We start from the raw sequence: 72,089 nt of genomic DNA on the forward strand, positions 1-72,089 counted from the left end.
GTTCCAAGTCCTTTGCTGTCTCTGACAGAATTACAATGTCATCGGCGAACCTCAAAGTTTTTATTTCTTCTCCATGAATTTTAATACCTACTCCGAATTTTTCTTTTGTTTCCTTTACTGCTTGCTCAATATACAGATTGAACAACATCAGGGACAGGCTACAACCCTGTCTTACTCCCTTCCCAACCACTGCTTCCCTTTCATGTCCCTCGACTCTTATAACTGCCATCTGGTTTCTGTACAAATTGTAAATAGCCTTTCGCTCCCTGTATTTTACCCCTGCCACCTTTAGAATTTGAAAGAGAGTATTCCAGTCAACATTGTCAAAAGCTTTCTCTAAGTCTACAAATGCTAGAAACGTAGGTTTGCCTTTCCTTAATCTTTCTTCTAAGATAAGTCGTAAGGTCAGTATTGCCTCACGTGTTCCAGTGTTTCTACGGAATCCAAACTGATCTTCCCCGAGGTTGGCTTCTACTAGTTTTTTCATTCATCTGTAAAGAATTCGTGTTAGTATTTTGCAGCTGTGACTTATTAAGCTGATTGTTCGGTAATTTTCACATCTGTCAACACCTGCTTTCTTTGGGATTGGAATTATTATATTCTTCTTGAAGTCTGAGGGTATTTCGCCTGTCTCATACATCTTCCTCACCAGATGGTAGAGTTTTGTCAGGACTGGCTCTCCCACGGCCGTCAGTAGTTCCAATGGAATATTGTCTACTCCGGGGGCCTTGTTTCGACTCAGGTCTTTCAGTGCTCTGTCAAACTCTTCACGCAGTATCGTATCTCCAATTTCATCTTCATCTACATCCTTTTCCATTTCCATAATATTGTCCTCAAGTACATCGCCCTTGTATAGACCCTCTATATACTCCTTCCACCTTTCTGCTTTCCCTTCTTTGCTTAGAACTGGGTTTCCATCTGAACTCTTGATATTCATACAAGTCGTTCTCTTATCTCCAAAGGTCTCTTTAATTTTCCTGTAGGCGGTATCTATCTTACCCCTAGTGAGATAGGCCTCTACATCCTTACATTTGTCCTCTAGCCATTCCTGCTTAGCCATTTTGCACTTCCTGTCGATCTCATTTTTGAGACGTTTGTATTCCTTTTTGCCTGTTTCACTTACTGCATTTTTATATTTTCTCCTTTCATCAATTAAATTCAATATTTCTTCTGTTACCCAAGGATTTCTACTAGCCCTCGTCTTTATACCTACTTGATCCTCTGCTGCCTTCACTACTTCATCCCTCAAAGCTACCCATTCTTCTTCTACTGTATTTATTTCCCCCATTCCTGTCAATTGCTCCCTTATGCTCTCCCTGAATCTCTGTACAACCTCTGGTTCTTTTAGTTTATCCAGGTCCCATCTCCTTAAATTCCCACCTTTTTGCAGTTTCTTCAGTTTTAATCTACAGGTCATAACCAATAGATTGTGGTCAGAGTCCACATCTGCCCCTGGAAATGTCTTACAATTTAAAACCTGGTTCCTAAATCTCTGTCTTACCATTATATAATCTATCTGATACCTTTTAGTATCTCCAGGGTTCTTCCATGTATACAACATTCTTTCATGATTCTTAAACCAAGTGTTAGTTATGATTATGTTGTGCTCTGTGCAAAATTCTACCAGGCGGCTTCCTCTTTCATTTCTGTCCCCCAATCCATATTCACCTACTATGTTTCCTTCTCTCCCTTTTCCTACACTCGAATTCCAGCCACCCATGACTATTAAATTTTCGTCTCCCTTCACAATCTGAATAATTTCTTTTATTTGATCATACATTTCTTCAATTTCTTCGTCATCTGCAGAGCTAGTTGGCATATAAACTTGTAGCAGAATAAAGTAAATGTAATATTTACACAATTCAAAACGACTACGAATTGATCTTAGCAAAATAGAAAAAAAGTAATATTTATATAGTTTAAGACAACTATGAACTGATGTTTAAAATGTGTCAACCGTAACTGGTCCTAGATTTGTGAGTCTGTAATGCCGCATTTCTGAAGTTACTGGCAATTTAATATTATGATTATTACTTTAGTAACGTTAATTTAGCTGATGGGATATGGTTACAGTTGTATGTGTATTATATTATCTTTTGTTCATTAGTCAAATGAAGGGTACTTTCAAAATCAGACGTTTAACCGAATTATAATAGTATACCACTGCTCTTCTGGTTAATATGTGACATAATTTTGGAGTTAGCCTAATGAATAGGTCCACCAAGAAAGCTGTTATTCTAGTGCGATCTCTAGTTGTTATAAATCTTCAGTTCATGATAGCAATATGTTGGGAATCAACGTTCCGCTATTGTTATAAAGATGTCTTATGTATTAAAAATTAAATTTACGTAATATCATTTTACGTTGGGATCAAAGAGTCTGTTAGCAGGTGTAGTGTTCCACATTGCCTCAGTAACTGGCAATCGATGGTGATTTACATCTGATACTGATAGTAAACTTTCCGCTTAAGACAGATTGAAAACTTTTTTTTTTTTTAAGAAAGCGTTACTTAGATTATGTGAGTAATAGGTCTCTAGTGTTTGGATAATTTATTGCTTTCATACAGGGCTACACATTCTCTGATTTCAGAATCATTTGAGATAGTCTTTCTCGAAATTGCAATCTTCAGAGCCTCAAGTATATTCCTACGAACATCGGAACAGCGGCATAATATAGGATGGGCAAAATGAAGCTGGCCCGGAAAATATTTGGCTGACGCGAAATTGACCCTTGCTAATGAACATAAAAACCGCCCAACACATGAAATGCCGGAAACCGTGACTTCTATGTACCAATCTGGTGCCGTCACATGTCTGCGCACGCGCTTCTCCTCCACGCTCAGTCCCGAGTACTTCGCTGTGTCATTACTTTTGAGTGAGTGAGACGGGCAGACGTGTTTAATGATCTGTTCATTGTAGCACAAAATAGTTCTCCCCATAAAACAGCATATGCTTAATGTAGATTGTTGTACGAAGCACAGTCCGTGAAAAGCGTGTGCAGAAATGAGTGCTCCGGAGTTTAAGATTGGAAGTGTTTTGACAAAACCTCCAGCGAAGTCTACAATGCAAAACTTCATGGCAAAATGGCGCGAAACGGGATTTTATGAAATAAAAATCGTGAACACCCGAAAAGAGTTCGAAGATCAGAAAACAGTATTGTAAATATTAGACTGACAACCAAGGAAACGGCATGAAATTTCTTACCTTTGTGATAAAACGTAGTGGAATGAAACTTCACTGGTTGAGTGCGTGTGTGATACCATTTCAGTCCTTACAAGGGACTCGGTAGTTTCAGCTCACTTACCGATTTGACATTGTCTTGGATGCATGCAGTGATTCGGTTGGGACGGTGTGAGTTTACACGACTTGTAAAATACCTTCGACTTAAATTACCAATGAAGAAAGCGTATGACTCTCCTTCGGTGTCTAGTGTACAATGCGAGAGTTTCAATCAAACATAAGAAAATAGAAGTTAAAAAGAGAGTTGTGTAATACCTCCAGTACAATTATGTATGAAGATTTACTGACAGTCCCTGAAGATGGGACTAGTATCATAGGCTAAAACGTTACTAGAGGTATTGTACGTCTCGGCTGGAATAATATACGCTGGTTGCAATCCCACTGGATAGTACACACACAGTAAATGTGCCACGAACGCTTTAGTGCCTGTACGTGTTATTTAAAAATAAATCCATGATTTTCGATGCATAAAATAGCTACTGAGGTATTGTGAAATGCCCGTAATTTAACAGAACTCAGATGCTGTAGCTTTCTTCTTGTCGAATCTAGCAATCTGATTTTGCAGTAGAACATATTCTGATGTTAAAAACAATAGCTCTTCTGTAACTAACAGTTTCACTTTAAACCAAATTTTTGAAATTTTTCTCTAAACTAAACTTTGTCGATGTAGGGAAGTTTAGAAATGATCATGTCAATTAAAATATTACTTTCAACGGTCAAGATTTGTGTTCTTACTGTAGTCAGTTCGCGATAGAAGGTCCAGTGGAGTAGCTGTAAAAACGTGTCATGAAGGAAAGACACGTGGTTGAAATAACAACCCACCTTCTTCAACGACTAATACTTATTGTCACATGATGGAATACCAAAGAAGTTTACTCGGTTAGTTATCAAGTTTAATGTTGCCATCAAATATAATGCACGGTGCTGTGTACCTTTCACTCTGTTTAATGTAGCAGGCAGCTGGTTCTAAAGAAACATTGGCAAGCTTAAATACGTGAGATCCGTTTACTGTCGGTGCGTAACGAATATCCAGCAATACAGGAATACACTACGGACGAGTGAAAGTTCTTTACGCTTCCATAGCAGAAAGATTTTTACTTAGGGGTCTCTCATTTTCAAACAATCGAGCCAATTCTCTCCTGCTTCTAGTAGCTTGCCTAGACCGATCCGGTTTAACTTCTACACAACGGCGAGTATACAGTCCACGAAGATATTATCTGGTGAAGTTGCATTCCAGAAGTGTTGTGGGCTATGTCTAGATTATTTACATTAGGGAAACACAGAGCAGCTCTCTCATTCAAAGACAGTATTCTGTCCCTTGTCTCACAAATGTCTGAAAGATGTCAACAATTGTGAGTTTTACAAATCGGCGAATATTAATAAGCAATCACAGAAAGAGCATGTGCTCTGAAACCGCATATTATACCTTTACGAGGACCGCTCCAATTATGCGTGGAAGAAGAAACATACAGCAAAATCCATTAATGGAAACAGTGCGGTATGGTAACGAGGGAGATAAAAACCTTTCGAAGTATTTCAATTTATGAAGGAGACAACGTTAAAAAAGTATCTTTATTAAAATAACACCGAAAAGCTTTATAATAAGAAACTATCAATATTCATTAACTTTGTAAACCTTTGTTAATTAAGGTGCCATATGTGACCAACTGAAGCATCTTTGAAAAAAAAGTGCAATTTTTCAAATGCGAAGGACAGCAATTTATTAAAAGATTTCGGTACAAATAATAAAAACATATATAAAAGTAAATGTATTTTGGGTTACTAGACATTATTTTCATTTGTCTTTGTTTCTGGTGGCGTTTAACGTTCCGACAATAAGAAATCCTTAATCTGCTGATGCCATGTACTTTCAGTATTGTCACTGTGGAAGCTGAGATGACAGCGTTTAAATGTCTGGCTATCTACGAGGCTGCTCTTCCTTTCCGTCTGCTTTTGCGGTGGTGCACATATCACTGAGACGTTATGTGTGATAACTGACGCTTTAAAGGGATAATCAAGAATATCACTCGTGCATGCACCATATTTCCTTACAGCGTACACAGCCCTCCACCACAACACAACGTGACTTATGATCTACCTGGCATTCGGGCTCTTTCTTCTGTTCTTATTAAGAGTGTTACTGATGATTCTGATTTGCAGAACAGCCACCCGTGACACAAAATATGTTACAAATAAGCACAAAACGCCTTTAATGGAACATCCATTATCAGCCCAACTACCAGTTCTGGGATACCATTTTAAAGGACACAGTAGGAAGTGATTCACGTGAGCGAAGAATTTGGTAACGGTAGGTAGCAGCTCTTCGGAAAATGTGATGCAGTTCTCCTGATTTCTCTGCTCTTTTTGTCGCTATAACCTCAATTACTATGTGGCCCGTTAGAAGTATTCTGTCTACGTCGACTCGATTACTTCAGTCCTAACGCTATTTGTTCATCAAAACCTTAATATACGCATAATAAAAGTTGTTCTGATTTAACATAATAGATATTTTCGGCTATAAAACATCACTGCTGGGAACTGTTAGATTCTTTTCACGCCAGTCAGTTTATGTATATTTACTCTCTCCTTTTGTGATTCAAGTTTTGTCATGGTTGTTGTGACCCCACCTACTGGAATAATTTTTTATTATTTTGAGCTTTTCCTCATTACAGAAGCTTAACTCCAACATAATGATTTACTCGAAAATTGCTATACAAAGAATAAATGCTCTTAAATTATATTTTCAAAATATTCCTCCAAGTGTTTCGATCTTGTGTGTCCTCTTCCTCTGCGCCCATTCTCCTCATTGTGTGCTGTACATTTTGGAGCCAGGTGGTCATAGGTCGTCCTCTTCTTCTTCTCCCCTCCGGTTCCCACTCCAGTATCAATTTTGGTATTCTGGTTTTCTCCATTCGTCGTACATGCCCGTAACACTGTAATTTCTTCCTATCCATTACGTCATATATTATTTCTTTTATTTCCATTCTCCTTATTATTTCGGTGTTCCTTATCTTCTGTTTCCTGGATATTTTTGCTGATCTTCTACAAAAGTCCATCTCTAGAGTTTGTAATTTTTTAATGTGCTTCAGGTTAATTGTCCAGGTCTCCGTTCCACACAGAACCACACTCTCTTATATGGATTTGTATATTAATTTTTTAGCTCTGCTCATTACATTCCTGCTCCATAAGACTGAGTTAAGCATCCCAATGACCTTCGGTCCTCTACTAATTCTTTTATTGATTTCTGACTCTGATTTTCCCTCGATTTCTAAAATGGATCCCAAATAACAGAAAGCGTTTATCTTTTTGATTTTCTTTCCTTCAATGTATAGCTCATCTGAATCATTAGTCATTTATTCTGTTTTTGGTAACTAATCTTCAAACCCCAAGTTTTGTATGCTACTTCTAGTTGATTGGACATATAGTTAGCATCCTCCCCATCTTGTGCTACTACTTGATCATCAGTAAACAATAAATGACGTAGGTAAACTCCATCTCTTTTTTCCAATCCCATACTATTACATTTACGACGAGACCATGTTATAAGGCTAATGTCTACATAGGTTTTAAATAATGATGGTGACACGGGACAGCCCTATAAAAAGCCTTTGCTTGTTCTAAATTTCTGTGAAAGTTTATTACCAACTTTCACTTGACAAATGTTATCTTTATACATCTGTTGTATTATTTTAATCAAGGAAGGGTTTATGTTTGCCATATGTAGTGCTCTCCAAAGTAATTTTCTTGAAACAGTATCATACGCTTTTTCTAGATCTATGAAAATTAATCCTATATTTTTTGATTTTTCCCAATGTTTCTCCAAAATCTGTCGTAATGTGAAAATATGGTCTACACATGATCTCCCAGCCGTGAAACCGCATTGTTCTTCTTGGGTTCTAAAATTTTTTTCGAGTTTGCTTCTAATTACTTTCACAAAAATTCTCATTAATATGTTTGTAACACAAATTCCTTGATAGTCTGAACAAATTTTGCGATCCCCTTTCTTAAATATGGTATTAATGTAAACTAGCTTCATCTCGTTGGGTATTGAATCTCCATGTATCATTTTGTTGAAGAGCTGTGTTATCAGTTTCACAATTTTGTCACCGCCGTATTTCAGACACTCCACACTGATATTGCCTGGTCTCGCGGATTTACCATTCTTTCCTGTTCTCAACGCCTGAAGTACTTCACTTTCTAAAATCTGGATGTAATCATCTTCATGTCCATTCTCTTCCACTGTTCCTTCTTCTAGATATTCTTCTCTGTCCTCATATAATAATTACCTCATAAAATCAGGTGCTTTAGCTGATCTGAACGTTCGCCAGCATAAAAATCTAACAACCAGCGATGTGGAAAAAAAGGTACTGCGACATGTTACTGCGAAGGTATCTCTAATTCAGTTGCTCGCGAGTGTGGTTCGTTAATTTGGATTCTCTGACACATATTTTACAATGGTAGATGTAAGTAGATATACAAAGAAGTAACGATTAAGGTGGGTATTTCGTGCTACTCATACTTATACTGAAACATATCGACAGCAAGTACAATCTTTCATTCTCATGACGTGACACACTCAATCTGTTTCACGCTATTCAAATTATGTTATCTCCTTCCTATTTTTTTTATATTTTAGTTTTATCACTGAGGCCATTATGCACCCACGTGACAAAAGTCATACGATACTGATATGCATGTATACAGATGGCGGTAGTATAGCCTACATAAGGAATAAAAGGGCGGTGCATTGGCGGAGCTGTCATTTGTACTCAGGTGATTGTAGTCACACGACGGGAATTAATAGACTATGAACGCGGAGTGTTAGTTGGGGATAGACGCATGGGACATTCCTTTTCGGAAATCGTTAGGGAATTCAATATCCCGTGACCCACAATGTCAAGAGGTTGCCGTGAACACGACATTTCAGGTACTGCCTCTCACTACGGACAACGACCGAGAGCAGCGGCGTTCCCATTCAGTTGCCTGTGCTAAGGGACAAGCAACACTGTGTGAAATAATGGCAGAAATCAATGTGAGACGTACGACAAACGTATCCGTTAGGACAGTGCGGCGGAATTTGGCGTTCATAGGCTGTGGCAGCAGACAACGTGAGTGCCTTTGCTAACAGCACGACATCGCCGGCAGCGCCTCTCCTGGGTTCGTGACCATATCCGTTGGACCCTGCACGACTGGAAAGTCGCGACCTGGTCAGTTGAGTCCCGATTTCGGTTGGTAAGAGCTGACGGTAGGAATCGATTGTGGAGTAGACCACACGAAGGCACTGTGCAAGCTGGTGGTGGCTCCACAATGGTGTGGACTGTGTTTACGTGGAATGGACTGGGTCCTCTGGTTCAACTGAACTGAATAATTGAATAGAAATGGTTATGTTCGGCTACTTGGACCATTTGAAGCCATTCACGGACGTTTGTTCCGAAAAACGATGGAATTTTTACGGACGACAACGGGACTTGTCAACGGGCCACAATTGCTCGCGACTGGTTTGGAGAACTTTCTAGATAGTTGAGAGAATGATTTGGCCACCCCGATCGCCCGACATAAATCCCATCGAGCATATCTGGGACAAAATCCAGAGGTCAATTCGTGCCCAAAATCCAGCACTGACAATAGTTTCCCAATAATGGACGGCTATAGAGGTAGCTTGGGTTAATAGTTCAGCAGGGGAGTTCCAATGGCTCGTTCAGTCTATGCCACGACGAACTGCTGCACTACACCGGGAAAAAAGAAGTCCGACACGATATTAGGTGGTGTCCCATTACTTTTGTCACCTCAGTGCATACAGGGCTTTTCAAAGACTTTGCATAAAACGTCTAGCGTTGATAACCCACGACATGGGAAACAATTTCTGTTGAAGACACAATGTTCGCTGACACTTGACGGCGACGCTAAGCAATGTTTAATATCGGTCATGGCCCTAAGAAGTGGCAGGGCGTAGGCATTCGTCAGTGTGAGTATGCAGTGCGTTTGCGTGTAATTCAGTCATCCGGTTCGCTTGAAAGGTGTAGGTCGAAGTTCCTGATTTCTATCTAAAATATCTTTCTCTGCTTAGAGGCATTCATTCCTAAGGTTTTCTTGTTAAAAATCACTCCTTCAAATTACTGGCGTAAGTAGTACGCAGATGCAATCCACCAGGTTAGCAGACGCTGTTAGTCTGGTGAAAACTGGTCGTCCCAGGGCCGGCGAAATCTATTATTAGACACCTAGTGCCACCTGGTTGTCAGCGAACATTTTGTCTCTAATAAAAGCTCTTCCCCATAAGGTGACCTATCGCCCATAGACGTCTGACTCAAGACTTTGAAGCACCCTGTATCTCACTAAAACTACTATTTCTTTGTCCCATATAACTGAGTAGTTGTAGTGTTTCTTTATTCTCTGATAGTGCATTAGAATTTTGAAAACAATATTTCGTATGCTTAAAGAATATATTCAGACTGTTAAGCAGGTTTCAGAGAAATATCGTTACCCTCCGTGTTTTGTGCGTAGGCGACATCAGGTCACTGATGCAACAGTACAGAAATAAATGGAAGGACAGTGTATGCACTACGTCATCGAGAGAAGTTATTGGGATTGTCTCGACTCATATAACAACCATGTTACGTACCTAGTAATTAAGAAGCTGAATCCAAACCCCTTCCGGTCATCGAGATTTGACTTGTCCATGCTTTCCTTAAGTCGCTGAAGGTAACTTACAAGAGGACACGGCTACTTTCCATCTCCACCCTTGTGGCAAAGGAGCTTGTGCTGCATATCTGCAATGACTTCGCTGTGCATGAAGCAGCACAGACTAATTTTCTTTTCTTTTTCTTAAATCTGGATTTCCTGCTTTCAGATATTACTGAATGGTTGCCATTTAGAATATTCCACGCGAGTGAATGTGTCTTAGTTGACAATATGGTTGTGGTTCGTGATATTGGATGACAGTTCCGTCAATCAATTACGCTATCTTTTTGACCTCCTGGTCTCCGCTCTTGGTAGCTGAGTGGTCAGCGCGGCGCAATGTCATACCTAAGGGCCCGGGTTCGATTCCGGGAGATTTTCTCCTCTCAGGGACTTGGTGTTGTGTTGTCCTAATCATCATCATTTCATCCCCATCGACACGCAAGTCACCGAAGGGGCGTCAACTAGAAATACTTGCACCAGGCGAACGGGAGGCCATAGTCACGCGGCATTTACATTTACATTTTTACCTACTGGAAGAGGCAAATTGTACGAACAGTATGACTGAGAGTCCAAGTAGATGGGAAATTTAAATAAAGAAGAAGGTAGGAGCTGACAGATGTATTACTGAACCATCAATCTACAAATTCCTTGTTGCAAAATACTACCACAAACTATCCATGGAGCGATGAAACTTCTGGTACAGTGGAATCCGACTTCGGGAGAGAAAAGCTAGGGTTCCGAAAAATTGTAGAAACACATAAGGCAGTATTGACTCTACAACTTGTCTTAGAAGATGGATTGTAGAAAGGCGAACCAACGATAATAGTATTTCTCGATTTAAAGAATGTATTTGACAATGCTGACTGGAATGTACACTGAAGGAACAAAAGTCAAGGGATATCTCCTAATATCGTGTCGGACTTCCATCTGCACGGCATAGTGTAGCAGTTCGACGTGGTATGGACTCAAGAAGTCGTTGGAAGTCCCCTGCAGAAATACTGAGCCATGCTACCTCTATAGCTGTCCATATTGAGGAAGTGTTGCCGGTTCGCGATTTTGCTCATGAGTTGACCTCTGGATTATATCCCATTATTGTTCGATGGGATTCATGTTGGACGATTTGGTTTGCCAAATCATTTGCTCCAATTGTCCAAAATATTCAAACCAACCCTACCATCAGCTCTTACCAATCGAATTCAGGACTCATCTGGCCAGATCACGGTTTTAAAGTCGTCTGGTGTCACGAGCCTAGGAGAGGCGCTGCAGGTGATGTAGTCCTATTAGCAAGGGCATGCACGTCGGTTGTCTACTGCCATAGCCAATGGACGCCAAATTTTGTCGCACTGTCCTAACAGATACGTTCGTCGTACGTTCCACATTGATCTCTGCGGTTATTTCACGCAGAGTTTCTTATCTCTTAGCACTGGCAAACGTAGCTGCTCTCGCTCGTTATGTGAAAGCTGTCGGCCATTGCTTTGTCCATGGTGAGAGCTAATTTCTGAAATGTGGTACTCTAGGTACACTCTTGACACTGTGGATCTCGGAATACTAAATTCCCTAACGATTTCGGAACTGGATGCCCGTGGGTCTAGCTACAACTACCATTCTGCGTTCAAAGACTGTTAACTCCTGTCGTGCGGCCGTAATCACGTTGGAAACCTGTTGTGTACATAGTTCCGCGTAGTAAGCACGTACACAACTTTCCCACTAGAGCGCGCCCCACTAAGCACAACAGTGCAGGCGCAGCACTCGTCCGTCTCCGCACCACGCGATGGCGCTGCCTTAGACACAGACCAAATACTGCTTCCGCCGATCCACGTATTAATATGTAACGCAGCCAATGAGATTGCTGCTAACGTAGAACCTTTTCTCCTCACGGATCACACTCGCGCAGTGATACCTGAACGCACGAGGTATTATAACGAGTGTACAGACCTCCGATTAGTTAGTCTGCATTAGTCTGTACCAGTCTGCATTTGTCTGTACCAGTCTATAGTCAAGTTTCAGTCTGTGCCTAATAAGATTACCATATTCCTGTACATAGCCATGAAGATAAATGTATGGACACTTTGTCAAGTATCAGAGATATGTGAGAATAAGATTAACGTACCAAGACCAAAGGAACTTCAGATTGTCAATTGTAAACAGCATCCAGAATCAAGTTACGTAATGTCTATGCTTCTTATTATTTTAATAAATGTGTGTGAAAATTAATCAAGTTCTGTTTAAAGTTGGTCACAGTCAATCTGCTACTCTAAGCGTGCAAGTGGTATTTCTATCGTCTGATCTAATGGCAGAAGATAAACACGCCACGATTTGACCACGAGACATATTGCTGACACTCGCCTACTTCGTTAGAGCGACAAGTCAAATAATCTGATGGTGTGTGTACTGAAGGTCTTACTGTACGCACACCACATTATCCCATCCTCGTCGCCAATGTGGTGTGCGTACAGTAAGACCTTCAATACACACACCATCAGATTATTTGACTTGTCACTCTAACGAAGTAGGCAAGTGTCAGCAATATGTCTCGTGGTTTTATTGTGGCGTGTTTATCTTCTGCCGTTAGGTCAGACGATAGAAATGCCACTTGCATGCATTCAGTAGCAGATTGACGGTGACCATAAACAGAACTTGATTAATTTTCACACACATTTATTTAAAAAAAAGCATAAACATTAAATAATTTGATTCTGGATGCTGTTTACAATTGAGAATCTGAAGTTCCTTCGCAGACTGGTACAGAGTAATGCAGACTAACTAATCTCGTTATAATACCTCGTGCCTTCAGGTATCACTGCGCGAGTGTGATCCGCGAGGAGAAAAGGTTCTACGTTAGCAGCAATCTCATTGGCTGCGTTACATATTAATACGCGGATCGGCGGAAGCAGAATTTGGTCCATCTCTAAGGCAGCGCCATCTCGTAGTGTGGAGACAGACGACCGCTGCACCTGCGCTGTTGTGCTTAATGGGGCGCACTCTAGTGGGAAAGTTGTGTACGTGCTGACTATGCGGAACTATGTACACAACAAAACCTTTTCATTGAATTACTTGAGTACAAATGATAGCTCCACCACTGCAATGCCCTTTTAAACCTTGTATACCTGATACTATCGCCATTTTTATATTTGAAACCGCTATCCCATGGCCTTTATAACCTCAGTGCACTCTTGAAATTGAGAAGTTTTCAGGAATAAAATATAGGGAGCAAAATTTGTCCGAATATCGCACTGCAGTTGTTAAGAGTTCGGCATTAAGGCGAGGCAGTAAATGTGAAGCGAGTGAGACAGGCTTGCAGCCTTCTGGATACAGAAGAATGCTGAAGACTGGATGGGTAGCTCGAGTAACTAATGAAAGAGGCACTGCATCGCATTTGAGGAGAAAGAACCTTGTGGCATAATTTCGCCGAATCAAGTGAGAGATTGATATGACATATCCTGAGATACGTAGCACAGTTAATTTGGTAATATAAGGAAGTGTGGGGAGCGAAAATAGTAATGGGTCACTGTTCGACTACAGTTAACGTGTTCAGATGGATTTACATTATCAGATTAAATGTATTGGGACACCTGCAAGAGGACAATAATCTGGGATATGTCTACACTTCGCTTTTATGACGGCTTGAACTCTTCTGGGGACACTTTTAATTGGTAAATACGCGTACATCTGTAGTTAAGCTATATAGGTCGTATAAAATGTCATGTAGATGGAGAATAGCTTTGTTGATCACAAAGAATGCATGACGCTTTCGGAATTTTCTCCATCTTGTGAAATTCGAATGCAAAGGTAACGCAAGGACAAGAGCATTACCGGGTGTGTACCTAACAGGTCTGTCATGTCACGTTTCGCACACAACTGGTAACGTTCTTGTCCTTGTGCTACCTTAGCTCTTGGATTGATGAGGACGAAAATACTTTGTGATCAATAAGGTCATTCTTCACCTCATCATCATCATTATTTAAGACTGATTATGCCTTTCAGCGTTCAGTCTGGAGCATAGCCCCCTTATAAAATTCGTCCATGATCCCCTATTCAGTGCTAACATTGGTGCCTCTTCTGATGTTAAACCTATTACTTCAAAATCATTCTTAACCGAATCCAGGTACCTTCTCCTTGGTCTGCCCCGAATCCTCCTACTCTCTACTGCTGAACCCATGAGTCTCTTGGGTAACCTTGCTTCTCCCATGCGTGTAACATGACCCCACCATCTAAGCCTGTTCGCCCTGACTGCTACATCTATAGAGTTCATTCCCAGTTTTTCTTTGATTTTCTCATTGTGGACACCCTCCTGCCATTGTTCCCATCTACTAGTACCTGCAACCATCCTAGCTACTTTCATATCCGTAACCTCAACCTTGTTGATAAGGTAACCTGAATCCACCCAGATTTCACTCCCATTCAACAAAGTTGGTCGAAAGATTGAACGGTGCACAGATAGCTTAGTCTTGGTACTGACTTCCTTCTTGCAGAAGAGAGTAGATCGTAGCTGAGCGCTCACTGCATTAGCTTTGCTACACCTCGCTTCCAGTTCTTTCACTATGTTGCCATCCTGTGAGAATATGCATCCTAAGTACTTGAAACCGTCCACCTGTTCTAACTTTGTTCCTCCTATTTGGCACTCAATCCGTTTATATTTCTTTCCCACTGACATTACTTTCGTTTTGGAGATGCTAATCTTTATACCATAGTCCTTACATTTCTGATCTAGCTCCGAAATATTACTTTGCAAACTTTCAATCGAATCTGCCATCACAACTAAGTCATCCGCATATGCAAGACTGCTTATTTTCTTATTTTGTGTTTACATATCTTAATCTCACCCAGCCAGTCTATTGTTTTCAACATATGATCCATAAATAATATGAACAACAGTTGAGACAGGTTGCAGCCTTGCCTTACCCCTGAAACTACTCTGAACCATGAACTCAATTTACCGTCGACTCTAACTGCTGCCTGACTATCCATGTAAAGACCTTTAATTGCTTGCAAAAGTTTGCCTCGTATTCCATAATCTTGTAGAACAGACAATAACTCCCTCCTAGGAACCCGGTCATATGACTTTTCTAGATCTATAAAGCATAGATACAATTCCCTGTTCCACTCATAACACTTCTCCATTATTTGCCGTAAGCTAAAGATCTGGCCCTGACAACCTCTAAGAGGCCTAAACCCACACTGATTTTCGTCCAGTTGGTCCTCAACTAATACTGGCACTTTCCTTTCAACAATGTCTGAGAAGATTTTACCCACAACGCTGATTAAAGAGATACCTCTGTAGTTGTTACAATCTTTTCTGTTTCCATGTTTAAAGATTGGTGTGATTACTGCTTTTTTCCAGTCTGATGGAACCTGTCCCGACTCCCAGGCCATTATCCTGTGTAGCCATTTAAGACCTGACATTCTACTGTATTTGATGAGTTGCGACTTAATTTCATCCACCCCAGCTGCTTTAATGCGCTGCAATCTATTGACCATTTTCTCCACTTCCTCAAATGTGATCCTATTTCCATCATCATTCCTATCCCATTCTACCTCGAAATCTGAAACATAACTGATCGTATTCTTCACCTACTATACGATTTTTATGCGACCTATCCAGCTGAACTACAGATCTACAAATTAAGTCTCCTTCACATCTCAGGATGTGTCGTATCAATCTGTCTCTTGTTTTCAGAGAAGTTTTGTCACTTCTTGTACTTGAAGTGCGACGCAGTACCTCGTCCATTAGTTACTCGATCTACCCATCCAATCTTCAGCATTCTCCGGTAACCATTTCAAAAGCACTTATTCTCTCGTCTTTACTGTCTATCGTACATGGTTTACTTCCAAATACGGCTCCATACCATAAAAATATCTTCATAAAATACTTCCCAATACTTAAAATTGTATTCGATATTAAAATATTCATCTTTACTAGAAAGGCCTCTTGCCTCCTACGTGACTTTATGTCAGGCCTTCATTACTTTTAATGAGATGCCTGAATGCCTCTGGAGGAATGCCAGACAATTCTTCCTCTGGAGCCGTAACCAGAGAAGGTAGTGATACTGGGCGCTGGGATCTGGAGCAAAGTCGGCGTTGTGACGCACCGCAAAGGTGTACCGTTGGGTTCAAGTCGGCACTCCGAGCAGGCCACTCTATTTCAGAAATGTTATTCTCCATAAACCACTGTCTCACTGATGTTATTTTATGACAGGGTGCATTGTCACGCTGATACAAACTATTATCGTCTCCGAATTGTTCCTCTACTCTGCGCAGTACACAATGATGCAAAATGTGTTCATGTCCCTACGCATTTGGTGTTTTACGAAGCGAAATAAGGGGACCACTCCCTATCAATGAAATACAGCCTCATATTGTAGCATCGCTGCCTCTGTACTTCACTGCTGGCGTTAAACGCGATGGTAGGTAAAGTTCTTTAGACATTCGCGAAACCCAAACCCTTCCATTGCCATCGCCATAGGAACCGTTCTTCGCACCACTTCAAGCGTCATTTTGCAATCACTACAGAAATATGTGCCTCATGAGCAGGTGCTCGACCTTGTATCCCAGTCTGCTTAATTTCCGACTGACAGTCAGTGTGCTAGCCGGACCGCTGATAGAGCCTGACTCTTTATGCAGATTTCACGCCGTTTTTTACAAGCACACTCCGCAATGTTCGACAATCCCTGTCCGTTAGTCCATCAGATCTGCCTGGTCTTTGTTTAACTGCAGTTGTTCCTTCGCGTTTCCATATCACAGTCACGTAACCAGCTTCGACTTGGACAGATTTTGAATGTTTGAAATGTGCCTGATGGATCTGTGACTCTGGTGATATCCAGTGAATAGCCACGTTTGAAGTCACAGAGCTCTCTTCACCGTTCCATTTATTGCTTCTTTGCTGATAACACAATACTCTTCGCTCCCTTTTTATTAGTTGTTTCAAAACGTGGAATATATAGAAGCAGGAAAAGATGCTAGCCCGGACGTCAGTCCCGCGAAATCTTGTGTAGGTGACACTTGTGCGTATTCGACTCCAGTGATGCGGTAACAATCCCATCACAAGTCAATGTGATACGTGCCGCACAGTTGCCAGAGCCGGCCGGAATCGCCGTGCGGTTCTAGGCGCTGCAGTCTGGAACCGAGCGACCGCTGCGGTCGCAGGTTCGAAACCTGCCTCGGGCATGGATGTGTGTGATGTCCTTAGGTTAGTTAGGTTTAATTAGTTCTAGGCGACTGATTACTTCAGAAGTTAAGTCGCATAGTGCTCAGAGCCATTTGAACAATTTGAACAGTTGCCGGAAAACAATGAATCGGACAACGACACATGTTTCAGATTTTTCTTGTGTCGGTATTTAATATACGACAGCGGTTCTGCCCAGTTGTCAGGATAAAATAAGATGGGTAGCGCTACAGAAGGTATGTTTATAACATTTTTCACCGGTGAAGTGACGCTTATCGACTTTAAAATGAACTACCACCGTTCTCATCCGAAATCGTTGACTGCAAAATTTACTATGGGTGCCTCAACTTTGTAAATGACTCTCCTGCTACTTTAATAGTATAGTTAACGAGTGAAAATGTATTTGGCTTCGGTTATTTGTGCGTTTTTAGTGGACAGTCATTTTTCTACCTTACGACAGTGCCACACGGTACACAGTCATTGCACAACAATGCACAGTAATCTGCAACAACGCATTAACTGAAGAAGATAAACGGATGACAACTCATGTAAACGTTCTGAGTTTGTAACCATCTTCTAGTGGACAACGTGATAGCAACCTTTCTGATAGCAATAATTACGCAAGCGGTGAATATTACCACTATTTCAATTACAAAATGTAAAATATGGAGTTTAACATTTCTCTGTGGAAATTACATCTAACTCGTTATCAGCGACCTCAAACCGCTTTATAAACGAATTTCACTCGAATCCACTACATTTACAATTATTGATCCGCCATTTTCAATTTTCTAAATTTTGTATTCGTTATCAGTGATCCGAAAAATCTGAAAGGAACACAGTTTTACAGGAGTTTGTATCCGTTTTCCTATAATGTTCAGGTGTTGAAGCGAGTTGGCCCACTGTGTGGTGGGCTTGCCTCTTGTGACATATAGTGCTTAATTCTGCGTTGCATACCAGTGTCCGGATACTTTTGATCAGACAGTGAGGGTCTACTAAATACGCAGAGATGAAGAACCTTCAGGACATACCTCGGACAGATGAACACAACAACAAAACAATACACAGAGCAAGCAGTGAAGGAAGCGAAGGAGACGTTTGTCAAGAGAATTATGTTTAAGCAGAGGAAGTAAGAATTTTAAGTTAATTTCGTTCATCACAACCGATGTTTTTGGAAGGCCTGCAACTGTGCCATTAAGGAGAATAATTTCCCGTACACGTTGTGCTAAGCATGTAAAAACCAGTAACTCCTGCAGTTTCTCATCATTCAAAGAAAATTTTAAAGTTTGCTGATGATATTGTAATTCTAGCAGAGCTGGTAAGGAACTTGAAATATCTGTGGACAATATCTTGAAAAGCGGCTGTATGTCAAACATCAGCAAAAGTAAAACAAAGTTAATGAGTGGAGTAGACTTAAATCAGTCGATGTAGCGTAATTTAGATTGGGAAATGAGTCACTAGAATGTGTAGATGACTTTTGTTGTTTGGGCAGAAAAATAACGTATTTTGGCCGAATTAGAGAGGGTGTAAAAAGCTAACTGGCAATGACAAGAAAAGAATTTTTGAAAGAGGAAAATCTGCTAACGTAAATTATAGTGGTAGTCAGTATTTTCTGGCGCTATTCGTCAGGTGAAATTCGGAAGATGAAAAGTTCAGACAAGAAGAAAATAGAAGTTTTTTAAGATGTGGCGTCATAGTAGAATGCTAAAGATTAAACAGATCGATCAAACATGTAATGAAGGGGCTAATGAGTCGAAATGGGGAGAAAATAGTTTGAAGACACAACTTCACTAAAATAAGTGATAGATCATACCATGAGGCTTTAAAAAATAGTTAAATTGATATTACTGGCAAGAAAGGGAGTATGGGGAAGAGATTAAGGGTGGCTAAAGTAAGGCCTTCAAATGGATGTAATTTGCGATAGTTAAGCAGAGATAAAGAGACTTAAACAGTATAGACCAGCGCGGTGAGCTGCATCAAATGACTCTTCGAACTGAAAACCACAACAGAATCAACCATTCCGTTCTTTTCTCACTTACGTAGCAGACTCTAACCAAACCAAAATCCAATATCAAAACCATGTTGACAGAAGCATTACATATTTTTTCTTACATATACCATAGGGACAAAAATCTTTTTGTCGTGTGGAGATATAGACCTGGACACTGTCCACACAACACAGTGGCGGTGCAGTATGTCCGTGCCGTTTCACAACCTGCTGCTGTTGCGTTACGCTCGTGGGAGGGGCGCTACCCAATCAGCCAACCAACCACATCCACGCCGGGCCACGCGATCTTATCGTCCGTGGCGATCTGCTAGACCCCTGGAGGATATGCAACCCGGTGAGCGGGCAGCCCGCCGACGCTGCAGGTGTGGTCGGCGTTCCAATTCGGTATAAAAAGAACGACCAGGCTGCGACGGACACAGTACCTGCCCAACGCACTACTACAACATGGTCGCCTGCAAGGTGAGGAAAGTCGACGATATCAGTGCATTGTCAGATAATACAGGAGGTCCGTCGGAAGCTTTGTGCGACAGCAGCAGCTAGTTTCTCCTATTAGCAGCTTGTTCGGAAGGACACATCACATACACCAACATGAAAATAGTCGTCTCGTTGTTCTAACTGATCTCATTTCACTGACGCAGTTTCAGTTTCGGTCTCCAAGTGTTGTTTTCTTGAATATAAATTCTCGATGCGAAGGAATGAGGAAAGACATCTCCAGTTACAGAGACCTACTGCAGTGACACAAAACATAGCAATACAGTATAGAGCAATAATACTGGCTGGAATGGGTGATGTTTCTCTTCAGTGTCGCCAGACAAAATTAAGAAATAATTGAAATTTTTTTACTTTATCTCTTATGTGGACTTAAAAACGTCTTGTATACATAAAGAATTGGTTCTTACATTCACATCGGGACGCTTTAGTAAGATTCGGGATTGATAATTTTTCAAAAGAGAAGTAATAGTTGCATCTAAAATTAAAAGTGAGCTTCCAGATATTCACACACATTGACACAGGGATTATATCCATTAGTTACTGGAAAACTTATGTCTTCAGGGTTATTACTAGGGCCATGAGCGTTAGAACAGAATGAGCATCCACCATGTTGGAACAAAGTGAAAGAAGTAGTCTGTTTTGAGGACTTGGTGACATAAAGCGGCTATATTCAAGAATTCTAGAAAATGTTTTGGTTGATACTGAAAGTTTATTAATTTGGGTTTCCTGAACGAGATCAGGGGTTTCCTGCTTTTGACTCGTATTGAAGTACAATAACTTTTGGTCTAGCAACGATCACTCCTCACTTCCCGGAATTTTATCTCTTGACTCTCCATAGTTTACTAAAGGATAATATCGGAAAATGTTGAACGGTTGTCTGTGATAGTTGGCAAAAGACTACTGTGGATAGTGGCTGTTGAGAACTGATTACCTTCAGCCGCTCTAAACTATAAGATATCGATCTCGAAAGAGAACTATGGGAAGGGAAAGAAAACCAGATTACCATTTAACATTGCCTCACGTCGAGGTAAAATGTGGATGCGGGCAAGAGTGCATAAATAAATGGGAGCAAACTTTCTGTAGGAGCTGGCATGACATACTTGACATGTGATTTAGGAAAATACCAGGAAAAGTAAATCAGGATGATTATGTAGGGTTGTTACTCATTTCCATTCGGATACATGCGAAGTAATTTATCCACAATATCACATTGCTCAGTGACAACTGTAGATGAAGAAATACCAGTAACATAGATATTAATATCCCCGCAGGTACATCATATACCAGCATCACACAGGAATTACGAAGTTAAAGACTGCCATTAAGAATGATATTTCAGTATCAGGCACACCATCCTCGTAGCTCGGAGGGGGGCAACAGAGTAGTATCTTGCTAGGCATTCCACGCTGCTCCAGAACCAGGTGAATCATAGGGCTGGGAAAGCTGTACGTAGCTTTTGGATACGTGAGCATTCCAAACTACTATATGGAACTTTCAGAGACATAAATTACCTATCATAGTCAGACATGTTAACTGTAATGTGACAGACTTTGAATTAATTGATAAAAGTCAGTGAACTACTTTCCACAGCCAGTTTCGCAGAGCAAGTCGCTGACACACTAGCAAAAACGTATCGAAAACATATGTATTTTTCAGTGCACGACATCCGATCTTTAACCAAATTAGTAGTGAATCAACTCAACGCACAACGCCGAAGGCAGTAGACAGCATATTCTAACTTGTTCTCTCTTATCTGCAGCTGATTGTCCTCGTCGCCTTCGTGGCTGTGGCCCGCGCCGGCTACTTGGGTGCCCCCGCAGTCTACGCCCCTGGCGCCCCCATCGCTGCCCGCGCCTACGCCGCCCCTGTGGCGTACGCCGCCCCCGCTCTACGTGCCGCTCCCCTGGCCGTCGCCCCCGCCGTGAGGGCCGCCCCCGTCGCCTATGCCGCCCCCGCCGCCGTGGCCGCCGCTGAATACGACCCCCACCCGCAGTACAGCTACGCCTACAGCGTGTCTGACGCCGTCACAGGTGACTCAAAGAACCAGCAGGAGAGCCGTGACGGAGACGTCGTCCAGGGCAGCTACAGCCTGGTCGAGCCCGACGGTTCCGTCCGCGTCGTAGACTACACCGCCGACCCCGTGAACGGCTTCAATGCCGTCGTGCACAAGGAGGCCGGTGCACACCCCGCCCCCGTCGTCGCCAAGGTGGCCGCTCCCGTCGCCTACGCCGCCCCCGCCATCGCCAAGGTGGCCGCCCCCCTCGCCTACGCCGCCCCCGCCTACGGCAAGGCCATCCTGGGCTAAAACGGCCAGCACGTGGCAGTTTGATGCTGCCTTAAACAATGAAGCTGCAGCAAAATACCACTACGCCATGCTGCACGTTATGTGCATTACATTAATGCACTGCAATAAACAACCTGCTTAAACAAAAAAAGTGGACTCTTTATTATCTTCACATAGCATGTCCCAAAACACTATTTACATATGAAACTTCCTGAGAGATTAAAATAATGATCGAAGTTGGATTCTAGCAAATGTCTTTCACTTCCCCAGGCAATATTCCAACAAATAATTCAGTCCATAATGTCTCAGGGAGCAACTTAGAGATGTAATTGACCAGTTCCTCTGTCCTGCTATCCCGTCGTCCGTCCAACACATGCTCTAGAATGTGGTTACAATGTCACTCACATACATGGTGAACTATTTAGAACAGCATATCATTCTCAGCTCGCTATCATCAACCGGGAGGTCACCTTCCTTTTTAACAAAAAAGAAAACATTTTTACCTGCAAGCTTCTATTCGAGTAGATGCAGGAGTTTTCGAGATACATCTCAAAGAATCTATCATAGGGTATAAGCGCTTTTCATGCAATGTGACCAACTACTGGGACATAAAATTTTATCACCTAAGAACGGAAACAGTGTGTGATAATCGTTGCTCAGTTTTGTCATTGGGCACTATGTTTTAGACCATCATTATGTTCCCCAAATACGACAATTTTTTCAGTGGCTATAAAACCTCTGGTTTCAATCATTATTTCGGCGATACTATTGTCGAATAGCAACGTTCTGCATTCCTTTCTTTCTCTTACTCTCTTTCTCTCTCTCTCATGCACACACACGCACAAAACGCACACACACACACACACACACACACACACACACACACACAAAACACACACACGTACGTTCACATTCACATCTTTTTTCTGATATAAGTGAATTACTTTCTAGTTAACTTCTATATCATTCTCAGGATTTTTATTTGTTCCTTATCACTGCTTTCACCTATGCAAATATTTATTAATGTGAAAAATGCCGATATGCAAGGTGCTTTGGAGTCAGCGTTAAACACTACAACCCCCTAATAATGCACTGTGGTATTCGAACCAGCATAGGCCTTGGTGACTACGTTACCTTTAACATCCATAAACCGTAGATAACGAGAAACAAGAATTTCACAAGCCTTCACTAAAGCCAGTAGAATGCCAGGTACAGTAACATCAACAATAATTCCATTTTGGGAGACTTGAAGACTCCACTCCATCCAGTGTTACTGCGTAGACTATGTGCTCCAAAAATCTTGTTTGTAATAATTCACCTCAAAGTGATTCATGGAACTGCTAATCTGGATGGGTGGGTGAATCATAAGGGACTGTTTGTAAGCAATCCCCGTTTACTAAGGCGAGCATAAATATCGGTGAGAATGCTGCTTTGATTTTCATCTTGACATGTAATGTAGAAATCGGAGTATGAGAAAATTACTAGTACACAGTAAGATTGTCTTCGTAAAAGTCCGAAGCATTAGAAATTGCGATTAACTAAAGCGAAATATATTCATTTCACCATACATTACATCCAAAAGTCGATAATAAGTGCTTATTACCAGTACAATCACCACATATTCACGTTTTTGCGTAAACTGAAACTTTTAACTTTTTGAATTCGGTACCGCGTTTAACGAATCTTGTCTCTTCGAAATGGGCAATTTACGAAGGGACGTAGCAACACACTTGTCATGATATTCGCAGTTAAATATGTGTAACACAAATAATAATAGGACGACAAACAATAATTAACAGTGTGTCACTGTTATTTTGCAAATGCTAGAAGATAACTGTAATTACTGGGAGACACTTTATGAATACTGAAAAAAACGGAATAGACATAGGTAACTGTTACGTACTGCATTATGTCAAAAATATACGTTAATTTTTATACGATATAAAGAAGCTCGGGTGATAGCAGAGAGGTAGTATTACACTGAACCTCGCTACTTTATGGGCTTTGCTTGGAGTAGCTTCAACAACCGGGGTTGGCATCAAATATATTCTCTAATGTAGATGCTAATGTACTTAGAGGAATCTCATTATAACGTCATATTAAAAACTGGCAGCAATGCCAGAGACATTGAGGGAACCTGCTACCTCGGTTTAAAAGAGATTTACATGTCTCCGAGTAACCTTAAATAGACGTTCCCTGGTTTGTCGTACAATATTATACACAAGAAAAATGTAATGTTTGTGACTTGGATCAACGTTTACACCACTTTAGCAAGTAATTTATCATCAAAGTAATAGTAGAGCTGGAATGTAGTTCGTTATTACTGTTCGCACTGGCGAGAAAGATGTATTAAAACTACACCAAGAGAACGGTAATATTATACTAGCGATTGAATTTCAGGACAAAATACTTTGCCTAAGAACCGAGGAAACCATGTGTTTTCAAAGTGGTCTGTTTTTCGACGGATGCATGTGCTCTACCTGTCCTCAGCACATCTCGTCCAGACTACACCTAATGTGCACTTATAACAACAAACTTTTCTTTTGTCTTCGAGATGTGTAAAAATGCTAATGCGCAAATGCAAACTCTCTACTTAAATTATGAGGTTTCTTGCAAAACAGACATGAAGTGTAAAAATCACATCATTTTATACCGGAGAAGATAACTCGTCTTTTACACTAATAGCCCTGAGTAGTTCGAAGTCATTAGCAAGGGTGCTGATTCAGTGGTTAATAATCTGGACCCTCATTCGGTGAGGACGATATTTCAGATCACTATCCGACAATCCGAATTTTGGTTTGAAGTAATTCCTCTAAATTACTTAAGGCAAATGCCGGAATGGTTTCCCTGAATAGGACACAGCCGATTTCGATCTCCATTCAACCAAACTCGGAATTTATGATACGCTAAGCCATAATTATTCTTACATCACTTTTTTTCCTAAGTCATATTCTAAAACACGGCGGTAGTCATTAAGTTTTAATTATAGCCTCCATAAAATAAAGTTTCGTAGTTAATTTCTTGTGGTTTGCAGGTAAGTGTCCGCAGTCCTGGTACGCACAGAAATCCCCTCACCACAGTACCGTAGCGTGCCCCTAAAGGAGAAGACAAAGAAAATTGTGCAGTCCATTGATAAAATGGATTACTCACGGGGATTAAGTCGAAAAATATTTTTCAAACGAATCCGAAGGCGCAAAACATGGGCACGGTTTCTAAACTGCAGACAACGGGCATGAGAATAATAACTGGAAGTAGTAGTCGGACTAATAGTTCCGTACTTAATCACGAAACAAGAGCCAGTTCGGAGTAACATTAGCCAGGAAAACAAACAATAAACTCAAACACGCATATTGCATCAAGGGATAAAACTGCATGATAAACTGCTAAGGGAAGTGAAAAAAGAAATTACCGGAACACACATGCTTAAAAAGGCAGCTAAAACATTCTTCACAAGTAATGCGTATTACACAATTAAAGAAAAGTTAGAGGACTCAGGCTAGCGTATAGTAATGAACAGAAAAGCTACAGTACCTTGTCACATCTCAGTATATGTTTATGGTTTACTGCTTTCACAAGGATCATGTGTCAAGGTGTATGATGTATGACAGTTATGTCCGACGGCTTAGCTTTTCTGGTGGAAAATAGCGAATAGTAGAATACGGAGCCCGGAATTGAAGCAAGGAGCACAGAACATCTTCTCAGTCCAGGAGTCATCGCTGAGTGTCTTATTGTGAGCAGCAGTGAAGAGTGGAACTATGTTTTACATTGCAAAAATCGGAAGCAGTCAAGGAATCATCAGGGGGTGTCCTCAGTGTGTAGGCAGTGAAGAATAAAATTACGTCTTATATCACAAGTTACCTGAAACAGTTTTTGTGTGAATGAAGAAACATTAGAGAATTATCGAATGAGGCAGTCCATCTGTTACGATTCTGACCTCATGTAGTGGAGAACTGAGCTGCTATGTCTGGCCAACCTGCACTGAGTTTTCAGTGGCTTTCGTACAGCCCTAAGGCAAATGCCGGGATGGTTCCTTAACCAAGGCCACGGTCGACCCCCTGTCTTATCCCCGTAGGCTTTTCTGTCATATCGTCTTAAAGCGTGTTACGTATGGTGTGTGTTATATTTGGACGTATTGACTGGCACTGTATTATCTTCACGAATCCTATATCATTGTGATATCATCCTAGAATAACAATGTACATGTCGTGTGACTATGGCCTCCCGTCGGGTAGTCCGTTCGCCCGGTGCAAGTCTTTCGATTTGACGCCACTTCGATGAGTTTCGCGTCGATGGGGATGAAATGATGATGATTAGTACAACACAACACCCAATCCCTGAGCGGAGAAAATCTCCGACCCAGCCGGGAATCGAACCAGGGCCCTTAGGATTGACATTCTGTCGCGCTGACCACTCAGCTACCGGGAGTGAACGATCCTTGAATGGATAAACATAAAATATAATTTAAAAAAAGACGTGATGTGGGGTACATAAATAAACCACGCACGTAATGGTTCTGATGTGTCTGTAAATGAATGGTCATCGACTTGTTAATCACGCAACATTAGGGCCTGTAATTAAGGATGACATTATTTATATAAACTTCATTTATTGGTTCCCAGCAATGAACATTTATAACTACGCCTTCGACACACTCGCTTTTCAGATTCATACCTATGAATTGTCACTCTTCGAATACACTGTTTAACTGAGCTTAATTCTTTCATTGGCACCAGTTTCTACTATTACTACAGTTTCTCACCGATCATTCATTCACGTAAATTGTAGCTAGTAGCTTCAGCTCTACTCACATTAGGGAGCCTAACACCTGCTCCTTCTTCTTATGTCTGATATTGTAATTATTAACGAACAGCCATTCGACTTCTGAATACAATTCTTCCTATCAGCAGGTGTGACTGATCCCATCTTTGCCGTTAGGGGTAGCCGCGTGGTTTAAGGCTCCTTACCACGGTTCGCACGGCTCCCCCCGTCGGAGGTTCGAGTCCTCCCTCGGGCATGGTTGTGTGTGTTGTCCTTAGCGTCAGTTAATTTAAGTTAGATTAAATATTGTGTAAGCTTAGGGACCGATGACCTCAGCAGTTTGGTCCCACAGGAAGTTACCACAAATTTCCAAATTTTTTCCTATCTCTAAGGTCCGCCCAACACATCTGCTTCGCGGCACCGACCTACCCACAAGTCTGCTTGTTAACTACTGAAAAATTCCGGCGCGAATCGACAATGCCTCTGCCGTCGAAAAAGGGAACGTAGCGTACCGAAGAATCCAGACTGTCAAACCAGGCGGCTAGCACAAAGGGTACGAGTTTGGCAAACACAGTACTCTTGTATGTTCACATTCTGTGGGTTCAATGCCTAGTATATCATTGCTGTCCGCTCCTGAGGACTTACCTTCTTGGCTGTTATGGAGGCCAGAGGCGGTTTTCCGCATAAGAGAACTTTGTCGACCAGGAGATAATGGTCAGCCTTATAGAAAATCTACCAAATGAGTTGTGGCTGGGAGCTGATATGTCTGCTTAAGATATAGTGATTTATCCATAAGGGCAGCTGTTTTCCGACACAGTGGGACATACATTTTTGAAATTTCCTGACACGAAGCAGCACTTTGCAGAGGAGTGGTATTAGGCTGAGTGAGAAACATTCAATGAAACTGTCTGCTCTTTGCTCATGAATCTGACTGGCTGAAAGGAATGAATGAAAGCATTTTTCGTGAAGCTGCCTGGAAGTTACGGAACAGAGGAAGATAAATAATGAATAAAGAAAGAAAGAGAAAAGCCTTGGGAAAACTCTAGGCTGGGAACAAATGGAAACAGGAAATGTATGTTATGATTGAAATGGCTCTGAGCACTATGGGACTTAACATCTGAGGTCATCAGTCTCCTAGAACTTATAACTACTTAAACGTAACTAACCTAAGGACATCACACACGTCCATGCCCGAGGTAGGATTCGAACCTGCGACCGTAGCAGTCGCGCGGTTCCGGACTGAAGCACCTAGAACCGCTCGGCCGCCGCGGCCGGCCTGTATGTCATGGAGGAACAAACAACTCTGTAGGAAATTCCAAAAACTTCCTAGCACAGTTCGAAAGTAAACATGCCACTAACGTTGGAAACAAGTAAAGAATGGACGAAAACAGACAAACTAAATCAATACTCCAATATTTTAACAACAGAAAGGATATAAATAACTAGAAAAATGAAGTTCAAAAACACCTAGACTAAATGAGTGTTACTGAGGATGGTATCTAAAATACTGAAAATGCCCGAACCAAAATGAAGAACGGGTAAGGGTTTCAAGAGAAAGGAAAAAAAAAGAAACAAGCGGACAAGGATCTTCACTGAGGAACTTAGGAGAGAAAAGAGTGAAAAAATGAAAAAAAATATTGTGGAGATAGAAAGAAGAAATGCCACTAGAAATAATAAACAGTAAATAATTGTTGCTCGTGATCCACAGTTGGCTAAATCCGACAGAAATAAATAAATATTGTGCGATTCATGGAATATGATAATTAATGGTTGAGACATCAATCATGATGTTATATGGTGAAATGAAGGTAATTGTTATTACGTTGCAAGTTTATTGAAATATAGTTTTATAATTAACATACAGGAACTCCGCATTACATATACACTGCCTAACAGCGCTGGTAAAGGAGTTTTCATGCAGAGCGTTGGAAACACAATTTTAACACTTGACTGTACTCCTACTGAACTAACGGCTTTGTGACTAGATAAAATGTATCAGTTGTTTGAGATAGTGTTTGTTTGTCATGCACCATTATTTTTCCGTATTCGTCCTATCTGCATATTATTTGTATCTCATATTACAACCGTAAATACAGTTTCACTGTGTCAGATCTAATGATGGCAAACGCCGAAACTATGTGTGAAGTATGAAAAATAACACATTACCAGACAATACTGAATTCACCCATGAAATAACGAATCAAGGGGCTTTTCAATTATACCAGCAAGTGGAGCTGACGTCACATTGCCATAAGCCAGGGAGCAGCGCACTGCTCCGGAAATCGGTGGGTGAAAGTGGAGCCGTGCATTCTTGGCAGCGCGGATCAAGAGGCGTGAGGTCCGTCTAGGCGACGCTTCAAGCTGCCCGCGACACCTTGGACACGACGTTCTCAGGCAATCGGCAGCACGCCCATTTCCTGGCACGCGCTACCAGTCTATCCTAGTTTCAATGCCCCACGAAGTGAACCAATGTGTTGCAGTCACGAAATCGGGCTAAAGCGAGATATTCGCTCGTCGGTCAAATTTCCATCTGTGACAAAATACTATCAGATCTGAACCGCTAATAAGTACGAGACCAATAATGCGTTTACAATGGTTTAGACCACAACGGATAGATCGTGTCTGTACGTGTACTTATTTTTTTTGTCTGTAATGTCACCGTATCAGACTAAGCGCAATCGCGTGATTGTTACGAATTAGCTCTATTTAAAGTTATACATTAGTGTACCGTGGAAACGAGTTTGGCTAGGGCGTTGATTCGGGTGTCATCATGTAGAGCTTGCGGAGCACTGCTAGGACCCAAAGGGAGACAAGAGAAATGTTCGCCGGGATATAAGTGTAAACTGATATTGAATTGGAAATTATAGATTTATGAAAAATGTCGTCTCATATGACTGGTAAATATGTTCGGAGTTACAGAAAGAGGAAGTCAGTGAAAACCTCCAGCTGAAATGAGTCCAAAAAGCCTAAAAAGTCCAGTGCGACAACTACGACAGAGTCTGAAGGAATTGAAAAACGGCGCAAAGCGATTACGTTGCTGGCCTATCGGACGGGACACACAGCGTCTGGCGACAGTCTATGGATCATGTGCAGGCAATAGAGAAAATAGTGATAATAAACGAAGACGTAACTGCGACAGACTAGTACGTATCGCAACCACCAAATATCGTCGTGTTATCAATGCGCGTACATCGACGTAGGAAGATAGGTAGAGTCTGATGTTATTAATAATTAAATTACATATCAATACAAAACAACTGTTAAGATTGAATCCCGACGGTTTCATGAAAAACTTATGCCGTCAGTCTGAATTGTGCACTTAAAAATTTTTGTTTCTTTGGCGAAGGGATAGTAAAGTAATCATAGACTGTACCTTTAGCTCATTCGAACAAGTTCAGATATGAACTCATTGATGGTTGTGTTGGAAGAACCGGAACAGCAGTGATTTGGAGCGATGTAAGGAGAAGAATTTGTTCGTGGTTTAATGGGAGAAAAGTGATTTATAAGATTTATGAAAAACCTGTTAGCACATGGAATTGGCAAGAAATTTTCTTTAGCTATAGGACGCAAACTTTTGCGATTCTGTATGTGTGAAATCATTAAGTGATATACGACAAAACTATCGGTGAAAATCTCTGGGGCTTCTAATGTATTGAACGAAAAGCCAAGAGCGTCTCGCAGTACATTGGGAAAAGGCAATTTTCTGGCAAGATTACAAATCTAAGTCGGTTTCACTACGTTGTCCCATACGTTCATTGTCTCCATCACATTTTTTTTCCTATTGGAAGGCATATATTCGCAAAGTCGAAAAATAAATTATGTTCATCATTAAATTCGGACCCTTCTGTAATATAACTTGCTGTATTAGCGTCACGGAACCTAGGTAGGTCTATTCAAACCGATGTAGCTTAACATACTTCGATTAAAATATAGGAAACGGATGTGCCAGTTTATTATTCATGTAGGCACTGCATTTGCTCTTCAATAAAAAGACTAAATTTACACAGCTAAGGGCTTTGAAAGGTTGTGTTTGTCAAAATTAATTGATGAAATGAATTCATTGGTTGCTAACTGAAGATTACTGTATCATATCCCAATAGACAGTAACAATTACAAACATATTACAAAAAGAATATACTTAATTAAAAACTAAGAAGGTGAAAGGTACTACAAACATCTGAGTGACTGGATACGACGGTTAATGCGTTCTTGCAGCTAATATGTCAATGAAGAGAGAAGTAAAAAGTAAAAGCGACGCTCAAGCGGCGAGTGAGGTCTTACATTTTATCCGTCAGTCTGGTTAACATACTTATGTTTAAGATTTCGTCGATGAGTATTTGCCGGCTGGATGGGGACGTGATGTCTCCCGCCCAATGATGAGCCTCCACCACCAACCTTATATTTTTGTGCAATATCTTGGTGGCAGTAGCCGATCCTTATTTTCCGCCGCCGTGAGCTAAAGAGACGCTGTTGGTCTTCCAGCATAAGGGTAATTCAGCTCAGAACCTGCAACTCAAAGGTGGGAAACTGCAACTTCTGGTGTAGCTGTAAGCTCTGCTGATATCATTAGATTTTATCGCCAACTGAAGGCCCGATACCGATCTATTTGTGAATTGTTTACACTGGGTTCACCCTATGCCTACGAGGAATGTTTCCAGTGCAACCGGTCTGTATATAAAAGGTCATGTCGCGACTGACTGACTCTTATCGTCGTTCAGCCCAAATCACTAAGGACAGAAATTTGAAATTTATTCTGTAGGCGTCGTTTAAGAAGGGATCTTTCGATTTTTTATTCCTAAGGGGTTGAAACAGGGGATGAAAGACTTTGTGAAAAAATGTCGCTTTTTACGCAATTTTGAAGCTAGACCTACGAAACTCGGTATTTGGTTTCTCGGTCAGAAATGAAGTATTACAGCTTTCAGTACTTTTGGAAATTTAACCCCTACGCGGGTGAAATAGTGGATGAAAGCTTTTGAAATAAATAATTATTAAAGAACTACTAGAGTATTTTTAAAGTTACATCTATGAAAAACTGGTATTTGACTTTTAGGTTATAAATAAAAAAAACGTGTGTTTCAGTATTTTTGGAAATTCGATCCTAAGAGCGTGAAATAGTGGATCAAATGTTTTATGGAAATATTTTACTATGAAAGTATTTTTAAAGCAATGTCTATGAAAACGTGAATTCGGCTTCTCGGTTACAAATTAAAAAAATACGTCTTTCACTTTTTTTGGGGGAGTTCAACTCCTATGGGGGTGAAATAGAGGATGAAAGTTTCAAAGAAATATTTCGTTATGCAAACATTTTTGAAGCTAAACCTGTTAGAAACAAAAACAAAAGACATGATTAACAAAAATCTTGGACTCCAAATACCAGAATCGCTTTTTGGTCAGAAGAATGTTCGAAAAAGACCATGCTTCTATGGCCTTAATTAGCGTGTAATGTTAAGAAGACGAAGCTGGTAGTGAATAACATAAAAATTCCATCGAAGAAAAACAAAAAGAAAAAAAAAAACAAAAACTCTGTGCAGTCCATACCGTCTACGCGAGCGGAGGAGCGGGTGCTAAATTGTTTTCTAATAAGTCTTCGTCGTTCATTTAATGGTGCTAACACTGCTGTCAGTCTTTGCCTTGCTTCGAATACTACGATGGCTCTATGCTGAGAAACGTTGTCCAGATTGCGCGTTTATGGTATTAGATAGTAAATATTGTCAAGAAGCTAAATTATTCTACCATTGAATGCAAAATAAATCATCTCAGACATTATAGGTTTACAGTATCTGTGACTGACTTGCAGCTTTGCGAAACGAAACACTTCTTTCTGTACGGGAGTCGTGATTCCGGCTTGTAGATCAGACCTAACGATCATTACTCACGTTTTCTCCATTACTGTTTCGATTTTCCTCTTTTACTGACTACGCTTAACTTTCAGACACTAGCGTATTTAGAATCTCGACAACCGACTTGACAGTTTTCCGTTCCCGTGGGTATCCAGTACAATGTGAGAACAGCACTTGGGTTACTCTCACATACTCTAAACAGCATATTCACTTCCGTACAAGATGGCACGATGTTCTAGCAGAACCAGCTAACCCAGTACCTTCACGTCTGCAGATTCAAGTTCAGAAGACCTGACTGCGCACCCATTACTCTTTTGAGAAACCGGTTGCTGGTTCGCTCTACAGTAGACAGACAGGAAATACTACCTCTCCAAGAGAGCAAAACTCACGATAGATTTAAAGCAATATAAGCACTTTCCATATCGTATACGCCAGCACTTACAGTACCAATGTTTAATAAGAAGCGCTCATCAGCAGTTGATGATGGAATCTATCGCACAGAATGTTGGCGACTAACATGCATAGATACGAGTCCAAAACAGTGTGTGACCGCGGTTGGCGAGCCGATTGCACGACAGCCAGCGACTTGTTGCGTTTCGTAACGATCTGCTTAAGAATAAGGCGTGACCTACTGGCTGGGAAGCCCGCCCCCGTACCTGTTACAATACTCGACACACATTCGACTCTGTCGGCAGTAAATATCTCGTTTGTGGTGTAATGAAAGGCCACATACCTCGTTATTGTGCAAATATGAGGTATGGCAAAAATATTTTGTTGTGATTACCTAATGGATTGTACTTGGTGACTTGGTGGGTCGAAAGACAATCGTATGATACTGTTTCAAAGTGTAAACTGGAAGAAACCCTACGATTACCGTAAATATATGGAAACTAAATTTATACGTCAGTGCTGCTATCACAATAAATGAGAAATAATGTTTAGAATTATCTAGTATTCCTAAAAAATAATGAAAGCTCAGTAGGATCAAATAATTAAGAGACACTGAGGAAGTTGTATCCTTGGTTGTAACATACTGTACGATTGTCTACGCGAATATCTAATCAAGTGCAAATTCCGCTGTATGTAACGAAAACTGATAGAAAATCCACTTTTAATCAATGGTTAAAAATGTCTGTTTCATTGTTGAGCCAAATCGCGTTCCACCCTCTACGATTCTAGGAGTGAATATTGTACAACAGTCGTGGATAAGTGCTCGGAAGTAGCCATTCCTGTGTCACTATATCAGAGCACTACTACACTGACTGTGTCTGCAAGTGTACAGCCCATAACCTTCACCACACAAGTCCAAATTATACTAATTTTTATTTTCACTACCAATGTTGTAGAATCGAAGAGCTGTGTCAGACACTTGTTCATGAAAAAAATTAAAACTAAAGAAGGAAAGAAACCAAGATAGCTGTGCTTAGTCCTGTACTTGTCACGATACTTACTGAATACAAACGATGGGATTGGTAGCTGATTATATATTATGACAATTCTGAGTCCGAATAGCACACTCTATCATGGTCTCAAATAACTGGCACGAGGTTTCTAGGGAAATTGGTACAAACAGCTATCTGACTTTCGGATGTAAGTATTTCGTGATATCCTTAAATAACTTCTGGACAATTTTGTGAAACTGCCATCACCTAGAACACGACTGATTACCTTCCACGTTCGTCTGCGACTTAACTAATGGTTCTTTTTCAAGTCACGACCCATTATTGTCTAACCTCTATTCCTCTGCAAAGGAGAAGTATTGTACCGTTTCAACAGCTGACCGCATATCAATCCTATCGTTATATGGAGGACGCGGCTTGCGAATAGGGCTATACACTACGATCGAGTAATATTCGATTAGGCACAGCATTTGACTGTTGCCACGAGAGTGCAATTTCTCCGTGGTTTTCACCGAAGTATGTCATGATACATGTTCCCCTGAGATCATGGAGCAATAGCGTGCTGAAAATGTCATTGTTTTCAGTCCACATGTACTACAGATGAGATGCAATAGTCTAAAAGTTTCCCTAAAAACCACTGTCCTTTCGCATTGGTAGATTATCAGTCACACTTACGAAAACACTTTGCAGTCTTTCCAACGGCACGATGGTGCTTCCAGTCAGTTCCTATACTATAAATATTTATTATCTTTCTTTTGGTCATAATTTGCACTATTTGCTAGTGCTGCGCATTTCTTAGAACTGACATACTGATTGTTATCCGTTTAAGGTTTGGAATGGATTGCCAACAAAACATCAGAAATGATGAACAACGATGTTTATCATACGTGTTAGTGACCGAGGACATAGTTCACGTGCCGATCACATTTCAAAATGGAATATGTTATTAATGAAAACCACAACGACAGAATTAATACGCATTTATTGCGTTACTACGAGCTTCGTTCATTTAGAACATTATCGGATGCCGAATTGCACCAATATCATGACATAAGAGGTATGGTTGTCGTATGGAATGTATTATTCTGAAACCAGTCAGGTAAATAAAAAAATTACTTGAGTATGGTTTTGGAAATTGGTATCTTATCTACTTGCCGATTTAATAACGGCGATGTACCTACAAGAATAATAAATAGCGACGAAGTTCAGCGACATCCTGTCCTATCTTTACATATATTAGCGATAACATGTTACACATTTTCAGTCTTCGTCTGACCTTACTTTTTTTCTTTTGGAATGCTTCTTCCAGCGAGAAGCTACTTAGTTCTTAATTCCTTACAATATGTCTAGGCTCTTCCTCCGGTGAGAATTTTACCCACTGCTTTTCATCCCCACCCTTCTTAGCAGTACTTCTTTTCGTACTATATATGTTCACTTTACTTTTCTCATCGTTTATCAGCACCACATTATATCCATATCTGTTGCACGGATTTCCCAAGGTCCACATTCATCTTCAATGATTACTAAATAATATTTTATTCATTTGCAAGATTATATTCAGTGGCAGCAGTGACATGTAGTTGATGAAATCTTGCTTCACTTGTAGCGATGTGATCTTCAGTCTTACTTTACTTCAAAATTATTTGGATCCTTTAACATTTTACTAGTGTTTATCAGGAACCAAGAGCTCTGAGCTATGAGAATTCAGGAGAGCAGTCTACTGTCTTGGATGGTTGTCGCTGGTTTTTTTAAGTCGCGGCCAACAACAGCTTTGTAATCATTATGTGGTATTTCCAGGACACCGTGATAAAGTAGTTGATACTCACAAAGCTTCACAGATATCCAATTTCTTCCGTTCGTAGAGGATGCTGTCAACCTGTTAACCACGAAAAACCTAACCTGTCTTCGCTGGGCATAAACAAACCGTAGAGAGAGATATGACCTGTCTCAAGCCATTGATTTATTGATCCATTTCAACATAGATTACTTTGTATCGTGTCAAGAGTACGTTACCACTGATATGACTAGAACAAGAAATTGTCAGTGTTTGTCAATGAAAGGCATCATTTATTTAGTGACCTGATTTCTCACAATGCAACTGACACTTGTAATTTAGATGTGAAAAGTTGATACGTGGAGGTACGATTGGAGCTCATACGGCACTCACTTAGTTTTTCCTGTTCGGTGTGAAACTGCTGGTCGTCTTCGTAGCTGCGTGGTTAAATATTAATTTGGATTATCCCCTGATGTGAGGACTGGGGAAAGTTTCACTCACCTTCGTCGGGAAAACTGAGGACCAACTTGAAAGATAAATAAGTAATCCGCCTTCGAAAGCAGAAATAAGTAGCCTGGAGAACATTTTTTTGACCAGAGACATGAAATGGTTGATTGGCTGGTCAACATCCTATAATATGACAATGCCATGAAATTCAATGCGTTATGAAATACAGCTGTCCTGTGTATCCATAAGAACAGTATAGTCTCATGATTCTTAAATTTTTTGCTATTTCTTTTCTTCATTGCGTGTACGAGGTTGTAGTAAGTTATGCTTTAACTGTGGACCAGTAATTATGATCAGCAGTCACTGATCAAAGTTTATTCTTGTCTGTTGTGGGAAAGGCGTCTTAATGTCCATTCCATTAATTTAAAGTGTAACGTCTATGAACTTATTGTCTCAACAAAGGCGTGAGGAGGAGGAACGACGTCTGCTGATTAGTCGATTATCAGACACGATAACTGTGTCTGCTAGATGGAGCTGACAAAGCAGACAAAGATAGCAGAAGATATGGAGTCTTCAGTGTGAGGTTAATGCTTTGTATTTAAAAGAAATAATGAAAAAGCGACGCCAAAATGAGCCAACTGTGCTATATTAATACTCTTCTGATAAAATTGGATGTGTATTGGCAGACACTACAATAAATATTTTTGGTTTAAATATAATAAAGCAACGGAATAAACTGCTTTTCAACATGACGATGCCTTACCAGTCGAAGAGAAACTTTGAACAAATAAAATTGCTATTGAATGTCGAATCTACCGAATAACAACCACTCAAGTTAACCCAATAGCAGGAAGTAACTAGTAAATGGAAAGAAGAAATGAAACTGAAAGGAAATAAATTTGTAACAACGCTGTCCCTTTGATGGTCAGAAACTGTATCGCTGGTTGACTACTGTAGCTAAGCTTACATTTTTTGAGTCATCGGTCTTCTGACTGGTTTGATGCGGCTCTCCACGAATTCCTGTGCCATCCTCTTCATCTCAGAGTAGCACTTGCAACCTACGTCTTCAATTATTTGCTCTACGTATTCCAATCTCTGGTTTCCTCTCCAGTTTTTGCCCTCTACCGCTCCCTCTAGAACCATGGGAGTCATTCCCTCACGTCTTAACAGATGCCTTATCATCCTTCACCTTGTCAGTGTTTTCCACATAATCCTTTCCTCTACGATTCTGAGCAGAACCTCCTCATTCCTTACCGTATCAGTCCACCTAATTTTCGACATTCGTCTGTAGCACCAGATCTCAAATGTTTCGATTCTCTTCTGTTGTGGTTTTCCGACAGTCCATGTTTCACTACCATACGATGCTGTGCTCCAAACGTACATTCTCAGAAATTTCTTCCCCAAACTACGTCCTATTTTTGATACTAAGAGACCTCGCAGGGCCAGAAATGTCCTTTTTGCCAGTGTTAATCTGCTTTGGATGTCCGCCTTGCTCGGTCCGTCATTGGTTATTTTGCTGTCTAGGTTGCAGAATTCCTTAACTTCATCTACTTCCTGACCATTAATCTTAATGTTAAGTTTCTCACTGTTCTCATTTACATTAGCTAGTCCCAAATGACAAATGTTTTGGACTCTTAAAGAGCAGTGTTATGCGAAAATTGTTAAAAGTGCGTCGTACACTGTCATTTGCCAACAAACATCAGTTACGGTTCATTATTAATGTGTGAGCAACATACTTGTCACAGTACTACTGTTTCTTTGATCACAAAATCCAGTCGGCAGAGGGATCTTAACGAAAGGAGCACGGAAAATATCTATACCAGAGCTAACTGGGATTGAACTAGCGTGTTCTAAGCTACATAACGGAGTAACTGCTCACTCACTGTCCGTACAGTCCAGTTACACTTGCTGGTGATTCCCGATTCCGACGAACGCTGCTCCCTATCCTCCACTCCACGCAGGCCGTAGTTGCGAAAACGCAGCGCCCACCACGCCCGTCCGTGGGTATATAACAGGTGCCGAGCCGGCCAAACGCCAGTTCTCCACTCCTCACGGCAAGAAGCTCATCGACATGGCCTGCAAGGTGCGTACTGGTAGCCATTTCTCCCTAAGTACTGCGACGCAGCTAACATGGCTTTCTGAGTATGGTGATTCAGAACGTCACATTAGTGAACAACAAGTGTTCTAAGCTTGGACACTGAGTCGAGAGCGCAGAAAAAGTCACCACATCCGTAATGATTCTGTCTTAGATTTCAGTCGAAATTTGGATTACTGCACTTCATGAGTAAAACTTAAGTGGTCAAAGATAACAATAGGATACATTCGTGTAGCAGGAAATAGGGCGTGTCGTCTTTTATGAGGAGAGTTTAACAGTATCTGGCTTAAATTATATTTAGTATTTTTTATCCTCACTTCCCTATTAAATATTACGATTGAATGTCTTAAATATTCAACAGTCAGACGCTGAATAGGCGTTTCAACGCACAACTAGCTTAAAACAGGTGTTAATGTATAAGATACGGAGAAAAAATAAAATAGAACAGTTTTCTGCTCTAGTTCCTGCGCGTTCACCATCATCCACGCGTCTTTTCACGGCTTGAACTCCTGTATTCACAGGCACACAATATGTTTCTACTCAAATAATGGTGTGCACGTATGAATTTACACTAAATCCGCACATAGAGATGACTAGTCATGAAAAACACTTACTGTGTCCATCTATAAATACAATCGTAAGCCATCGAAATTCGACTGATCATAAAAATTGTGTGACTAAAACAGATAACCACGCCATTTTTAGAAAGAGTCGTGAACTTTAAGAGTTGAACACGGACGGAAGAAGTCATAGGGACGATAAAGTGATGGTTAGACTCGAATCCTGAGGAGAGGACAAGTGATTAAATGGTTGGAGAACTGTGCGTGACAGACGTGTACTCGTATTCGAATGGTAATAGGGCACACACTTTTTGCTCAACACAGTTTCTTCACAATTAACGGTACATTCATAACGACTTTGTTTGTAGGACTTTTGGTAAAGCATATTCCATATTACAGCTGATCGTCCTCGCCGCCTTCGCGGCTGTGGCCCGCGCCGGCTACCTGGGTGCCCCCGCAGTCTACGCCCCCGGCGCCCCCATCGCCGCCCGCGCCTACGCCGCCCCGGTGGCGTACGCCGCCCCAGCCCTTCGTGCTGCCCCTGTGGCGTACGCCGCCCCCGCCGTGAGAGCCGCCCCCGTCGCAGTCGCCGCCCCCGCCGCCGTGGCCGCTGAGTACGACCCCAACCCCCAGTACAGCTACGCCTACAGCGTGCAGGACGCCCTCACCGGTGACTCCAAGAACCAGCAGGAGAGCCGCAGCGGAGACGTCGTCCAGGGCAGCTACAGCCTGGTCGAGCCCGACGGTTCCATCCGCACCGTCGACTACACCGCCGACCCCGTCAACGGCTTCAACGCCGTCGTGCACAGGGAGGCCGCTGCCCACCCCGCCCCCGTCGTCGCCAAGGTGGCCGCCCCCGTCGCCTACGCCGCCCCCGCCATCGCTAAGGTGGCCGCCCCCCTCGCCTACGCCGCCCCCGCCTATGGCAAGGCCATCCTGGGTTAAACAAAATATTCTTCTCCACAGCTCTATTCTGACAAGAACGGCGCTTTACTAAGGCGTCAATTGCAACTGTCAAGTGTTTAAAATGTACATAACACTTTCATTTGTACTGCCAGTCGAATTGTATCCTTCACAATTCAGTAACTAAGTTCCCGCCCCTTCCTATCCTTTCCATTTTCCCATGTGAAAAAACTCAATCACTGTTCTTCGTGTTCTTAAATTTTCCTATTTATTGTTTTTTTGTACAGTATATTTATGCAAAACGAATAAAATTCGTTCTCATAATATCGATTGGTCTATTTACTCAACCCTTACCTGCTAGAATATAACTGTATATCAAAAATGGTTCAAATGGCTCTCAGCATTATGGGACTTAACATCTGAGGTCATCAGTCCCCTAGAACTTAGAACTACTTAAACCTAACTAACCTAAGGACATCACACACATCCATGCCCGAGGCAGGATTCGAACCTGCGACCGTAGCGGTCCCGCGGTTCCAGACTGAAGCGCCTAGAACCGCTCGGCCACCCCGGCCGGCCTAACTGTATATCACTTGGAATTTTAAAACTTCAAGTTAAGTTCTCAAGGTTACCAGTGTCCAATTTCCACAATGACATTTTCAGTCTACAACGGAGTGTACGTTGACATGAAACGTCGTGGCAGATTAAAACGGTATACCGGAACGAAATTCGAACTGGAGACTTTTGTCTTTCACAGGCAAGTGTTCTACCTATTCAGCTACCGAAGCACGACATAAGACCCGTCGTCACAGCTGTACTTTCGCCAGTACCTCGTCTTCTACCTTCCAAACTCGCCCGCGAGGCAAAGGTGCCGAGTTCGAGTCTCGGTCCAGCACACAGCTTTAATCCGCCAGAAAGTTTCATGTCAGCGCACGCCGCTGCAGAGTGAGAATTTCATTCTGGAAACATCCCCCTGCCTGTGGCTAAGTCATGTCACCACAATATCCGTTCCTCCAGGAGTGCTAGTCTTGCAAGATTCGCAGGAGAGCGTCTGTGAAGTTTTGAAGGAAGGGACGAGGTACTGGCGGAAGTAGAGTTAGAAGTTTGTGTCGAATTTCATTGTTATTCTGTTTTTGCATTTAGACGGTATAGAATTAGAACTTTAGACATTTTGAGAACAGGCTTTATCTCTTTTCTCCATTTTCAGCAGAATGAAGGCAACGTATCCACAACTACCTATACACTGTAAAGCCAAGTTCATGAGAGCCTTTATGTTTAAGTAAGAGTAGGAGTTGCGTGCTGAAAAGTCACTTTAATTACAAAAAAACAGAAGAAAACTACGATGAACGAACGCCGTAAATAAGTAGAAAGAAACAATAGTTTTCAAAGCTTCTGCACCATGTTGTCTTTTCTCGTTACAAAAAGAAATGCATCATCAGCCTGATTTAACTTAGATTATCCTTAAGGCCATAAAGTGCACAATGCATATTGTGCCTTTTGCTTGTTCCGCTTCAGTATCTCAGTTACAGCACTGAACAGTTCGATAAAGACTCAATACATCGCTGATGTTGGGCGTATGAAGAAATCTTTAGAGTTCAAGCATTCATGGAAAAAGAGTAGAACGTCATTACAAATATGAGCAAAAGATGCTCCTAGACAAGATTTCGTTCGCGATTGTCTCCGTTTAGAATTCGGGCCGCTGCAAGCCGTGATACGAATCGGACAGTTACGCGCGAATAGATTCTAGTTTTTCAGGAAGTCTAGAAATTTCACATTTATTTCTCGGTCATTAGTAAAAAAATGGTTCAAATGGCTCTGAGCACTATGGGACCGTAGCGGTCGCGCGGTTCCAGACTGTAACGCCTAGAACCGCTCGGCCACTCCAGCCGGCGGGTCATTAGTAGAAAAGTTTTGTACGAACCATGTTTGTTATTGTTGCAACCGTATTATAACACAGAGTTAAGAGTGTCTGTTAGTTAAATTCTTAATTTGAAGAAATTCATTTCTGAAATGCACAGGCAGAAGATAATTAAAATAATTTAAAAGCTTGAGAATTATTTGATCATTATTTTGTCAGTTGTCACAAAGAAATAACAACAGAAATCTCTATCCCTTGCATGTTTATTAAACGGCTTTCCTTCGAAATCATCTGCTTTTTCCTTCTTTTGTATTTAATATTAATGAGCGATTACTTGTCTTTATACTGAACACTTTATCGGTTTGCACAATTAACACTACGTAGAGGATATCTGTTTAATACGTGATCCGTCACAGTCCCTTCTACTTGTCTAATCCGGTCTCATAAACCGATATACGACCGGGAGAGCGGTGTGGTGACCACATGCCCCTCCATATCCGCATCCAGTAACGCCTGTAGGGTGAGGATGACGCCGTGGCCGGTCGGTACCCGTCGGCCTTTATGGCCCGTTCGGACGGAGTTTAGTTTTTTATAGATTAATGGCGTCGTTCAAGGCATGCATGGTAAATGCAGCTTACCAGAGAGAATCAACTGATGAATTTCATAATTAATTTTTTCCTAGACCGGTTTAAGACAACTCGGGATTTGTAGTCCTGCAAACAATTCAAAAATATGTAAGCATATTTTATGTTAAAAACAATATGTTGCACTTCCATGTAATACGTGGAAGTGACACCCAACAAAATTATACTTTACTTATATAAGCACTATCTTCCTTTTACAAATGACAGGTCTGTGCATCATAATACTGAAATAAAATCTTTGCACCATTACCTACCTACTAAGGTCGTGTGTACACTGCAGCTGACTAAGTGATCAGATGATGATAGCGTTGTTTCCACTAATAGGGAAAAATAAGTTCTAGTGTCTTACTATCACTCGAACTGGCAGCAAACAGAGCTAACAGTTACGAAATCGAAGATTTCGCGAAATTATCGTGGTGTAAAACATTCTCGGCTTACTTGTCGCGTCAAGTATGGGTAAAATCTCGAGCTTTAGGCAAAACCTTTCGTTGGCTTCGAAAGAACAATGACTGTCGTCGTTGTGTTATAATAATTTTTATTCCACAGACGGCCTGTGACGGTCGGCGTGCGCGATCTTCACGTCATGCTGTCAGACTCTGGGTACAAGTCTACTCTGGTGACGGGTGAGCTTTCGTAGAAAAGTAACCAATTCAGCACATTTCTCTGCCTTCTCAGCGTCTAGAGCTCGCTTCCACGCACCACTGAGATTGTAGCCGCTGTCGCCGTTGTAACTGTTATCGTACATTCTACTATCTGCTGCGTCTTTAATAACGGAATCCCAATGTGTAGAAAAGACTCAAATATTATCAAAACATGTTTGTATTTATTTGTGATACAGTGATCAGCAAATGCTGATTTCTCAAATTCTCTATTTTTATGTGCCTTTAGTACCCTGTAAAGCGGTTGTTAACGGTACGGGTAGGATGACCGATGTAGGCGGTTCCGCGCTAAGAAGGAATCTTATAATTTCCAGGACACAGCGGTCGAGACTGTCCTTAACGCAGAATCTCCTTCATTGTCTTCGATGGTCGGATAGGTCTTATGCCTCTTCTTCGAGGACCCTACTTATTTTGCTACATGTAGAACAGCAGAAAATAAGAAATACGATAGGTAGATCGTTACGTGATTGTTCGACAATCTCTGCCAGCATAACACAGTGGTGTCATACGCTCATCATTCACAAGACGTCCTCTTACGACACCAACCACCACGACACCCAGTTGTTCCTGACAAAGATGACGGATGATTTCGTCGAAAGCTCGAGATTTTATCCAGTTCTGACGCGGCACGTGAACCGAGAATTTGTTAGACAAGAACGAACATTTGCTCACAGTTTCTAGCGGTAATCTTTAGTGGCTGTCTCACGGTGACAGTGTGACACAGGTAAAACTTTGCAACATATCACTTGGGAAAGCCCACGTTGCGCTTTGCGTTGAAAGCTCCTTACGCTGCAACATTCGTTAGGAGAGAATGAAAGCTCTGAAGAATCTCACTCGGTTGAACACAACATCCATTGGAAGTTTACAAGAATGCGCTGAAAGTTGTAGACAAACCCGTGGCAAAGGTTTACTGGCTAAACTTATAATTAGTGAAAAAACATAAAAGATTACTCCAGAAACGGCACTATGTGAACTTGAGTGTCAAAAATCTTAATTCAAACGAATTATGCTTGTTCCACTGTTTCACTTAAAAGCGCTCTAAAGGGGAGAGCGAAACGAAATGAAACTTCTCGGGTTGAGACGATAAATGATGTTACTTCAGTGATTATAATATCGAGCATATGTACAAAGAATTTGGTAGTATGAGTTCACTTATCATTGTGCCGTTGCACCTTCTCTGGCCTGAATTAATGCACTGATTCGGTTGGGAAGCGTGTCATAAAACCGTTGTATCCTCTCCTGACCCAAGCTGACCGACAACTGTTGTAACTGATGCTAGACATCCTGCATACTGACAGCGGGGCGGATTTTACGTCCGCACTGGTCACGTGCATTTTCTATCAGTGACATATCTATGGATCTTGTTGGCCTTTGCGGTACCTCAAGGTTACGCAGGTGGTCATAGTTAAAAATGGCTCCACGATACAGTCATATAATAGGTAACTCGTGAGGATGAGCGATGTTCAAGACGTACCGTTGTGGCGTAGAAGTTTCTTCAGTCAGTACTAGCGCTGACGTAAGGCTATACACAATGACTCCACACATTGTGACGCCAGCAGTAGCACCGCTGTACCTCTCCAAAACATTGGAAGAGTGGGACATTTCCCCAGGACGTTGCCATATTCAGCAATGATGGTCATCCGGAACAGTGCAGAACTGAGATTCATCGCTGAACACAGTGCGACGCGTTTTATCAGAATACCGCGCTTCCAGATTATGGCACCACTCCGAACTAGGGTTTCATGATAAGATATCGATATATCGATATTTCAACTAAAATATCGATGTATATAGGCGATATTTCATCCATCGATATAATTGCACTATTGAGTGCAGAAATTTTTATTTTTATTATATTTTCACAATTTTCGATAAATACTTGAAGTTCTGCTCTTGCAAATGCATGCACTGGTGCAGGAAGGGGGGTGGGGGCGGTGTGAATGGATTAACAAGATTCCCTACGTGAAGAAATAGCACACCACTTGCGTTAACAAACAATTTTAACGCAACTTGTTTGTTATTTCTTCTCATCGCCATCCTGGAAAAACGGTTGCTGAAACTGAGGAACAAAAATCTAAATCACAAGATTGGTCTTTACGGTGGGCGGAGACGTGTGAGGAAAAATGGTGACGTAATCGGTTCAAAATGGTTCAAATGGCTCTGAGCACTATGGGACTTAACATCTGTGGTCATCAGTCCCCTAGAACTTAGAACTACTTAAACCTAACTAACCTAAGGACATCACACACATCCATGCCCGAGGCAGGATTCGAACCTGCGAGCGTAGCGGTCACGCGGTTCCAGACTGAAGTGCCTAGAACCGCACGGCCACACCGGCCGGCGACGTAATCGGTGCTCGGTGCTATCAACAGAAGCTGCAACGTTTAGCTTCACCACGCAATTTTGACACTACACCTGCTAGGTCGCTAGAGTTGTAGAAATGAAAAAGTCAACATGATGTGGTTCAAATGGCTCTGAGCACTATGGGACTTTACATCTGAGGTCATCAGTCCCGTAGAACTTAGAACTACTTATGCCTAACTAACCTAAGGACATCACACACATGCATGCCCGGGTTCCGAAACTGCGACCGTAGTCAACATGAAGTGTTCCGGACAAATCCGATGTGTGACGAAACAGAATGACGGGCCCATCGATCGGACATCTTTTATTGTGCCAGTTGCACGTAGTTACCACTGTTGGCAAAGTGATTATCGCCCAGCATGAACATGCATCTTTTTCCTTTCAGTTCTTGCTCTGAGAGGGATAGGCAGGCTGCTAGCTTGTTGATGTACAGACTACTTAATAATAAATCAATACTTGAATATACAGCTCTAAAACCGGCATTATATTTACAGCAGCCAATATATTTACAGCAGCCGATCTTTTTTATGGGCAAACAGGTCGATATTTGTAATATCGTCGTATCGATAATTTAATAATAATAATTTAATAATAATAATTTAATTATAATAATAATAATGCTGATAACGACCCTTTTAGATATCGGTATATCGATTTCCCAATATTTTAAAAATGTCAACAGTTCTATTCCAAACGCAGTCATTTGTGTTGTGGTGTTAACAGCAGCCAACGCATGGCACAATAATTCCTTGGTCCTGCTGCTGCTGATCTCCGATAAATAGGGCAGGTCGATCAAAATATTTCAGGGAGCCTGATATGGCGCGCACCGTTATCCTGTGATCCTGTTCAGAGCGCGCACTGTAATCGATTATAGTTCGCTGTTCTGGTGCGGGTGGCGGTCCGGTGGCGATTTGCTACGACGTCGCTGGCGTGTGTTTGCGGTGGCCGGCGGAAAGCGAGAGGGTAGTCAGTTTCCGGGTATTGCACGGGACGTGAAGTTCGCTCTGCTGACCTGCTAGTGACTAGCGCTAAGGTTGTTGTGCCTCACAATATGAGTAGAGTGGTCTGGGGCGGAGGCGACTCGCGGCTGTGCTGGGCATGCGGTGGTGATTAATTGAAGTCTGCGTACTTGTTCTTCCTTCCTGTGTGATGGGGAGGTCGGGTGGGGTCCTGTGATACTCTGGCCCGGAGACAACTAGTTGCTGAATTTTGGAGTCGTTTGCCAAGTTAGGGTGTGGGCTCGGTTGGCTCGTCAGATTTTCCCCTGGAAGCTCCAGCAGCGGTTTCTGAACTTCATTCTGATGTGGGACGGTGTTGTAGGAACTTTTTGCAGTGTGTGTGGCTCGTTACGATACTTGTTGGTACTAATTTATTTGCTCAACTGGAGTCCTGCCCGGAGTTGCGTTCATGTATGGTATATTTGGCATTCGATGTGTTAGGTAAAGTCTGCCTAAGAAGGGCGGTTTTGTAAAGTATATACATAGTGAATCATCGCTGCTTGGTATGTGGTCTTCTGGGACCTGAACAACACGATCTCGTCAATTTGGTTGTGTAACAGCATTTAGTGGTATGTTCTGTATTTTTCTCACTGTTATTATTAACTTAGTGGAATAGTTGCGTTTGGTGTCGTTAAGGCACTTCTAAGACTGTGGTTCGACTATTCATTTGCGTTTGGCTTTTATTGTTTCGTTTTAAGAAGCGAGAATTGTTTATTGAGATTTGTTTTGGCTTCCGGCACTTATTAAGAGGGCACGAGTTAACGACGCCGTGGTTATCATGTGCTATCGGCATGTTATATTGTATTTTTGAATTTTATCTTGTGTTGATATGTCGTGTTACAGAACATAAACAAGGTGCGTAAGTGATGGGCAGTTGTGGCAGGCATGTCGGGGAGCTATCAGCGGTTTATTTCGGGGACCGTTTCTAGTGGGAAGGCTCCGAAGTGTTGAGAGCCGCTCGTCTGCGATTGCGTTAGTTGCCCTCGCCCTTTGGTTGTATCAAATTATTTTATATTTATTGGGTGTGTTGCGTTTTTCATTTTATGGAGCCAAGTGTCATTACCTTTAACAAAGTTTTTATACAGGGTGTTACAAAAAGAGACGGCGAAACTTTCAGGAAACATTCCTCACACACAAATAAAGAAAAGATGTTATGTGGGCATGTGTCCGGAAACGCTGAATTTCCATGTTAGAACTCATTATAGTTTCGCCAGTATGTACTGTACTTCCTCCATTCACCGCCAGTTGGCTCAATTGAAGGAAGGTAATGTTGACTTCGGTCCTTGTTGACATGCGACTCACTGCTCTACAGTACTAGCATCAAGCACATCAGTACGCAGCATCAACAGGTTACTGTTCATCACGAACGTGGTTTTGTAGTAACTGCAATGTTTACAAATGCGGAGTTGGCAGATGCCCATTTGATGTACGGATTAGCACGGGGCAATAGCCGTGGTGCGGTACGTTTGTATCGAGACGGATTTCCAGAACGAAGGTGTCCCGACAGGAAGACGTTCGAAGCAATTGATCGGCGTCTTAGGGAGCACGGAACATACTAGCCTATGACTCGCGACTGGGGAAGACCTAGAACGACGAGGACACCCGCAATGGACGAGGCAGTTCTTCGTGCAGTTGACGATAACCCTAACGTCAGCGTCAGAGAAGTTGCTGCTGTACAAGGTAACGTTGACCACGTCACTGTATGGAGAGTGCTACGGGAGAATCAGTTGTTTCCGTACCATGTACAGCGTGTGCAGGCACTATCAGCAGCTGATTGGCCTACTCCGAGTACACTTCTGAGAATGGTTCATCCAAGAATGTGTCATCCTCATTTCAGTGCAAATGTTCTTTGCAGATGAAGCTTCATTCCAACGTGATAAAATTGTAAATTTTCACAATCAACATGTGTGGGCTGACGAGAATCCGCACGCAATTGTGCAATCACGTCAACAGATTTTCTGTGAACGTTTGGGCAGGCATTGTTAGTGATGTCTTGATTGGGCCCCATGTTCTTCCACCTACGCTCAATGGAACACGTCATCATGATTTCATACGGGATACTCTACCTGTGTTGCTAGAACATGTGCCTTTACAAGTAAGACACATGTGGTTCATGCACGATGGAGCTCCTGCACATTTCAGTCGAAGTGTTCGTACGCTTCTCAACAACAAATTCGGTGACCGATGGATTGGTAGAGGCGAACCAATTCCACGGCCTCCACGCTCTCCTGACCTCAACCCTCTTTACTTTCATTTATGGGGGCATTTGAAAGCTCTTGTCTACGCAACCCCGGTACCAAATGTAGAGTACCTTCGTGCTCGTATTGTGGACGGCTGTGATACAATACGCCATTGTCCACGGCTGCATCAGCGCATCAGGGATTCCATGCGACGGAGGGTGGATGCATGTATCCTCGTTAACGGAGGACATTTTGAACATTTCCTGTAACGGTCTTTGAAGTCACGCTGGTACGTTCTGTTGCTGTGTTTCCATTCCATGATTAATATGATTTGAAGAGAAGTAATAAAATGAGCTCTAACATGGAAAGTAAGCGTTTCCGGACAATTGTCCACATAACATATTTTCTTTCTTTGGGTGTGAGGAATGTTTCCTGAAAGTTTGGCCGTACCTTTTTGTAACACCTTGTATAAATCATTTTAAATTGTAATGCCAAGTTAACTTGTTATTGGATTTTGTCTTTTGGGTAAACTACTGTAAAACATTCTTTGATTTTATGTTGGTAAGCCGCCGTTATTGTTTTTAGAGCTCACTCGTCTAACCATTTGTTAAGTTCTGTAAGTTATATGAATTTGTTATTTAAAAGAGCTTAGTATTGGCAATTTAATAAATTGTGTACAGTGTCTGCTGTTTGGATATTGTTGGGTGGAACTCCTTGGATAGTTGTCCTATAAGAGCACACATTCCAGAGCCGATTACTAGTTCTCGGACAGCAGGAGCAAATGTGGATGGCTTACGATGTGGTTGGTCCGAAATGCGGCGATCCTCCCTTGTAACGATCACACATGGTCAACCGAAACCTAGACAACTATGCCTGCTCTCACGTTCTCACGCAGTCCAACATCGGGCGGCTGTCACGTTCGAATGCACCACAAATATGGATATTGCACGATTCAACCAGTCGGCCAAATAGGAACCCACAATGAAACCCCTTCCAAACTGTCAGCTGCTTATGATCTCACACGAGTACGTGGCAGTTCGGTGTGCCTCGCAGTGGCTACTCCAGTGATCTGACGCTGCTCACTATTATGTACCCTACGAGGCCTGGTAACATCACTGAAGTCGAAGAAGACCCTGGTGGCCGTTCTACTTGCCACAAATAATTGAAAATCTAATCATTTACGCATCTGCCGATAGTGTTACATTGATATCCGACCTTATCGTCTAGGTGCTTCACTTTGTCAGGCAGTGGAGTTCAGCGAGAGGCAACTATGACGAATGTAAGTGAGCTTGAACGCAGAAATTCAATATCATTTTAGGTCAGTTGTCTATACATCCATTGCTGAACGTCCTTAACAGTACCGATGTTATTATTTTCACTTCAAAACTACTGATAGTTGACTTTACCCCAGAAATTGGGCATTTTGATTGCGGGCCAGTAGTAACAGCTACATGTACCACACTGATATTTAATCTGATTTGCTTCACCTTCCTCTTCAATCTATTCACTTATAACCCTTGGTTCCATCGTCACAATGTTGTAGCTGCTTCTGATGACTCCATATCATTCCTGCACCGTTTCAAGTACGATACGAATTTGCGACCGGCGCATATCTATGTGAGGAGCCGTGAGAAGGTAGCTGTTTAACGCTGTGGAGGTAGACGTCAGTTACCGTGATTGAAGCAGCTGGACGTCTGCTTTTAAGAGATTTTCCAACAATCATATCATTGTTACTACAAATGCAATAATTTCGTGTGATGCGTCATTTGAAACGATAAAAACTGCTTTAATTGTTCGTAAAAGGTTGATTATGAAATAGTAAAATTAGCAGATATACAGGCAGTTTTATTGACCCACGTTTTAATTCCGGAAGAAAATTTGTATACGCTTTTGCGCATAATTTGCCTCAGTGTGGTATGTTTCGAAACATTCAGGCTTACGAAGAGGTACACCACAGTTTGGACACGATCAAGAGGTTTCTTTTCGGCACGTTTCTCCCTTCTGGCTCTTACTGATAGACGAAACTAGAACGGACGCACCACAGAGCAGCAACACACAAGGCGCTGTATTCGAATACGGATACGTGAGAATTCTAACACTACGTGGTAGCATAATGCAGAGACCGTTCCTTGTGCTGTCTACATGGTTATCGATAGAGGGAGGAAGCGTATTGGCACCTACGAAGTCTTACGCGCTGCATGAGCAAGACTCGGGCGGCCTCCACCCGACTGCCGTTGCACGAGCCCTACTCGGGTTGCATTAACCTCCTCCAAATTTTACACGCTCTCACTGCGAGAGTGATTGACATGGAGGCAGTCAGAAGTGGCGAGGGGCACTTGTGCTAGGCCTGCCACAACATTGCTATGAATTGCCCGTCTTTAGGTTGTTTTGGAAGTGCGCATTTTCTGTTAAATCTCGGTAATTACAACCTTAATTATAAAACGATAAGTGTCTCGGGATGTAAGCAGGTCATAAATCTTTTCTGGTCCACATACACACTCATAGAAGTTCTGTTCACGGAAATTTCAAGAAACAATTAGATAACATTGGCAAAGCTCATCACGGCAAGACATAACAGACAGTACGGCATAGGTATCTCACAGCTCTGGAACCAGCTATCAATATTCTGCTGTGGTAGGATATTAAAATTTTAAAAAGTTTTTTAACTTAATTTTGCGAGTATCCCTAAAGTATACAAAGATGGATTCATTAAACTCTTTTTACGGACCACATTCGGAAATAGAGGGGCGAACATCACTAAAACCAAGAACATGCATTCGTTCAAGCCGGTCTCTGTGGCCGAGCGGTTCTAGGCGCTCCAGTATGGAACCGCGCGACCGCTACGGTAGCAGGTTCGAATCCTGCCTCAGGCGTGGATGTGTGTGATGTCCTTAGGTTAGTTAGGTTTAAGTAGTTGTAAGTTCTAGGGGACTGATGACCTCAGAAGGTTAGTTCCATAGTGATCAGAGCCATTTGAACCATTCGTTGAAACTCCAAGAGATAAATTCAAAATGCAAATACTGTATTGCTATATTAAACATTTAAACATATCTCAAATACAAATAGATTAGACTGTAATAATTTATATCAATAAGTAGCGTACGAAATTTTTATTACAACTTGAGCCAAGCAAGGGAAAGAACTGTGTAAAAAGCCGTCAAAAGCAGAACGCTTTTACGCTGAACAGAGTAGTGGGATTAGCATCGCTGGCGGCCTCTTTGCCAGAAGGCAGAAATTTGCCAACTAGCGTGGAAGTAGACGTGGAGCCAGTGGAACGTAGGTTCCGTCGTTGCAGTAGGTGATGGGGCATTAACAGTCATCGTCAGCCCGGCCGTCCTCTCTGTGATCCTAGCTAAGGCTAGGTCTAGTTCAGGGTCCTATCATCTGCGACAATAGTAATCTGAGAAATGCTAATCTCGGGATTAATGACGCCTGCCGTAGCACAGCAATGATACCACAATCTTTAAAACTGGCCAAGTAAAATCAGACATTTCTGAATGTCGTTTATAACGGCTCATCGCTGTGTAGCGATCGTTCACAGATGGAGTACAGCATCTTGCGATTTATGCTGAATATTGTTGACTGTACACTAAATACGTGGCATTTTAATTTATAGCGATATCGCTCAATGCAAACGCTGAAATCGACTCCACGCTTTTCTCAACTTTCTTGCTAATAGCTTAGGTGATAATAGCTAGCGAGCAGGTAGGGAGTCCACTGGAGTCCACTCGCCGAACGCAACACTAAGAACAAATGTAACACTAGCACATAATTATGACCACAAAAGCGAGTGAAACAACTGAATTAGTGCTTAGTTATTGTCTTTTCTTCTTTTGCCACATTAACTTGCTAATTTATTGCCAGAAAACAGTTACTTGAAACCTTTTGGAGTAGATAATAGTGATTTGAGTGCGCAACATTTACAGTCTCTTGTTGTAAATAACTTACACAACTTCTTGTGTGCAATTGAGACTATTTAGTCTTTCAGCAGCGTCGTGAAAAGTGTCACACTCAAGTGCTCAAGTTAACACGCACTGGTTCAATAAATATTTCACGCCTTACTAATTCGGCAAGTCCGTGTGACACGCCACTGTTAACCACGAGGATTGGGGTAGTCGCCATTGCAGACACTCCACACGCAGTTGAGAATTTAGAAAGTGAAACCGGGGACAGCTGCGGCTTATTCGTCGCCAGCAGCGGATAGTTCTTCTGGGTTAGTCTTACGACCAAGCCGTAGCAGCTGGCGGGAATTTGAATGTCTTACAGGGTGGTCCATTGATCGTGCCCGGGCCAAATATCTCACGAAATAAGCGTCAAACGAAAAAACTGCAAAGAACGAAACTTGTCTAGCTTGAAGGGGGCAACCAGATGGCGGTATAGTTGGCCCGCTAGATGGCGCTGCCATAGGTCAAACGGATATCAACTGAGATTTTTTAAATAGGAACACCCATTTTTTATTACATATTGGTGTGGTACGTAAAGAAACATGAACGTTTTAGTTGAACCACTTTTTCACTTTGTACTAGATGGCGCTGTAATAGTCACAAACATATGGCTCAATTTTAGACGAACAGTTGGTAACAGGTAGGTTTTTTAAATTAAAATACAGAACGTAGGTACGTTTGAACATTTTAATTCGGTTGTTCCAATGTGATACGTGTACCTTTGTGAACTTATCATTTCTGAGAACGCGTGCTGTTACAGCGTGATTACCCGTAAATGCCACATTAATGCAATAAATGCTCAAAATGATGTCCGTCAACCTCACTGCATTTGGCAATACGTGTAACGATACTCCTCTCAACAGCTAGTAGTTCGCCTTCCGTAGTGTTCGAACATGCATTGACGATGCGCTGACGCATGTCGTCAGGCGTTGTCGGTGGATCACGACAGCAAATATCCTTCAACTTTCCACTTAGAAATAAATCCGGGGACGTCATATCCGGTGAACGTGCGGGCCATGCTATGGTGCTTCGGCGACCAATCCACCTGTCATGAAATATGCTATTCAATACCGCTTCAACCGCACGCGAGCTATGTGCCGGACATCCATCGTGTTTGAAGCACATCGCCATTCTGTCATGCAGTGACATATCTTGTAGTATCATCTGTAGAAAATTACGTAGGAAATCAGCATACATTGCACCATTTAGATTGCCATCGATAAAATGGGGGCGAGTTATCTTTCCTCTCATAATGCCGCATCATACATTAACCTACCAAGGTCGCTGATGTTCCACTAGTCGCAGCCATCTTGAATTTTCCGTTGCCCAATAGTGCATATTATGCCGGTTTACGTTACCGCTGTTGGTGAATGACGCTTCGTCGCTAAATAGAACGCGTGCAAAAAATCTGTCATCGTCCCGTAATTTCTCTCGTGCCCAGTGGCAGAACTGTACACGACGTTCAAAGTCGTCACCATGCAATTCCTGGTGCATAGAAATATGGTACGGGTGCAATCGATGTTGATGTAGCATTCTCAACGCCGACATTTTTGAGATTCCCGATTCTCGCGCAGTTTGTCTGCTACTGATGTGCGGATTAGCTGCGACAGCAGCTAAAACACCTACTTGGGCATCATCATTTGTTGCAGGTCGTGGTTCACGTTTCACATGTGGCTGAACACTTTGTTTCCTTAAATGACGTAACTATCCGGCGAACAGTCCAGACACTTGGATGATGTCGTCCAGGATGTCGAGCAGCATACACAGCACACGCCCGTTGGGCATTTTGATCACAATAGCCATACATCAACACGATATCGACCTTTTCCGCAATTGGTAAACGGTCCATTTTAACACTGGTAATGTATTACGAAGCAAATACCGTCCGCACTGGCAGAATGTTACGTGATACCACTTACTTATACGCTTGTGACTATTACAGCGCCATGTATCACAAAGCGAAAAAAGTGGTCCAACTAAATCATTCATATTTCTTTACATACTACACGAATATGCAATAAAAATGGGATTCCTATTTTAAAAAAACGCAGTTGATATCCGTTCGACCTATGGCAGCGCCATCTGGTGGGCCAACCATAGCGCCATCTGGTTTCCCCCTTCAAGCGAGACGAGTCTCGTTCTTTGCACTTTTTACGTTTGATTATTTCGTGAGATATTTGGCCCGGTTACTACCAATGGACCACCCTGTATAAAAAACAAAGCGCATGTTTCCAGACAGTAACGTTTTTAACTACGACGGCGGGAGCGTGATGTTACTGTATCAGGCGTAATAGCATATCAAAAAGAAATCAGACTGACAATTTATTTCCACGAAAGTAACAATTTTGTGAATTTCTTATATTGCTTGGCAAAGCCAGAATAGTTAAAGTAGAAGTTATCGGAAAGAAACACCTTTGCTTGAAAGTTATTCAAAAATTATTATTATTATTATTATTATTATTATTTCTTTCTTGTCTCAGACGTTATGTCTGGTTAAAAATGGAAGGTGACGCGGACCTTGATCAAGCGTGACTTCCTTTTAACTGTACGGTGTATGTTACATTGCATTTAGGAACTTTCGGGTAATTGAACAAGTGTTAATAATTACAGATTTCTGTAGTTGTATGTATAAGTTTGGATGTAGCTGTATTGCGTTGTACTGATGATTATTGTGTGGTATGACTCCTGTAGTTGATAATATAATTGGTATAATGTCAACTTCATCCTGATGCCACACGTCCTTGACTTCCTCAGCCAGTTGGATGTATTTTTCAATTTTTTCTCCCGTTTTCTATTGTATATTTGTTGTATTGGGTAAGGATGTTTTGATTAGTTGTGTTAATTTCTTCTCGTTATTGGTGAGTATGATGTCAGGTTTGTTATGTGGTGTTGTTTTATCTGTTATAATGGTTCTGTTCCAGTATAATTTGTATTCATCGTTTTCCAGTACATTTTGTGGTGCATACTTGTATGTGGGAACATGTTGTTTTATAAGTTTGTTGTAAGGCAAGCTGTTGATGTATTATTTTTGCTACATTGTCATGTCTTCTGGGGTATTCTGTATTTGCTAGTATTGTACATCCACTTGTGATGTGATCTACTGTTTCTATTTGTTGTTTGCAAAGTCTGCATTTATCTGTTGTAGTATAGGGATCTTTAATAATATGCTTGCTGTAATATCTGGTGTTTATTGTTTGATCATGTATTGCAATCATGAATCCTTCCGTCTCACTGTATATATTGCCTTTTCTTAGCCATGTGTTGGATGCGTCTTGATCGATGTGTGGCTGTGTTAGATGATACGGGTGCTTGCCATGTAGTGTTTTCTTTTTCCAATTTACTTTCGTCGTATCTGTTGACGTAATGTGATCTAAAGGGTTGTAGCAGTGGTTATGAAATTGCAGTGGTGTAGCTGATGTATTTATATGAGTGATTGCTTTGTGTATTTTGCTAGTTTCTGCTCGTTCTATAAAGAATTTTCTTAAATTGTCTACCTGTCCATAATGTAGGTTTTTTATGTCGATAAATCCCCTTCCTCCTCCCTTTCTGCTTAATGTGAATCTTTCAGTTGCTGAATGTATGTGATGTATTCTATATTTGTGGCATTGTGATCGTGTAAGTGTATTGAGTGCTTCTAGGTCTGTGTTACTCCATTTCACTACTCCAAATGAGTTGGTCAATATTGGTATAGCATAAGTATTTATAGCTTTTGTCTTGTTTCTTGCTGTCAATTCTGTTTTCAGTATTTTTGTTAGTCTTTGTCTATATTTTTCTTTTAGTTCTTCTTTAATATTTGTATTATCTATTCCTATTTTTTGTCTGTATCCTAGATATTTATAGGCACCTGTTTTTCCCATCGCTTCTATGCAGTCGCTGTGGTTATCCAATATGTAATCTTCGTGTTTAGTGTGTTTTCCCTTGAGTATGCTATTTTTCCTAAATTTGTCTGTTCCAAAAGCCATATTTATATCATTGCTGAATATTCTGTTATCTTTAGTAATTGGTTGAGTTGTTGATTTGTTGCCGCCAGTAGTTTTAGATCATCCATGTATAGCAAATGTGATTTTGTGTGGGTATGTTCCAGTAATATTGTATCCATAATTTGTATTATTTAGCATGTTGGATAGTGGGTTCAGAGCAAGGCAGAACCAGAAAGGACTTAATGAGTCTCCTTGGCATATTCCACGCTTAATCTGTATTGGCTGTGATGTGATATTATTTGAATTTGTTTGGATATTAAGTGTGGTTTTCCAATTTTTCATTACTATGTTTAGGAAATGTATCAATTTAGGATCTACTTTGTATATTTCCAGTATTTGTAGTAACCATGAGTGGGGTGCACTATCAAAAGCTTTTTGGTAATCAATGTATGCATAGTGTAGCGACCTTCGTTTAGTTTTAGCTTGATATGTCACCTCTGCATCTATTATCAGTTGCTCTTTACATCCTCATGCTCCTTTGCAACAGCTTTTTGTTCTTCATTTATAATTTTGTTCTGTGTTGTATGTGTCATTAATTTCTGTGTAATGACTGAAGTTAATATTTTGTATATTGTTGGTAGGCATGTTATGGGGCGATATTTAGCTGGATTTGCTGTGTCTGCTTGATCTTTACGTTTCAGATAAGTTATTCCATTCGTAAGTGTATCAGGGAATGTGTATGGGTCTGTAATGTAACTGTTAAATAATTTGGTTAGATGTGAATGTGTTGAGGTGAATTTATTTAGCCAGAAATTTATTAATTTATCTTTTCCAGGGGCTTTCCAATTGTGAGTAGAATTAATTGCTTGGGTGACTTCATGTTGCAAAATTATCGCTTCAGGCATTTGTGGTATCGTCTTGTACGTATCTGTTTCTGCTTCTATCCACCGTGGATGCCTGTTACGTTGTACCGGGTTTGACCATATGTTGCTCCAGAAGTGTTCCATGTCTGTTATGTTTGGTGGATTGTCTATTTTAATGTGTGTGTTATCTATTGCCTGGTAAAATTTCTTATGGTTTGTGTTGAATGTTTGGTTTTGTTTCCTTCTATTTTCACTTTTTTGTATCTTCTAAGTCGTTTGGCGAATGCTTGTAATTTCTGCTTCTTTTCATCAAATTGCTCTATCACTTCTTGTTGTGATATTTTACCTAACCTTTTTCGTTTTTCTTCTGACATTTCATTTCTTATAAATTGTGTTAGCTGTCTGATGTCTTTTCTCAGTTTTTCTATTCTGATCTGTAGCCTGTGTTGCCATGCTGGTTTTGTGGGTTTCTTCTGTGTGTTGGTTGGTTCTGATCTCTGCCTAGTGTGTATATTTAGTGTAGTGAGTGCTCCTATATAAACCAGTAGTTGTAACTCTTCCATAGTTGTGTTTTCATTTATTTTGTTGTGTATGATTATGTTGATAGTTTTTATTGTTGTTTCGACTTGTGGGTTATTTGGTGGTCTATGCATGAATGGTCTAATGTCTGTATTTGTGTCTTTGTATTCTATATATGTTATTATATATATATATATATATATATATATGTTATTGTATTCTATATATGTTATTATTATTGTTCTTCTTATTATTATTATTATTAGCCTGCTGAAAGTTTTATTACTAAAAATTATTATGGCAACAGAATGTGTAAAGCTCAATTTCTGACAATATTTTCGTTATGCACACTTTTTCTCTAAAATTGCTAGGCTATCTAGTGAAACTTTATTACCGTTATCATAAAATCTGATACGTAGCCATGCAAATTGTATTATGAAAACACCTAGTCTGACATGTCAGTATTCAAACATTTTCTATTATCGGACATGTCAGTATTCCCATAGAGAATGAGAAGAAAAACAGAAATTACTCTTCCCATAAGTTATCAAGTCAGTTCTCCCATATCTCACTGTAATTTTTAAACCATTCTCTAACACCTTCTAGTAAGTGTATTGTAATGCTCCTGCACGCAGCAGGTGACTTACGTCGTCTTGCCGCAGCAACTGCATGAATATTCTGCATCCAGCAACAAGCTAAAATAATTCAAAAGAAATACTGCCGTCCACGCAGATTGATGCAACCACTCTCCTTTTTCTTGTTTTATAGAAATTAATTGTTCAGGAAACGTTTAATCAACAAGCCTAAAGTGGTGTAAAAAAATGAAAGAAATCAATAAAAACTTTTAATTTACTATATTCTGAAAACTGACGATGCACACACCGACAAAATTTACTCAGACCTTTCTTTTCCTTCGACAGTTTGATTAGCAAAAACGTTAATTATTGCACAACGTCTTTAATCAATAACCGCGTATCTGGTCACAACAAAGATAAGAATGTTACTTTCGTACTTTCAGTGTATGCATACACAAATCTGATCTGACAATCCTTTCAGTGCGCAAGCTAGCAACAACTACGGGCATCAAACACAAATTACCAAAAACCATCGATTAATACAAAGATCTCTTCGCACTGTAACATTACGAGTCAAGACAGCTATAACGGAACTTGAATAGCGTAAAGTTATCGTTAAAAACGCACGCCGCGCGATTTGTTATGATTTGGTCGGTCATAATAGTAGTAACATGCTTTTGAATACAATTAAAATATATCGGCGATACCTGTTTAGCGTTATTGGAAATAATATGTAATAAATTAATGATTAAGGTAGCCGATCCTATAAGAAGAGGTAAAATTGGGCATATTAAGGTGTTTTGCTTTATATCGACTAAGCCGATGATACGGCGTCTTTTTTTTCCGTTTACTCTTAGAAGAAAAAAAAAACCAGTAACGAAGTGCTAATTGTGCGTTGTGAAAAATATAGGGGCGAATTTTAAATAGCTACAGTGTATAATCAGACTAACAAATGGACATTCAGTTACGCGAAATAGCGGACAGTGAAGTGTGGTCATTAAATTGAGTACACCTACAGGGCGGTCAATTCCAGGATAAGTCTATTCGCGTCTCACGAGGCACGCGGAATTGAGACCGGTTTTTTTTATTATATCACGGAGAGCGGGCTTCAGTTTATAAAAAGGAGAAAAGCTGTATCATTATCATTGACTGTTGGTGTTATGCAACCAAAACTGTTCATCAAAGGGTTTCGGTGAATGAGTGGTGAATGCGAAATGAAACTGTGAACGAAGTTATGTTAAATAAAGCAGAAGAGACAAGACAGTTTGGTCGTATCTGTTATTATTCCATAAACCGTAACATTTATTCTCGTTGTACGAAGCCTTTATAGACGATCGTTATGACAATTTGCTTTGAAGGGATCTCGTTACGAGTTAAGTTTTGGGGACCTGGTCAACAGGGGATAGTTCTTAACTACTGCAGCTATTCTGGAATCAGGTGCTACCGTGACCGTTGTGTGTTGTCTATGGCTTAAGGTCATCATATCTCATGCTCTAAGATCGACGCGCCTTTCCTCTTGGTATAACGGTGTCTCACGGTAACCACGACAACGCAGACGGCGAAGGAAGATACGGTAGAAGTGGCGCCACAACGTGCGGCTCGATCGAGGAGGATTGCTGCATCGAGTCGAGTGTCATCCGGATTCACGAACCCTCGAGTTGGAAAATATTGTAGCAGCCAGTGAGTCTGTCTAATGAAAGAGGTATTCTTCAATAATCGCTAAAAGTGAGCGATACTACCAGGTATGATTAAAATAACTGTATAATTATAAAAAAAAAGGAAGTTGAGACTTGTGATTTCGGAAGATAAATATATATAAATACATAGTGAAAATAAGTGTATGTCTTGGTAGTGAATAATCATGTCAAAACGAACGAAAAGAATACATGATAATGTGCAGTTGAGTAGAGTAATGAGTAGAGAGAGTGAGAAAAGTGAAGAGGATAGGGATGATGCATCCCATGAGCTCAATGTGGGACAGGAGACATGTACAGATAATAATACAGTTATTGATTTAGAGCCGTTAGGAGATTCAAATACAATGATAAGTAAGGTAAGCAGCGTGGGAGAACATAAAGATCTTGAGGTTTCGGATGTAGATCAGCAAGTTGATCCTCAAAATGGAAATATTAATCAAAAAATGTTTGATATGCTGGTATCAATAAATACTCAAATGGGTGTAATGAATGGAAGACTTGGTTCACTAGAAAAAGATAATAAGCAATTAAAAGAGGACAATCAAAAGTTAAATGAAAAATTTGAGGCCAAATTTGGTTCATTAGAAGTTAAAATGGATTCTTTGGAAAGCAAACTGAACACCTTTGATTATAAACTGGAAAATACTAAGAAAGAATTAAAGGCGGACTGGGAGACTCAATTAAATGCGAAATTTGGAGAACTAGATGTAGAGTTTTCTAACACCTGAGAAAAGCAATATAATAATTTAATGGGAAAACTTCATGACGTAGAAAAGAAATATGAGGTAGTTTCGAAGAGTTATGATGGCCTGTCCAACAGGATGGTTAAGTGTGAAAGCAGCTGTTTCAATGCTAGCGCACAGATAGAAGAGCTTCCGAAACAAATAGTCGAGTTTGAGTCTGATGCTCGTAAGGGGATTGACAAGTATTTAGTAGATCAAACTAAAAGACTTGACGAAGATCTATCTGAATGGATAGAAATAAAAGGAAATGAAATTGTAGACAAGGTTAAGACTACTATTGGATCCCAGCCAAATGAAAATATCAATGAGCACCTAAGTAGAAATGATGAATTAATTAAGCTCTTCACTAGCGAATTTCAGAAAATAAAAGACAAAATAGTTGATGAGTTACCTAAATGGCAAAAGGAAACCAATCATAAATTGGCGGAGTTAGAACGAAAGTCATCACAAAATTTGTTGACAGAGGACGAACGTTCGGAGAATAGGTCGAAGAACAACCGAACATGTGATAATACGAAGTACAATTGTGGTGAAAAATTGCATTGGGAGTTGATGATTCGGTTGGTAAAGATGATGATTCTTTTGGTCAGCGAGGATATTTGTCTTCTTTAAAGGTGGAGAACAGCATTTTTAAAAGTAGACAATTCCCAACATTCTCCACTGAAAAGAACAACCTGCATCCGAAAATCTTTATCAATAATTTCAAAAGAATATTTCCGCGTAGCTGGTCAGAACACGACCGACTTCAATTTATAGTATCCAAAATTACCGGAGAAGCCGCATTATGGGCCGCCGAAGTAAGTGAAAGTTTCCATACTTGCGCTGAGTTTGAACAACTTTTTTTGGCTAAATACTGGTCGTCGAGTAAACAAGAGAAATTAAGAAAAGAGGTTTACCAACCTGAGTATTTTAACAGTAAAAGGAGTACTTTAAGGCAGTATTTTGAAAAGTACATAAATAAGACACGTTATTGGAGTGATCCAATTTCTCACAAGGAAGTGATCAGAATTTTGAAGGGAAGGTTGCCCATAAATATACGTGAAAAGTTAATAAATGTTCCTGACCACGACGTAGAACAATTCTTGTCGGTGATTGACTCTATAGATATGATTATGGAAGACGCAAGACAAATGAGTAGTAATCAAATGTCGACTCACACTCATAGTAATACGAATAATTATAATAATAATTTAACGTATGATAATAATAATACCGAAAACCAGGTCAAACCCGCATCACAGGAGCGTGGACAATCTTCATCCTATGGTTGCAATAAAAACAATGATTATAATAAATATAGAAGAGATACTTACTGTGCTAGAGGTAAACCTCGATATGGTGACGCGAATATGCATAGTAGTGATATTAATAAGGGTAACAGGTACCCAAGTGATGAACCCAATTGCATTCGACCTTGGGAAGATAATTCGAAGCATAATGTTCATCGGCAGGATGGAACAAATGCCTCGAGTCCTCATCCAGCACAAGGAGTTATACCAATGGGCGAAGGAGCCTCCAATGTGCGACGGGGTGAATACCATAACTCGGATCATACTGTACGGATTGTGGAAGTTCATGAACCCCCACCGATGACTCAACGAGATAGATTAAACTAATACCAGTCACCAAATGCCTTCCTAGGATGACTGGAAAGGAGAAGGAAGGCAGGCATCAATTTGAACTGAGAGTATTAAGGTATAATAATGATCAGGATATAAGGAATGAATTAATTGAAGAAAAACCTGAAGTTTCTAATAAATGTGGACAAATTTTACAGGCAATAATTCCAACAAGTATAAATAATGTTGATGTTGAAATATTAATTGATACTGGAGCAACTATTAGTGTCATGACGTTGGACTGTTTAAAACAGATAAGCCGAGGGGTAAAAATGCCCACTTTTCCTATCACAGGATGTACCGTGTCTGGCGCGTTCAGCGCAAAAATGCAAAAAGTTGTGAAACAGGTACGTGTTGACGTTACAATACAGGGGGCTCAAATAGAAAGTACATTCCTGGTTGTTCCTAAAATGACAGTACCATGTATCTGGGGTTTGGATTTTTTATGTGAGACCGGTGCAATCATTAATTTAGAGAAAGGTGAATGTATATTTAATTCAAATGGTAATGTTTTGACAACTACCCTGAAAAAGGGCCGAGTAATTCCAAATCAATTGTGTATGAATCTAATGGCAAAATATGTCAGTATTGATGATGAAAATGCGTATGATATATGCCTTATTGAATGTTCTGAAGAAATGATGGATAAAATGTCATTGCAGGAAAAGGTGTTAGAATCAGAGTATTTATCTGTTATCCAAAGGGATGAACTGTACTACTTGTTGGAAGCATATCAGTCAATTTTTAGTAAACGTCCGGGTATAATAAAAGACTTTGAATACCATATAAAGACGTATGCACATAAACCCTTTTGTCGTACTTCCTATTCTATCCCATGGACAAAGAAAGAAGTAGTCAGAAAGGAAATCAATAAAATGTTAGAATGGGGTATTATTGAGCCCTCAGATTCTGAATATTGTAACCCTCTTGTGGCGGTAATTAAACCCAATGGTGACATCAGATTGGTGTTGGATGCCAGAGAGATCAATAAGATCATTATACCTGTACAAACGCGACCGGAGAACCTAGAAGAGTTAGTACAAAAGTTTTATGGTGCCCGCTTCTTAACTTCTTTGGATATGCGTAGTTCATATTGGCAAACTAGAATATCGAAAGAATCTAGAAAATATACTGCATTCGTTTTTCTGGGCCGAAGTTACCAGTTTACTGTCATGCCATTTGGGTTGAAAATAAGCGGTGGTGTTTTCATATCGGCATTAGATACCGTACTGGGCAGAGACCTTTTGAATGAAGTTACTTTATATGTGGATGATTTGCTAATTGCTTCTGAAACTTGGGAGGAACATTTGGACTTATTAAGAAGAGTTTTTGCGAAATTTTTGGAATACGGAGTTACTGTAAATTTGAGCAAATCCAAGTTTGCTCATAACCAATTGAAATTTCTTGGACATATAATCACTCCTGAAGGGATAAAACCAAATCCTAAAAAGATGGATGCGATTAACAGATGTGCTTATCCAAAGAATAGAACGGAATTAAAGTCATTTATCGGCTTAGTTTCATTTTTTCGACGATTTTTACCCAATCAGTTAGGAAGTCAAGACTGTTTGTTACGGCTGTTAAGAAAAAATGTCATGTGGGAGTGGAATTCCGAATGCACGCAAGCTTTTGATAACATTCGCAATGCTTTGACTAATGCTCCACTGTTACATCATCCGAGACTTGATCAAGATTTTTATATTGCTGCGGATGCTTCTGAAACAGGATTGAGTGCCACTCTTTTCCAGATGAACAATCCAGAAGATATCAGTACCATCAAGATAATTGGGTTTGCCAGCAGAACACTCTCTAGCTGTGAACGTGCATATTGTACTACTGAATTGGAAGTACTGGCCGTGGTCTGGTCACTTAGAAAGTTTCGCTATTTTGTATATGGAAAGAAGATCATTGTATTCTGCGACCACAAAGCTTTATCTTTTATTTTAACAGGAAGGATGTTCCATTCACGTTTAACCCGGTGGGCCTTGCTACTGCAAGAATATGATATTATGCTCAAATACATCAGAGGGAAAGACAACATCATAGCCGATGCTCTTTCAAGATTACCGAAAAGAAAGAATGCTGACGAGTGTGAAGAACGGACTATTGACTTTAAAGTCATGAATTTATCAAGGCAATATTGTGAGAGGCAGATTTCACAGCTATCTCGAAGTCTTCCACAACTGCAAGAAGATGATAAGTTGTGGAAAGCCATTAGGCAGGCTGTTGAAAGCAAAACGCTAAGTCACTCTCAAGAACAGTATCAATTAAAATCCGGAATATTGTATCGGAGGAAGGATGAAGAAGATGTTTGGAAAGTTTGTGTTCCAAATAAATATTTAGAATCACTAGTATGGTACACTCACTTGAAATGGGGTCATTTTGGTGCCGCTAAATGTACAGCCAAAATAGCACAATACTGCTATCATCCAAATTTGGGATGTATAGCTACAAATATTATTAAGAAGTGCAAAATATGTCAGAAGGCGAAACCCATAAACTATTGTCGGAAGATAGAATTACATCCTATCATCCCACAACAACCTTTAATGTTGGTGTCATGTGACGTCTGTGGGCCATGTCCCATGACACGTGGACGGTTCAAATATGTATTGGCTTTCTACGATCTCTTTTCAAAATATGTGAAATTATATCCTTTGAAAAATCTCCACGTTCGACCCATGTTACGCAAATTTATCAACAACTATATAACTGAGCTTGGCAAACCTATAATGATCTTGACAGACAACGCTGCTTATTATACAAGCAAAATATGGAGAGACACTATGAAAGAAGAAGGAATCCAGCACATTTACATCTCAAGATTTTACCCTTGTGGAAATCTGGTTGAAAGAATCTTCCGAGAGTTGAACCGATTGTTACGGACGTACATACCCAAACAACATTATAAATGGATCGATTGGATTTATGAATTTGAGAAAGTGTATAATGACTTACCACACTTATCGACAGGTTATTCACCTAACCAAATAGTATTTGGTGAAAGTATTGTGCCAGAATGGATGAAGAAATTACCTGCAATAGAACAAAAGATTACCAAGAAAGAAGATATGGTGAAGAAGGTCTACGAAAACCTGAAGCATCAAGCACAATTGAGAAAAACCCGTTTTGATAAAAATGTGAAGAAAGTAGTCACATATGATGTAGGGGAAGAAATTTTATTGAGAAATCACCCAAAAGCATCAACCAGGAAAAGACTGAATAAGAAATGGCAATATTTATATACAGGTCCATATAAAATAATGAAAATACCTCATGAAGGGAGCTACCTCCTGGCAGATTGTGATACTGATGTAATTAAAGGCTTGTTCCCTCACATAGACCTGAAGAAGTATTATCAATAATGAGCAAAATATAGATTCAAGAAACACTGAATGATACCAAGACTACACTCAGTGGACTAAATAAAAGCACCAATGGATAAATACGTACTTATACTAACTTACAAAGAAAATTAAAGAATGTACCGATGATTTCCATGAGATACCTTCTTGGTATCAGCAACAATGACGACGCTGAAATACGATTTATCCTCTCACTGAACGACGGGGATGGATGATATGAAAGTGGAATTAAGAGGAAAAGAAAAGGACCAAATCCTCTCTGGTTAAACAAGTGGCCTAATAAGGGTTTTGGCCTAGGATGCCAATCGTCGAACCCGGCTGTGATCCCTGCCTTGCACAGTCGGTTGAAGAACTGAGGGCTTCATCAAGAAAAAAAGATGTGGTGTGAATATGAAGTGATTAGTGCGAAGTGCTTCTAAGACAACCTATAAACAAATGTGGAATTTAGTTAAGGGCATTTTGTCTAGGCCCATTAACTCAACTTAAATATTGTAGAATGTATGTACTGACTTGTTGAGTGAATCTGAGAGTGAGTGTATCCGCCGAAACAAATACCCTCTCCCGTCACAGTACACAAAAAAAAAAGCCTGTTCTGTCTGGAACCCTCTTCAAGACATCACAGTCTGGGGGGCCGTGTAACATTACGAGTCAAGACAGCTGTAACGGAACTTGAATAGCGTAAAGTTATCGTTAAAAACGCACGCCGCGCGATTTGTTATGATTTGGTCGGTCATAATAGTAGTAACATGCTTTTGAATACAATTAAAATATATCGGCGATACCTGTTTAGCGTTATTGGAAATAATATGTAATAAAGTAATGATTAAGGTAGCCGATCCTATAAGAAGAGGTAAAATTGGGCATATTAAGGTGTTTTGCTTTATATCGACTAAGCCGATGATACGGCATCTTTTTTTTCCGTTTACTCTTAGAAGAAAAAAAAAAACCAGTAACGAAGTGCTAATTGTGCGTTGTGAAAAATATAGGGGCGAATTTTAAATAGCTACAGTGTATAATCAGACTAACAAATGGACATTCAGTTACGCGAAATAGCGGACAGTGAAGTGTGGTCATTAAATTGAGTACACCTACAGGGCGGTCAATTCCAGGATAAGTCTATTCGCGTCTCACGAGGCACGCGGAATTGAGACCGGTTTTTTTTATTATATCACGGAGAGCGGGCTTCAATTTATAAAAAGGAGAAAAGCTGTATCTTTATCATTGACTGTTGGTGTTATGCAACCAAAACTGTTCATCAAAGGGTTTCGGTGAATGAGTGGTGAATGCGAAATGAAACTGTGAACGAAGTTATGTTAAATAAAGCAGAAGAGACAAGACAGTTTGGTCGTATCTGTTATTATTCCATAAACCGTAACATTTATTCTCGTTGTACGAAGCCTTTATAGACGATCGTTATGACAATTTGCTTTGAAGGGATCTCGTTACGAGTTAAGTTTTGGGGACCTGGTCAACTACTGCAGCTATTCTGGAATCAGGTGCTACCGTGACCGTTGTGTGTTGTCTATGGCTTAAGGTCATCATATCTCATGCTCTAAGATCGACGCGCCTTTCCTCTTGGTATAACGGTGTCTCACGGTAACCACGACAACGCAGACGGCGAAGGAAGATACGGTAGAGCACTACTAGCACGGTCAGGGAAGGTTGCGATCTCTCCTGACGTGGTGCGGCTTATCTCCTCGCCAGACTGCGCCCGACTGCTCTTAACAACTGGTTGCTCGCTATCACTCACGATAATATCTCAGACACAGAGTTTGTTTATGCACGCAACAGAAAAATCAATAAGCCTTTCCATAAAAAAAAAATAAAAATGAACGTCCGACTTTCATTTTCAATAGAACTGCGACGTTATTGTAACCAAGCGGCACTGATACATAGTCTTACGAAATGAAAACCTCTTTTGAGACAAGTTAGTAATACCTTTCACAAGTAGATGAAAGGTTAGGTCCTTAGCCGATTTTTGGCTTACTAGACTTTTACGTTGCACGAAATATGAAACGTACGTAGCCAAATTCCCAACCCTGCACTTGAATGTTTAGCACAAATTAGCTAAAGCACCTCCTGTTTGTTTCACTGAAGCACTGCCTCAACGTTCTTCATTCCTTTGGAGAATTCGCAACCAAATTTGTAAGTCCGTTAATGTGTTAGTTAAAAAGCAGAAATTAGAGTACAGTTGTAACTGTAATGTACACGTTGGTAGCCTTACAGTATTATTTTGGGCCCAACGCAGATCATGTTTTTGAAATTACTTAAGTCTTAACAGCTCATTTATTTCTTTTGTTGTATTTTTTACTAGACATGACCATTATCAGAAGCTGTTTGTTTAAGTACGCCATAAAATTCACAACAAGAAAGTTATAATTAATTTCAACATTTAGGATATGTTTAACAGTGGGTACGAAAAGTTTAGCCCTTTCTGCAGACCAAATGTTCCCCGTAATTGAAAAAATTCTCTCAACTGGAGCAGATGTTCCAGGCAAAGAACTTGTAAACTTATCCATTTTAAAAATATTCCAAAATGAAACATTAGTCTTTGGAAACACAGAGGAAATTGCTTTCCACTTCTCTTCTACAGTATCTGATACGTTTGCAGAGGTTGAACCGCAACCTACTCTTTCGTTTCCAATTACCTGCTTCAGTAATAGATGTTCATCAAGTAAGTCATCAGTATTTGTGGAATATTTTTTAATTTCATTAACAACTTGTGCTACGCATCTAAATCAGATCAGGCAATTTCAGTTCGTAAATTTATCCACTGAAACATATTAACTTTATCAAAACCATTTCTCAATAATCCTAAATATTGGATAGTACAATTATACAAATTGTCTACGGTTGAAAAGTCTTTGTTCCTGTATATTATTAATTTATTTTAGACTGAATAGCAAATATTTCGCAGAAATTATATGAAACATATTACACACACTTTGTTTTGCTCACAGAGATGAAATGTTCAGAAACACATAGACGAGGTACTCCACAAACGAAAACTACACATACCTGTTGCTCCTGTTGTGTTGCCAAATGACTGAGTGAAAAACTGTGGCGGGATCGGTAGCCACCCCTGTCCACGGTGGTCAGAGCTTGCTCCGAAGTCGGTTGGAAGAGGTACGGCCCTCAGAGAATGGCTAAACACGCGATGTCAAGCATATAGGTTTAAAATTAAAAAACAATCCTCGCCGGTCATAAAATTCTCAAACCATGCACATTTTTGCAACACCGGACAGCAATAAAAAACCAGGGCTCCCTGTCTAATCCCGAATGTATGGTAAGCCTATACAGGGTGGTCCATTGATCGTGACCGGGCCAAATAACTCACGAAATAAGCGTCAAACGAAAAAACTACAAAGAACGAAACTTGTCTAGCTTGAAGGGGGAAACCATATGGCGCTATGATTGGCCTGCTAAATGGCGCTGCCATAGGTCAAGCGGATATCAACTGCGTTTTTTTAAACAGGAACCCCCATTTTTTATTACATATCCGTGTAGTACGTAAAGAAATATGGATGTTTTAGTTGGACAACTTTTTTCGCTTTGTGATGGATGGTGCTGCAATAGTCACATATGGCTCACAATTTTAGACGAACAGTTGGTAACAGATAGGTTCTTTAAATTAAAATACAGAACGTAGGTATGTTTGAACATTTTATTTCGGTTGTTTCAGTGAGATAGATGTACCTCAGTGTACTTATCATTTCTGAGAACGCATGCTGTTACAGCATGATTACCTGTAAATACCACATTAATGTAATAAATGCTCAAAATGATGTCCGTCAGTCTCAATACATTCGGCAATACATGTAACATTTCTCTCAACAGCGAGTAGTTCGCCTTCCGTAATGTTCGCACACTCATTGACAATGCGCTGACGCATGTTGTCAGGCGCTGTCGGTGGATCACGATAGCAAATATCCAACTATCTTCACAGAAAGAAATCCCGGGACGTCATATCCGGTGAACGTGCGGGCCATGCTATGGTGCTTCGGCGACCAATCCACCTGTCATGAAATATGCTATTCAATACCGCTTCAACCGCACGCGAGCTATGTGCCGGACATCCATCATGTTGGAAGTACATCGCCATCGTGTTATGCAGTGAAACATCTTGTAGTAACATCGGTAGGACATTACGTAGGAAATCAGCATACATTGCACCATTTAGATTGCCATCGATAAAATGGGCGCCTATTACCGATTCCTCTCATATGCAGCACCATACATTAACCCGCCAATGTCGCTGATGTTCCACTAGTCGCAACCATCGTGGATTTTCCGTTACCTAATAGTGCATATTATTCCGGTTTACGTTGCCGCTGTTGGTGAGCGACGCTTCGTCGCTAAATAGAACGCGTGCAAGAAATCTGTCATCGTCCCGTAATTTCTCTTATGCCCAGGGGCAGAACTGTAGGCGACGTTCAAAGTCGTCACCATGCAATTCCTGGTGCATAGAAATATGGTACGGGTGCAATCGATGTTGATGTAGCATTCTCAACGCCGACGTTTTTGAGATTCCCGATTCTCGCGCAGTTTGTATGCTACTGATGTGCGGATTAGCCGCGACAGTAGCTAAAACACCTACTTGGGCATCATTTGTTGCAGGTCGTGGTTGACGTTTCACATGTGGCTGAACACTTCCTGTTTCCTTAATAACGTAACCATACGGCGAACGGCCCGGACACTTGGATGATGTCGTCCAGGATACCGAGCAGCATACATAGCACACGCCCGTTAGGCATTTTGATCACAATAGCCGTACATCAACACGATATCGACCTTTTCCGCAATTGGTAAACGGTCCATTTTAACACGGGTAATGTATCACAAAGCAAATACCGTCCGCTCTGGCGGAATGTTGCGTGATATCACGTACTTATACGTTTGTGACTATTACAGTGCCATGTAGCACAAAGCGAAAAATGTCGTCCAACTAAAACATTCATATTTCTTTACGTACTACACGAACATGTGATAAAAAATGGGGGCCGGCCGAAATGGCCGTGCGGTTCTAGGCGCTGCAGTCTGGAACCGCGAGACCGCTACGGTCGCAGGTTCGAATGCTGCGTCGGGCATGGATGTGTGTGATGTCCTTAGGTTAGTTAGGTTTAACTAGTTCTAAGTTCTATGGGACTAATGATCTCAGAAGTTGAGTCCCATAGTGCTCAGAGCCATTTTTTTTTTAAAAAAAGGGGTTTCCTGTTTAAAAAAAAACGCAGTTGATATCCGTTTGACCTATGGCAGCGCCATCTAGCAGGCCAACCATAGCGCCATCTGGTTTCCACCTTCAAGCTAGACGAGTTTCGTTCTTTGTAGTTTTTTCGTTTGATGCTTATTTCGTGAGACATTTGGCCCGGTCACTATCAATGGACCACCCTGTATACTGGGACTACTAAAGCCAATACATTGGGACTGTTGTAATGGTATTCGCTTCGACATGCGTGCAGGGCCACCCATAAGGGGCAGGGGGGGGGGGGGGGGGGAGAGAGAGGGGGCGTGGACAGCCCCGTCATATGTTGGTAGGACCGGGATTTGTCTGTCCTGGGCGATCGTACAAACACGTACGATCAATGTTGCTAGCGATGCTTTTGTTTATTTTATAAATTTAAAATTAGAGAAAATAAATCGACGCAACAGTAAGATTTTATAGCTTGTCCAGTTTTCCTTAGGACAAAGCCCCCTAGTGCTGATTGGCATTCGTGACAGAATTCCTAAGTTTTTGTGAGGCTTGCCACTGTGCTTGTCACTTCTGCCATTCTATGCAACAGGTCAGTGGCGCCGCAGTTGCTAATACGGAATACTCAGCTTACTGTTTGACCTTGAGCTGTGGCCTTAATTTAATTTCATACCACTTTCATTGCTACAAATAAGTACCAAATTCTAATAAGAACGTCACTTTAACGCACTTTCACGAAGCTGTGTTACTTCCGTGCGTGATTTCCTTTACAGCACGTGATCGGAACATAGCCCGAGCTGCAGATAACGTATTCCTCGCCACGCGGCCACCATTGCGCTTACCGCTTCGTTCCATGCGCTAGCCTCTGAGCCGGTTTAAGCTAAAAAATAAAATAATGTCGCAAAATTGCACAAATTAAAACTTCCATTTGTGCAAAATATGGAAATTTTGTGCAGGGTTTTGGTAGTAGAAAATATTATAAATTTTACTATAAATAGTTTAAATTTGAAATATGTGCAACTGAATTAATTTTTACGCACATAGATCCACACACTCAGTATCAGATCTACACTACAGCGAACTATCAGTATTGATTTGGATATTTTGCATTACATTACATGTCAATTAGAATACGTGGGTTTTTATGCACAGTCCACACAATGAACGCCTTTTCAAAATCAGTCATTACGAGATGGCCCTTTAGCATTAATCATCAGAAACTTACTCTTTCCACAGAAAGACGATTTCTGATTTCTGTTTTTATATTGTTCGTGTAATAAAACCCTCGCTCGCAGTCAGTTGTGTCTAAATCC

General features: G+C 40.8%; 2 protein-coding genes across 2 annotated transcripts; both read left to right on the forward strand.

The window, feature by feature from the left end:
- Positions 1–19,520: 19,520 nt before the first annotated feature.
- On the forward strand, positions 19,521–22,014 carry LOC124776233 (cuticle protein 21-like). The gene is made up of 2 exons (XM_047251094.1): positions 19,521–19,546; positions 21,339–22,014. Exons 1-2 carry the CDS (start codon positions 19,532–19,534, stop codon positions 21,882–21,884), a joined length of 561 nt encoding a protein of 186 aa, XP_047107050.1. The 5' UTR covers positions 19,521–19,531; the 3' UTR covers positions 21,885–22,014.
- Positions 22,015–38,153: 16,139 nt separating this feature from the next.
- LOC124776235 (cuticle protein 21) lies at positions 38,154–39,682 on the forward strand. The gene is made up of 2 exons (XM_047251096.1): positions 38,154–38,165; positions 39,137–39,682. The coding sequence occupies exons 1-2, from the start codon at positions 38,154–38,156 to the stop codon at positions 39,680–39,682; spliced, it is 558 nt and encodes a 185-aa protein (XP_047107052.1).
- The last annotated feature ends 32,407 nt before the right edge of the window (positions 39,683–72,089 follow it).

The sequence above is a fragment of the Schistocerca piceifrons genome, chromosome 2 (assembly GCF_021461385.2).
Source record: "Schistocerca piceifrons isolate TAMUIC-IGC-003096 chromosome 2, iqSchPice1.1, whole genome shotgun sequence".
Classification (NCBI taxonomy): Eukaryota; Metazoa; Arthropoda; class Insecta; order Orthoptera; family Acrididae; genus Schistocerca; species Schistocerca piceifrons.